This window comes from Lactuca sativa, chromosome 5, assembly GCF_002870075.4.
Source record: "Lactuca sativa cultivar Salinas chromosome 5, Lsat_Salinas_v11, whole genome shotgun sequence".
Taxonomy (NCBI): domain Eukaryota; kingdom Viridiplantae; phylum Streptophyta; class Magnoliopsida; order Asterales; family Asteraceae; genus Lactuca; species Lactuca sativa.
The window spans coordinates 343459868-343531956 of NC_056627.2; the positions used below are offsets into that span (position 1 = coordinate 343459868).

Below are 72089 nucleotides of genomic sequence, written 5' to 3' on the forward strand. Positions count from 1 at the left end.
TTAGGAAGTGTTAGATTGCTCAAAACCCAACAGTGGTATCAGAGCCTAGGCTTGCTTGTTTGATACTTGATGCAAAATAATAATAATAATAATAATAATAATAATAATAATAATAATAATAATAATAATAATAAAACAGAATTTCGACTTGTGCTGCTGGAAATGGACTAGAAATATTACCCTAAACTGTTTTGGTGTTTTAAAACTTGTTTTAGTTGGTGTAATGGTTGTTCTAATCCATTTACAATAGCATATATCAAAATTCCATGATTTTTATGTGTTCATATAATTCTTGAAATTTTGATGATCATGTTCATGTTCTTATGAATTTAGAAGATGATAGGAATTATTTGCTGAATTGTTTGGAATTAATTCTCGATCATTTATGTGTTTTAATGGAGTCCATAATTTGTCCTCAAGTTATGGATATCCAAAGGTCACTTTTCTTTAACACACATTAAAAACACATAAGTTACATAGAATGAAGAGTCTTCATTTTATGAACCTTTAATTCATAAGTTATGAAATGAAAAGTTTTGGATGGTTACAAAAGATGAAGAGTCTTGTCCTTAAGTTATGGAGGTTCAAGAGTCACTTCATTAATAAATATATAAATAAAGTGTAACCTTAATTAATTCCATAAGTTATAAAATAAAGAAAAGTAATTCTTTTATTAGTTTAAAGTCTTCCATAACTTGTCCTCAAGTTATGCAACTTGAATAGTTTTTGGATTAAAACTACTTTAAACACATAAATCATGGAATTAATTAGTTTTGAATAGTTTCAAAACTTGCCCTCAAGTTTTGGAATTTGGAAAAGTTTCACACACTTTAATAAACTTTAATTCCAACACTTAGAATTTTAAAAGTTAAAATTCAACACTTATACTATTTATAACATTAATGGTTAATTATATATATATATATATATATATATATATATATATATATATATATATATATATAAGAACAAGTCGTTTTACCGTTAGTAGGCCTCATTCACAAAGCCGGTCTATAAGGTGGGTATAAGGTTGTTGCCTATAAAATGGCGACTTAATGGGTGTCCACTCTCACCCACCGCTTGCTTGATCGGTGGAGGGTCGTTAGCCGAACGGGTAGGACAATGACTTTAAATTCTCATTAAAAGTGTAATGATTATTATAAAGTAACTAAATATTTTTTATTTAATTCCCAATCTTAGTTACTTTAGGAAAAATGTGAATTTGGTGCCAGCCCATGGAATTCACACTTTGTACCTTACCAAGTCGTTGGTGGAGCGTGTGTGGTTAACCGGCACACTAACTTGGACTAGTAAGGATCACGAAGGGTGACTTAATGTTTGTCATAGATCAATTGAGCGTGTGTGGTTAACCGGCACATTGATTGGGTGATAATATTAAGGGTACCAAGTGAATTGGTATGGTTATTCACACCTTGTTTTGTGATCCTCGGCATCCCAGTCACAAAATTTGAGAGGGCACACTCAAGATTGAAACATGCCATTGAAAAGTTCAATGAATCTCAAAAGATCTAGGAATTTCAAATCCAATTAAAACCTAATAAATTATTTCGTTTTTCATGGTGGAAATTGGTGAATCGTCATTCGCCTACCTTCAAATATTTTATAGCTTGGATTACGGCATCCCTCTTCCAAATTATAAAATATTGTGTTGGGTCCTAGCCTTAATATTTCATATTGGGTGTTATATTAAGGACTTTGAATCAACTAACTTGATTTTCTCCCATTATAGATGTCTGGTTCAGACAACTATGATCTTCCCAAATCTCTTGAAGATGGTGTCCCTCAACATCATGCTTCACTTCCTCCACCTCCTCCAATTATTCTCCCTCACCCACAAGTTCTTGAAAAGTTTAAACTCACTCAATCCCTATTGGCAAGCAAAGTCTATGTGTGCTCACATCTTGGAGATAAAGTCACATATTGACAAGCCGGGAGAGTTGGGTGTCAAAGTCCCGTGAAAGTTGGATGTTCAATCACTTTCTTAGTAACATAGTGAGTCTCTTTGGGACTACTATGAGGCAGACTATGACATGACCCTTAATGATGTTATCTATTTGCTTGGTGTTGTGGAATCAGCAATGATTTGGAACACCAGTAAAGCAAATTTGATTGAAAAGAACAACTTCCCAAGTCTTAAATGGACATTGACAATGGTAGCATTGGATATCTAGAAGAGCATTTCTCTTCCCAATGGAAAGGGACCGGCCATAGTCAACTCGGTTGACCAAATGGTAAAGAGAAAGGCTAAGTCTGAGATAGTCTCATGTGCCATTACCAAAGGGTCCATGTGTTTTGTTGCCAAAGGAAGGGGCATTGGTTGCGAAGCTGCCCTATTCACCTGAAAGGTCATAAGGTTGATCAAGTCAAGAGGTTTGACTCTACTTCGGGTAAAGTCCAGTGTCTAACTCTATTAAGTTCCTATTTGGAGATTCTTATTACATAATGTGAATGGGTCACATGCTGATGTTTTAAGAATCAAATAGGAAGCTTAAAGTAAGGATATGTTGATTCTGATTGCGAAGGTGGGTTTCGATCGCATGGTTCGGTAATCAGAATTTTGAGTTGTTGCTTAAGAGTTATAATATATTGCTTATGAATAGATAACAACAAGGTTTTCATGTGGATTGTAAGGATAAGTTTTTCCGCAAAGTTTTTTTTAAAAAAAAAAGAAAAAAAGGCTTTTAAATTTTATTTATTTTAAAAATATCCTTACAATGGCATCTGTGGAAAATTGTTGCTTATATGTTTCCAGTAATAGCAATATTGGAAAGTGGATTTGACTCCTTCATTTGTGGTAGTGTCTGAATTTACCGAATGAAGAAAGTTTTTCATCACCCAAGTTCCAATTGGATAGAAACTTGGAATCATACAAGTTGTATTGTATGATGAATGAGAATTTTCATCTTTGAAAATTAAGACTAATTCTTTGATCACATGTATATGTGAGTCAGTTGAAAGACTAAGGAATTAGGTACACTGGGTGTGCGCTGGTCAAGGTCCACCACAAAGATTGATTTGTCATGATTTACTAAAGATTAGTAAATATGATTATACTTATGAGGTTAAGTATAATTCTGTAACAGGGAAAGGTTACAATGTATGACAAAACAAATGAGAAGAATCAAATTAGGCAGAAAGATAAAAGTTTCTCAAATCTGAAAGGATGGGAGAGTACTTTAGTATCGTATTTCATGATCATCTTAATGATTATGAAACCATATCACAAATTCATACTCTAAGGACGTCTTAGTGCATTGTTATGGCTAAGAAGAGAGGTCATGAATTGTTGGATTGGTTAAAATCAAGAAGATGAGTCATACTTCGTTCCAAAACAATTCTTAGAGTCATACTCCAAGATTGTAACTTTGAGTGACATAAAGGAAGATTTATTAACACTAGTCAAATGTAAGAGTAAAATGTTTTCTACTCTTGTACATTTGAGATTGGTAAGTTGTGATGTCTTGGATGAGACAAAGACCAACTAAGACCAATTGTGTGAAGTGTTAGCCTTGATAAGAATCCGCATTGTCCCTTGAATATTTGTTTTGTCAAGGAATGGTTCTTGACTGAGGAAACTTATACATCAAGGGGACAGTGGGAGCCTTAAAGATCCTGAAAGAGTTCAAGATTTAATCAAGAGTAAAACCTGTAATTTATCACTAGCACACGACTTAAGATTTGCAACCTATCGTGTTGACATAATTCTTATTTCTGTACCTACTTCAAATAAGTTGAATTTGCATGTGAGTTATCAGAGTTCAACTTGGAAGCATTGGTGGGCCTTGTGCTACCAAGGTGACAAGAAACTAAGATTGAACAAGTTTAATCCATGTAAGGCTGAATTTGTCACTAACCTTATCTTGTGATTACGGTTTTGACAAATTCACATGGATAGGAACTCATACACTACAAAATCTAAGTATCATAAGGTTTCTCTCCGATTCATAAAAATGATGGTAAGGAAACCCTTTCACTAAGTAGATTTTACGTAGATATCAATTGTGTTATTTGCATTTTCAAAAGTCGTTAGTGGAGCGCGTGTGGTTAACCGACACACTAACATGGACTTGTGAGGAATGGAAAATGCCTAAGCAATTGAGACTATGATTACGGCATCCCTTTTCATAGTCCTGAAAATTGTTTAGACACACATGTGAGCTATCTAAGAAAGGGTGTATGAATCTAAATTTCAGAACTCCAGCAGATTTCTGGAAATATGTTAGAGCTAGTGGGAGCATAAGTGTTATGCTGATAATCATCATGTTAGTGGGAGCATGATTATTACGTTTAGTGTTGCAAGTTAGCAATGTTAATTATAGAAAACAAAGTTTCAATTCGTGAAGTTGTAGGGGTTGAAAAGTTGTTTTGCTATAATTAAGGGAGAGGAAATTATACTTCATTTCAATTCTAAAGCTTAGATTGAGATTTTAATCATCTTTAGTCAAGAATATATATATGAATTTTATGTTGGAATGGTTCAACTTGAAGCAATTCTATATATATTGCGTTTTCAAGATTCGATTATGATTACGACATCCCTCTTCATAGTTAAATTTTGAAAACATGGCAAATAAAAAATATTGTAGCAAAAGACTGGTCTAGTATCATGTCTTTATGTCAAACATCATGAATCGTGTCCCATATGCTTCGGATATAGGATCGATTGCATGTGCTATAATATTCATCCTTTCTAAATTTTCCAAATGCTTAAGGCATTGAGAAGGGAAAAGTCTAGAACTGGATATGACTAAAGTGATTAAGCAACTATCGAGGACAATCTGAGGTTCGCCAAAGATTGGTTGCTCAGGGAAAGTTGGAAGTATGATGTAAGTTGTCGGAAAGGACCATATTGACATATTTTGAAAAGAAGTAACTCTTGTTCAGAAGTGATAGTCAAAATGGGACTATGGAAATGTCTCCATATGTGGAAGTTATTCAATCTATGTAAGATTAGAAAACCTTAATGCAAGAAGGATGTTCAAAGCAATGTACTTTGAATATGAGACTTCCGTTCCATAGAAGTTGACCTTCTTTGGAATACTCTGTAATGACTGGTGACAAGGTTTTGGTGACTTTGCGCATAATCATTACAAGAGGAACATTGCATAAAAGTTTAAAATCTAACAGACTTTTTGGTAAATGATAGGAATCGGGGATTCTCACATTTACAATAAGGATTTGGGATTGTGAAATGAGTATCAATGGAATCATGTTCAATTGATCTATATCACAATGTAAGGATCATAGACAAACATAGTGTGCATACTTGGAGTATGGCATAACTATTGTTTAGAAAAACAAAGTGTACATGCTAGGAGCATGGGACGACTGTTGTTTTTTATTCAAGTCTTAAGTTGATTGTTTGAAACATTATACAATGAATAATGTGTAATCAATATGGTGATAAATAAAAGGTGGTTCTATTTATATTCAAAAGGGTTCTGAGACCATATTGGATTCGATTATTATTGTGTTTCACTTTGCATGTTTTGACTTCCTAAATAGCTAGGTTATTCTTTCCGAATGACTAAGTTATTTAAACACTCCACAGTCGTTCATATGTTGGAAGTAGGTATGAATCAAGACTGTCATGAATCGAGTTTGTAGATGGCTAAATGGGTTTAGTCATAGCAATGGTTGCTACAACATTCATGAGTGCTCATAAGTTATGAGTATTGGAATAAACCCACGCTCACTTGTATCACTTCATGGAATTTATCTCGAGTGATCGTGAGACGGTAATATCATATAAATCTTCAAACCTAGAGATATGAGTTGTTACCTATGATTTGGTTGTGCATTGATTGCACGTAAACGCATCAGTAACTTGATGTTATAAAACGTGCCTTTGTGTACAATTCAACAAGTAGTAGAACAAGCATATGAGTCGAAGTTTATATGTTCCTTCTAGAAATATAAGCGATATCTGGGCCCCTCGATGATTTTATTGTGACCTATGTACCGGCCGGTCAGAACTAAATTGATGTGTTCGATTAACTTTTTTGTCAGACAAATCGGAAATCGGGAAACAAACTGCTGGACAATAAGTATGACGTTGTTCCATGTATTTGTCCGGCTGATATCCTGAGAATAGAGGATTATATGATCACTTATCTAAAATGGCGCTTCATAGTTCAACAGAGTTTTCGAGAGCTACGATTGCTGGTTGGTTCCTGAAGTAACATACGCAAATATAGTTATTAGACTTATCCAAGTGGGAGTCTGTTGGATAAGGTGTCTAAGTCCATAACTTATTTGGTATATACTTGACCCGACCCGGCATGGTCCATTTGGGTTGCACTTCACCCGAACTATTTATGGATAATTTTATGAGAGTTATACACATATGTTTATTAATATATTATAAGTTATAATATATTAATATGAAGTCATGTTATTTAATTAGTCTTAGTCTTAAATTAATTATGAATTAATTTAGAGATTAAAAGGAAGACTAGTTAGATTGTGGGCTATTGGTTTTATATAGTGTGGGCTAACACTCATTTGTTAATGGGCTAGGCTTATATGGAAGTCCATGGATGATCCATGGAGCTTTTAACCCATGGATCCTTGGAAAAGGAAAGGTCATGGGTTATTAGGGTTTCACCCTAACCATGTACACTATATAAGCATGCTTATGTTGCATGAAATAGCCACTAGTGTGTGTGCTTGTGTGTGGACGAAAATATAAGTGTGTGTACACTCTCTCAAAGTTTCCAAGTGTTTGTGGTGATTTGTGATTCCATTTGAGGCATTCACATTATTGGTGTTTGGCTCTCAAACTCCAAAGAATCAATCTCATCAAAAAGGTATGTAATCTCATCTAACTCTTTTATGTTTAAATGTTCCCCATGCCATGTTAGATAGGTTATGAACCTTGGAAAATTATTATTTTGCATGTATTTAGACAAACATAGATCCAAGGTTTATTAGGGTTGCATGCACACTTAGGAAGTGTTAGATTGCTCAAAACCCAACAGAATGTGAGTGTCCGGCTTCGCAATGCAAGGTCCGTAAACCCCGTTAAGCCTTGTTTAAGGATCTTGCATACTCCCGATGAGTATGCAACATTGTTTTATCGGTTTGGCTCGCCACGTACCACAGTTTTAGGTTAAGGAGATCCAGATGTACGCACTTTTCGATTTATGATCTCTCATTAGAATAGCGAGTTGTTTAGAAATTACATAACGTAAACTCTAGTACCTATGGGCAAATCGAGTTGACTGGTTTGACTTGTTGACTTTAGTTGACTTTGACTTGACCGAAAATTGACGGTTGTCACATACTTTGACCTGGTCAAGGGTAAAATGGTCATTTTACCCTAAGTACAGCTAGCAGTATTTGACTGAATGTTTTGTGGGAATTATAGCCGGAGGACTTCCGGAACAGCAGCAGCAGCAGTAGATAGTTAGTTCCCACTCGAATCAGCAACTATTTTGAGGTGAGTTACATTCTAGTAGCGGTGGGTCTACGACCACAATGCCGGCCCACCAGTAGGAGTTATATGTTAGATGATTGTCTTTGTGATATCATCTAGGTTTGCTACGACCTGGTATGTTATGTGCTGACATGATATGTTATATGTGATAGTAGTAGAGTTCGGTCGTTAGGACCGAAGGGTAGGTCAGACACCCCAGCTATGTCTGACAGTATGTGATGATGTGTTTGTATGCTGGCCTGATATGATATATACGTGGTAGTGACAGTAGGGGTGAAATAGTCCCCGAGGATCGGTTGTTAGGACCGATGGGTAGTCAGCACCCCAGAATGGCTTGACACGGGTAGGACGGCACCCCAGAATGGCCGCACCGGGTAGTCAGGCACCCCAGAATAGCCTGGCAGTATGTTATGTTACGTGATCGCATGGTATGTGGTACGATGGGGGAACTCACTAAGTTTCGTGCTTACTGTTTACAGTTTTGGTTTCAGGTACCTCTTCGTCGAAGGGGAAGGAGCTGGCACGGTAGCGGCACATTATACACGCACACTGTTTTCCGCATTCATGGGATTGTTCTGGGATTCATACTCTGATATTTTGATAGTTCACATGTTTTGGTTTTCAGACATAGTATATGTTTTTGAAACGGTTCGATCAGAAAATGTTTATTTGCAAATGATTTTACTAAATATTAATTGGAAAATGAAATTTTTGGACGTGAAAAAAATCGATCGATACATATATGAAATTGATCATAAGCAATTCTCTATCTAATCAATCACAAAACAACAAGGTATTTTATGTGTTTCAAATTTAGAAGTGAGATGACTTTTAAATTGCCATTTTTATATTATTCAAATCTAATTTAATGATACCCAAAATTATAAGGTTGAAATCACAGATTTTAGAAAATGATTGTAATCACGATCTTAAAAAATATCGAAGTTTATTGATATTCTAAAGACTCAAAATCTAACATCACAAACCACCGTAACGGTGGTGTTCAAGGTCAATAGTCGTTGCCACGTAAATCGTGAACGTGCTTGTTGCCGGTACTCGCAAGGCCTAAACCACATGTACCATTTTTAAAATCTGGTAAAATACGTAATTTCAAGTTGCATTGTAAAATGTTGGATACTGTGTTGATATTTTGTACTAATATTAAAGGTTATTTGATATTTGACATTTGTTGTTAGTATTTTGTTTGGAGAAGATACCTTTACTTCTTCACGAAAGTATCCAAAGTCCCGATAAATGAGGTTACACGAGGCATCGTATTTCGGGTAATGCATACGCACACTTCCCTATGTTTGGGCAGAATGCACGTGCATCCTGTTGGCTGCCCGCGGTCAGCGGCAACTCTAAACCACACTTACACAAGGTACCAATAGTCTAGTACCACCGGAGTAAAGTTTCCAGATCTCAGAATATTAAATTTCACTTTTTAGCCCCCTTATTTTCACCTTTAATACATTTCACACCCAAGCTTTCTTTTATCATAAAACCTCTGTTTTCTTCGCTTTTACACATGTTCTAATTTTCTAATGCGAATGGAACCTGATAAGTTTCTCTATGCATACTCTTAAAACTGCATTACATGATGATTTGTTCTGGTTCTCATTTAGTCAACATGCTAAAATAATGCCCACATTGAGTGTATCAAACATCCTTCATAATCCGATAAATAAATATCAAATTATAAAATAAATATGATAACAACATCAATAAATTCGTAGGTTGCGTAAAATAACTGTGAATTTAACATCCCCACATTGTTACTACCATCGATTCAAAAGTATAACAGGATCATGTTTTTAAAGTTAAAAGGTGTTCAAAGCCAAATATCCAAATTTTCATACCATAAACTATGATTGTTTTATTTTTTTATTTGACTAATTAGCTAATTATGTAAAATAAATTAACTTACCATAAACAAAAACTAAATGAAAAGGCTCTATGACATAACCTTAGTAGTAAAAAATTTAAATGAAAAAAAACATAAGTAAAGTCATTATTTTGAATTAGAAAAATAAATATTTCGATTATTATATATCCAAAAACTTATAAAATGATCATCCAAGTCCGAAAAATAGAATATTAAAAAATTCGGATAAATTTGCATCTGATTTTCAGAGACGAATATTTTTTTCAAAACCCCTACTGAATGTACTTCATGACACTCTATGGTTGTAAGTGTTAAGTAAAACTCTATGATTTAATTCAGATTATCGTTCTTTTCAACAACTATAAAATAATTGATAAACACAAATCGAATACCTGGAAACACAAAAGAAGAGAGTATCTGGAGCAACATGCTAGCCGAATTTGCATAGAGAGCATATAGGAGAAGAAGTCTTAGATTTTTTCGTGTTGAATAAATAGGACACGAGAAGTCCTGTTTATATTAATCTAAAAACCCTAAAATCCCTAAAAAACCAAACTAATGATGACATCTAACGTATCATAGGTTGCCACATCACACTTTGTTTACTAGGTAAAATCCTAAGATTCGACGTTATCTGAAAGCTTTTGGAAGATTTTATGATGCTTATCCATGAAGTTAAAGTGTCGTCAACTCTTACTTGGTCGCAAGATCACAACTTCATTCGTTCATCTCGATTTAAGCGGATGATCATATCATATGTTAGTCCCTTTATGATATTGTGTATTTAGCTGTACATGGTTACATTATTTTTTTTCGCTTAAGTTTTTTTTTTTTTTTTTTTTGTTTTTTTTTTTTTTTGTTTTCATAATTGTTTTGGTTTGCATCTACAAATTGAAGTTAATGTTAGGAAATTCAAATTGATTCAATCATTAATATCTTAATCAAAATAAATAATAATAAGGATTACACAAATAAAACATTGCGGGTGAGTTTGAAGAATAATATCTTCCGATCCTAATCCAAACCGATATTACAACGTTAATCTTGCAAAATATAATGCAAGGAACACAACTTTCACATGCGGGGACATATATGAGGCACCCCAAAACCATGTAGGTACAGTCGAAGCATAGGCCATAGCGTTTACATAAAGTTATGCTGGACAATTAAAAAGAAATGAAGTTGGGGCAGAAACGTGAAACTTGGTAAAACATTATTAAACCACATAATGTAGCGAAAAGGTATATTGTTCTTCTATGGCGGGTGGTGAGGTTTATGAAGGGTTTCTCTGCTAATACTCAGATCCCTTTTTGTCAGCACTCTCTCTCTCTCTCTCTCTCTCTCTCTCTCTCTCTCTCTCGTTTGCAGTACAGAGTACGCCTTACTGCAGTTACCCTAAAATCAATCTCTTACAGAAACCCTTAATTATGATCCATTTCTGAGCCGTTACACACCAACGCTTCTGTCAATGATGCCGGATCCCCAAATCCGTACAACTACCAGAAATCGTAATCGTCCTCGGCGTCTCTCCGCCTGCCACCGTCACCCTAGTGAACCCGTGACGGGGTTCTGTGCATTGTGCCTACGAGACCGTCTTGCCGGTTTAGATTCATCTGCTGCTGAAGCTCAAGTTGAGAAGGTAGCCGTTTGTAGCCGCCGTAGCAGAGGCCACGCGGGTGCTTCTTCGTCCACGGCTGCTCCGGGGCTGCGACGGAGCAAGTCTGTTGCTGCTGAGAAAGGCGAGAGTTTGAACGGTTTGGTTACGGATCAACGGAGAAAGTCGTGTGATGTAAGAGGTCGTAGTACTCTGTCGGATCTGTTCGTCGTCGATGATACGAAGAAAGGAGGAGGTGGTGTTGCGAGGGTCGAATCGAGGAATTTAGGGTTCTCGAGCTTTGCAGAGCCGGTGTTGGAGACGAAGGAAGATGAAGAAGACGACGACGAAGAAGAACACGATGACGATGACGATGACGATGACAATGAAATTAGGGTTTCTGGTGATGTTTTTGTGCGAAATGAAGTTGATGATGATGGCGACATTGAAGAAGGGGATCTGAAGACGATGAAGGAGTTCATTGATATCGAATTGCAGAACAAGAGGAGGAATTTTTGGGAAGCAGCTTCTGTGTTCAGTCAGAAGTTACGAAAATGGAGACAAAAACAGAAGCAAAAGAAGCAAAACAGAGACTGCAATGGCGGAACCGACATTGATAGGTCGAAATTAGGGCAATTCAGAGATACCCAATCTGAGGTAGCAGACTACGGATTGGGTCGTCGATCTTGCGATACAGAACCCAGGTTTTCAATCGATGCTCATAGATTGTCTGTTGAAGATCCAAGATTTTCCTTCGATGAACACAGATCCTCTTGGGATGGATACATGATCGCAAGAACAATTCCTCGCCTTACACCAATGCTGTCTATTGTCGACAGCATGATCATACCTCCTCCCGTAAACAGGGGCACAATTACCACCATGGAAAACCTGCAAATGCATTCCATAAGTGAAGATGGAGCTAGTTCTGGTCAATCTAACTCTAATTCAGACGCTTCTACATCAAATAGGGGAAGCAGTTCAAGCTCCATGAAGAGTTTCAGCACCAAAACAACCGGATTAGGAGGAGATGAAGTGAAATCCGCTTCAAATGCCAGAGTATCACCTGCAAATGATGTTATCTTCCAAGGAACAAAGCTGGTGATCACCGAAAACGAATTAAAAGATTGGCATTTGAAATCAACCAAGAACAGCAACATTGCATCTGTATCTGTTTCAAACACACCGATTTCAACAACAGTCAACAACTCATCAAACATGCATAAAAAGGCAATGCCAAGTAAATGGAGAAAGGTGTGTAATCTATGGAGTCACAAGAAGAACTTAGAAGAAATTCCAGAAAATGTGAATTCAAATCCAAAACTTGATCGAAACACAAATTCTATGAATTCAAGAAACTTTGTGTTGGATAGGAACAGGAGCACAAGGTATTCAACTAGTGATCTTGATAATAATGGTTTGTTAAGGCTGTATTTGACGCCATTTAGGAACTCTACTAGAAGGAGTAAATCTGGAAAAAGCAGCAGCAAGGGAAGAAACATGTCCCCATCAATGGCTTCCAATAATTTTCAGCTGAATTAAACTTTTAGGTACTCTTACAACTTAAGTAGAGCATAAATCTGTAGAGCCTATTAATTTTCTTGTTATGTGCAAAAAAAAAAGTTAACTTAATGCATAATGTTTACTTGTCTCGTGCTTGGTCCTCTGGTGAAAATAATACAAGTTTAAATATTTATCTGTTAATAATGCCTAGAAATAATCCATAATCCATACCCAAAATTTGGTCACGATTTTCTTGTAACTAGAAAGCACATCTGTCTTTTTGCTGTTTTGAGATTTTATTATTTGGGAAAAGATGGACTCCAGTACTTGAAAAAGTAAGGTGATGAGCATGTGTGTAGATATTCTCTGCCTCAATTCCATATACCCAGGGGTAAGGGGGGGGGGGGGGGGGGGTGTTACTTTTTATAAGGTACATGGGCATTACTATATTATCTAATATACAAGCGTGCCAGTACCTTTATCTGCCATGTTTTTGTGCCTTGCCCTTTTGCAACCACTCCCATGATATGTCGTCAAAACCCGACTTGGACAAGTCTTTTTGGTTCAGATTTCAGAATTCAGATCGGGTCTTTGGTTATTCGGGCCTGGATGAGCTTTTATCAGTTTATCTACAGTGGAACTTAGCTCTATTATTGGGCTGAGCCGACTTCTTACATGTTTCAATGACTTGTGATATGAAGTATTCAAAAATTGTTTTATTTTTTATATTAACAATGCTTGTAGAGGTGAATATGGATTATGGTATGTTAACACATTTTTTTCCGGTAAATGTAGAGTTTGTAATGCCTCTTATATCTCATATTCTCGACATTCAAGATTCGAGATCCCACAACATTAAAAGACTATCGTCCCTTTAGTTTTGTCATATGTTTTGTTAAAGTCATTTATAAAATCCTCGGCAATTGCCTAAAAAAGTCATTGTCAAAAGTCATTGTCTCGGTTGTTAGTTGCGAACAATTGACATGTGGAATGCGAAACATCTTATGGTCCGTTCATTATCAATGAAACTTATAGTTAGACGAAAAAGGCAAAATTAAAAAATGATACCTTTTAAAGTTGATATTGAAAAGATGTAGGTCCCGATTTGAGATTTTCTAGATTCAAATTGGGCAAATGAATTTTGGGGACAAAATGTAGGAAGTAGATTACGGGTAGTATTAAATTTGGTAGAACTTCGTTAGATTCGGTAGAACTTCGATTATTTTAATGGATCCCAAACTAACGAGTTTGCTATTTGGCGGGTGGTTGGTAAGGGGACTCACTTCACCGTTCCTGTATTCCTTTTAGGCCAGCCGGTATACTGGCCATGAAACTCTTTATGGTCTACCTGGCTATGAACCACTATTGCAAACACCACCCCGAATATTTACTGGTAGTTAATGGTTGAAGATTAAAATTGTGGTGGGGAGGACGAACCATCACATCCAATGAACTTCTTTCTCTCTATCTCTCTTTACCTCTTTACGTTTTAAGTAATTAAAATACAAGATTAATAAATTGCCACAACCCATGAAGAATCCCGACCAGTTGTATTCCTCTATTCCTTTTAGGCCAACCGGTATACTGGCCATGAAACTCTTTGTGGTCTACCTGGCTACGAACCATTATTGTGAACACCACCCCGAATGTTTAGTGGTAGCTAATGGTTGAAGATTAAAATTATGGTGGGGAGGACGAACCATCATATCCAATGAACTTCTTTCTCTCTATCTCTCTCTCTACCTCTTTACGTTTTAAGTAATTAAAATACAAGATTAATAAACTGCCACAACCCATGAAGAATCCCCACCGGTTGTATTCCTGTATTCCTTTTAGGCCAACCGGTATACTGGCCATGAAACTCTTTGTGGTCTACCTGGCTACGAACCATTATTGTGAACACCACCCCGAATGTTTAGTGGTAGCTAATGGTTGAAGATTAAAATTGTGGTGGGGAGGACGAACCATCATATCCAATGAACTTCTTTCTCTCTATCTCTCTCTACCTCTTTACGTTTTAAGTAATTAAAATACAAGATTAATAAACTGCCACAACCCATGAAGAATCCCCACCAGTTGTATTCCTCTATTCCTTTTAGGCCAACCGGTATACTGGCCATGAAACTCTTTGTGGTCTACCTGGCTACGAACCACTATTGTGAACACCATCCCGAATGTTTAGTGGTAGCTAATGGTTGAAGATTGAAATTGTGGTGGGGAGGACGAACCATCACATCCAATGAACTTTCTTTCTCTCTATCTCTCTCTACCTCTCTACGTTTTAAGTAATTAAAATACAAGATTAATAAACTGCCATAACCCATGAAGAATCCCCACCAGTTGTATGCATTATTGTTTTAGGATACGATCGTCACTCATACACTCAAAACTAGATGAAGTTAATTTTATTTCTTTATAAACTAAAAGTAAATGATTAGTCAAGACGACCAATCATGTACCTTTGTCTATCCTTGTGGAAATGGATTATTTAGTTGGGACAAATAAAACCCATCTTCTCCTCTGACTAACCAAAAACATTCTTGTGGTTTCAAATACTTATCATTCCTACAATATTGCTTACTAATGGACATACTAAAAACATTAAAAAAAGATTCTTTAGAATTCCAGTAGAAATGAGCGTAAAATAGAGTGGATGAATTCCAGTTCACACAGAAAGTCCAGTTGAAATTAGCTCCAGGTACAAGTGTGCGAACTCCAAGATCATCATCATGTGATTGTATATGAACGTTGATTGGATCACCTATCCCATCGATGATATACATGGTCCATCTTACTAGACAAACCTTGTTTTCTGACTTAGCAATTGGGAATGCATCTATTGTGACAATACAAAAAACTAGCAATAAAAATGAGGTTTTCATGGGTGCCATTGACGAGCGGTTTTTCTATCACACTTGCATCGACATAAATTCATTATATATGGAGTAAGAGATTGAGTAAATATATGCATAACTAAAAAAACTTTTTAGAATTGTATTGTTATAGGCATTATATCAAAATATTAAATGATGTATTGATGGCATATTTATCATTTTATAGAATATAAATAATGTCAAGCAATTAGCATTAAATACCCATAATTACTATCACTCCTTATCATTTTTAAATCTTTCTTTCGAACTTTCAACCTTGATTTTTACCTCTCTCATTTCCATCTTAGAAAAATAGTTGCTCTAAGCAGTGAGAAATTCGACGAGACCATGAAACCCGATAGAAGAGATAATTTTGACCTGTGCATGAGTCTTTGTATTAGAAAACTCTGCCATCACAACGTATTCAGTGGAGGAAGTTCAAAACTGGAGCAAATAGTGGACCGAGTAAGGAATATGGTACATGTATGGTTCATTTTGAGGGTAGATTATAGACCATTAAAAACATTTTTTCAAGAGATCGATGAATGAGTTTGTACGTAGCGTGTTTACATAGTAGTACCTTGTGTTGAACAAATCACAAAAAAACTTTTAATTTATATTTTCATGAACCAGAGTAGAGGATACACATGTTGCGTGTTTCCCTATGAAATCTAGATAACACATTATATAATTTGGTGGGGAGGACGAACCATCATATCCAATGAACTTTTTAAGTAATTAAAATACAAGATTAATAAACTGCCCAATTTTCATAAAGTTTATTAATTTGGTCATGTTTTTTTTTTTGTCTTTTTTATAGTTTATGTTTAGCTTTTATTTTATTTACAGGTTTGGTCCAGATCTTTATATAACTCTGTTTTTATTTTTATAAGGTTTTAAGTTTTATACATTTGGCCTAATTTTAGAAAAAGTTTATAAATTTGGTGTAAAACCTCCCCCTCCCCCCCTTCCTTCCTTTTTTTTTTGTTTTTTTTTTTTTAGTTTCTTGCTAATTTTTAATATATATATATATATATATATATATATATATATATATATATATATATATATATATATATATATATATATATATATTTCAAATCTTTATATAACTTTGTTTTATTCTTTTTTATAATTCATTTTACAATTTTTTAAATTTTACATCCTCATTTTTATACATGGTTTTAACAATTATATTATACTATATTACATTTACCAAGTGGTATAAAATCAAGCTATGGTACTTTTGTATTACATTTACCAAGTGGTATCAGGTGGTGTCCTTCCTCTTTGAGGTCGAGAGTTCAAGTCCGGTCGTGGACATAGGTGGAATAGGTGTTAGCTTAGGAGTAGATTAGATTTGCCGGTTAAAAAAAAAAAAACTTACAAAGTGGTATAAAATCATAAACTTTTTTAAATGATTTAATTACACTTTTGGTCCTTTTAGTTTTCAAATAAGAATTTGGTTCTTATTAAATTTAAATATGGGCGCTTTTTGCATTAATAGAACTTCAAGGGTCATCTTTTTTTCATTGCAAACTGTATTTCCAAAACTAATCTCACCACCTCAGGCCTCTCTCTCTCTCCATCTACGACGGATGCCAGCCACGGTGGCGCTTCAGGCTCTCATCGGAGACTACTCGGAGCGGCGACGCTTTTACTATTCTTCTACAGTATTACACTCGATCTCTTCTCAATTCGATCCATCCCTGACTTCTTTTGTGTAAGTATTTCCCTCCTTTTTTCGTAACGCGAATTTGCCATGTATAAATGTTTGTTTGAATACAAAATTAGAATCCACATTTCTTCTAGGTTTAGGTCCGTTGCGTTTACTGGATCTGTTTTGATTTTTTTCTCCTTTATTAAGCTCTTTATACTCGTTTGTGGAGATTAAATGCTTGAATTAATTAGGTTCCGATGTTCCGAGTCAGAAATTTGTGCATTTGTGTTTATATAAACGCACAATTTATGAACTGAAGCTTCGTGTTAATTTTAGAGCTGATAATCATTTCAATTTCGCTCATTGTTCTTGCAAAAACGAAAGAAAAAGAAGTTGATTCCTTGCTTCATGACTGCGTATTTCTGGAGAAAGTTAGAATGTGTCAGAGGGAACTGGATTGATTATGCTTGTTTCGTCTTCTCCTTCAAGAAAAATACATAAATACACTGCATGTAACTATGAATTACAATAATCATCTTTCTAACATTATAGTCAGTGATGTAAATCTGTATCTCCTTTTCAGGTCTGAAGTAAACCCTTAATCGGCAATAGCCTTGAAGAAATGACAGAAATATTGAAGGACACATCTGAGAGACAATTATCCCAACTCTTGTATGCGGTATTCTTCTTTCATGCCTCTGAATACCTTTTAGCAATTGCATGTCATGGGAAATCAAAAGTAACAATCGAGTCTCTTTTAATCAGCAAAGACTACCTCTTAGCAATGATCTTATCCATGCTAGAATACCTACTCGAACTACACTTCTTCCCCAGTTTAAAAAACAATTGGTCAATAAGCAACACAGGGCTTATGTTAGTAATTCTTGGAGAAACCATCAGGAAGCTTGCCATTTTAACAGCTGGAAAGGCTTTTTCTCATATTATTCAAAGATACCATGAAGATGATCACAAATTAATCACTTATGGGATTTATGGAGTAATCCGTCATCCAGGGTACAGTGGTTTCTTGATTTGGTCTGTAGGCACTCAGATTATGTTGTGTAACCCTGTGTCAACCATTGCATTTGCTATAATCCTTTGGGATTTCTTCCATAATAGAATCCCATATGAGGAGTTTTTCTTGAAACAGTTTTTTGGGTTGGAACATGATGCTTATGCTCAACGGGTTTGGTCTGGGATTCCTTTTGTGAAGTAAGTAATTAACAACACATTCTTAAATGTCTAACCTTTCTATACAATTGCAATGTGTGAAGGATTTGAATTTAATTAAGAAGTTGGGTTTACATTTTACAACACATAACAATTGTAAATGAATTTGACTTTTATTGATTTTGTGTTTCTAGATTATGTAGTCATGTTTGAATGATGTGATATATATATATATATATATATATATATATATATATATATATATATATATATATATATATATATATATATATATATATATATATATATATATATATATATATATATATATGGAGATAATGGGTAGAGGTGGTATAATTTTTGTTGTTCATTTTATTGATTTTATAAATAATTTATGTGCTAAATGTGATATGCTAAGATTACAATAAAATGACATTCAATTCGTGAAAATTATCCTACGCGTTTGTGAGTTCATTTTCCCCCGACATAAATCGACTTTACGGGGCCATTCACGAGATCTCTTATGAATTTGACATTTTTTCGTGGGTATCAACCAACATGATTAAGTTTGATCATGTCACATGCAGCTGTTTCCCAAGCATAACTTAATTCAATTCGCTAAGAACTAATAATCATTCTATCGTTTGAACTACTGAGTTTTCCGTAAGAAAGAAAATATTAAGGTTCAAATAAGAAGCAAGAGCCGATGACATTTTTGAAGTACATGGTTGGATTCCAAACATAAGAATGCATACTTTAATTTTTATGATCTTATTTTATAATGATATTTGGGTGTAACTTCTAAAAATTTAGAAGTATATCATATGAAACTGAAACTTCTTAAACATAAATTTAGAAGTATAAATCTCCATCAACCACCCGGCAACTATGTTTTTGGATGGTAAAATAAAAGTATTGTAAGTCAGTATGTGACTTAAAGCAAACTTTTAAAACAATAGTATCAAAAATATGATTATGTCATGTTGAAGTATGGATTCAACATTAATATTTGCGGTGAAGTGGTTTCATATAAATGATAATATAAAGATTATTCTATTTATGACTCCATTTTTTGGAACGGTTGGTTAATGGTTAGAAGTTAAATTCACAGAGTTAGTTAATTCACTTACACTCGGATTTGAACCTTAGACCTCCTATTTAAGAGACTTTCCAGCTCTACCAAGTGGGCTAGTTCCACATTGGCCTATTTATGACTACCTTGATAAAGGATAATATGATCTTTGCAACAGGCTGCCTTAAACATTACATGTAGATGATTATCGTATAAATTGCATTAAAAATATGATATTGGCAAGAAGACTCATATATAGTAGGTTCATAATTACATATATGGTAGGTTCATAATTACATCTGACCAATGTGAATTCATAAATACATGTATGTATACTTAATGTATTAAGTTAACACAATTATAGAGATATTCAAAAGTGACTGTTGTAGCCATAACCATTATCAATTGATAATAGTAAACATTCCCAACCTATGTTGACCGAAGATCTTAAAATCTAAAGGGTGTTTGGCTTATCTTTTTAGGAGCCAAAAGTCTTTTTGACAAAAGTTACAAAAAGACAGTATCTCCAGACTTTTTCAAAAAGTCATTTTTTCTTATATAAAAAATCAAAAAGTAGCTTTTAAAATGGTGTTACTAAACATTTTTGAATTCTATCTTTTCCAAAAAGAACTTTTGGCCCCTCAAAAGATAAGTCAAACACCCCCTAGTTTCAAAAGTTTCAAAAGGGAAAACTTAATTGCATATAACAAAATTGGATCACTATTGGAATAATCCCAACCCATTCATATGAAGAACAATGATATAATTTATGCTAATAGGTTTTGATGCTAACATGAAAATAATCAAAATTTAGTTTTTGATGATTCTATTTGAATCACTTAATCACATATGTAAGAGAGAAGTGAGATCATTTCGAAGAGAATTGTGGGGCACAATTCCTAAATCCTAATACAGTAGCACAATTTTTCGTTAGTATATTGACTTGAGCAAATCAATTATATAAAGCAATATATGGTGAAGATCTCCTCAACATTATTGTAATAGATACACATGGAACATTTTATCATCAAAGTATATGAAATAGTCTTTGAGCACATCTAATGTTAAAAACACATTGAATTATTATAACATTTTTACCATTAAAATAAGTAAATATTCTGATTTTATGCATGAAGTTAGGGACATGTTTTCTTATAATATTATACGAAAAAAAAATTCAAAGAAAGAGGTTATATATATGTAATCAAATGGGGCGAACAACTTCACTTATTATTTTGATTGACCATGAATTACATATTGTTTGTTCATTGACTAATGTGGAAATATGTAATTATACTATATATTAAAATTTTTGGGTCTTAGCTACAGTTAATTAGGTGGTTTTTTAGCAGAAAAGGCCCTTCCTTTATGATGGTATGTCATCTTTTCGTTTTCTTGTGTTTCTGGGCAGTTTATGCCGTTTTCTATAAACTTCGTCGACACGTGTTAATTTGATTTTGCTTCACCGTCTTCTCGGTTTCCACTCAACTTTTTTAATTTCCACCGCCTCATATCTCTCCATTCTTCTTCTCTGATTCTACCCTCTATTCCTTCTTCTCTCTGAACAAACCTCCTCAATTCCTCTGATAAACCCTAAGCAATTCTGTTTCCCGCTGTCTACCACTTCACCGCCTATCTCTCCTTTATCTATACAAGGCGTTAATTTCGACCCGATTCCATTCATCCACCGCTTCTCCCTTCTGTTCTTCGTTTCCATTCATCAGAGCGTCGTTGTCTAATTTGTTGGAAGGAGGTCCAATAACCGCCAACGGAAGAGAAGTCGGGAATATACCAGACAGTACGACCACAATCGTCAACCGATCGATTCACCCCAACCCCCTTTGTATTTTAATCCACCGCCATCGATTCACCCCAACCCCCTTTGTAGCCATCGTGTTTGTTGGAAGCTATCCAAAGGGTATATGCCTCTTCCTTCGACACACCCAAACCTCGAATCAGCGTCATCTCACATCATCGGCTTCCTCTATCAACTATTAAGACTCAAATATTCCGGTTATTTGCCTTCTGACTATCTACAGCTTATAGGATTGCGATTCCAAGTAGAGACATTTCCTCTCTGGACATCAGTTTCACTATTTATTAGTTATTGTTATTATTATTATTATTTTGGTTATGGTTATATCGATAGGAGGGACATGATTTTGATATTTGTGATGTTTTGATGTAGGTATGCTCCTGTGTTTCATTTGGAGGGTGTCTTCTCCGCCTATCAGTTGTCGTATTTGTATCCCCTTCTTCCCTACGCCACCACCATCAGTCACCGCCAGTTGGACTCAAGAGTTCAACAGAGGTTGGAAAATAAATTCTTTTGTTGTTGGTCAGTGCTACAAGTCAATCAGGTTTATGGCGATGACCGATCATTATGATGTTCGAAAGAAAATCACTCATTCCAGAAAACCTTTGTCACTGCGATTTTCTGTTTTTAGCTTTTTAAAAACCGAAAAAAAAACAGAGCCATTGGAAGCACTTGACAGGATTAAAAATGGTACCTTTTTTGTTTTTTATATTCTTTTTTATCGTTCTAAAATTAAAGGTATGCAGTTTAATTTGATGTTGTATTTGGGATTGCACGCAGACCTTATGGTACCTGGGTTTATTTCGTTGGTTATGTTGTTTAGAACTCCGTTGCATAGATTTGTATTTCTAACAAGCTTTTTGTGTTTCGTGTTGATATGATAAATTGATAATACTATAGAAATGATTGAATTTGGATGAATTTTCAGGGTGATCTTAGAAGCTATCTTCAAAAGATAGGAAAGTTGTCCCCATCAAAAGCTCTTACATTTGCTCTGGATATTGGGAGGCAAGTAGTTTTTTTAACCTCAGTTTATGTGAATCAGGAGAAAAAAGGTAAGTTAGGATTTTTTTTATAATATTATATTAATAACATGTCCGGTTGTAAACTTTTAGAAAAAATAGCTAAAAAAAGATCAAAGAAAAGGTGTAAAAGTTACCAATAATCCTAATGGATCATTATTATGATAATAGTATTTGTAATAATATTAAAATATTTATTATTATGAAATCATATACTTAGTATTTGACACTTTTTGCTCTTTGATTGATAACAGGGGTATGAGTTATCTTCATGACAGTAAGACATATCCAATTATCCACTGTGATTTAAGGCCAAAGTAAGGCAGCTAATATAGGTTCAACTAATTATATAAATTTACCTATATAAGTTCATATGTTGACATTTTTTTTAATAATTAAAATATTGGTAGGGTGCCAGAAATAATTTGCTGGATAGTGGGGGCCAATTGAAAGTTGCAGATATATAGGCAAGAGTTATAGGTTTATATACGTATTATATTCTTTATTTTTATAATTGTTGTTTTAATTTATTTTTGATTTAATTATTAAAATGTAATTGTTGTTGAACATTGAAGCAACATATAAGATTACTTTTTTATGATTACCAATGGACAATGTAGATAAGGTGTTCATGTTGTAAAAAAAAGCACAAAGGGTAAAAAATAGCAACATACTTTAGTTACTTTACAAATAAATGCAATGTACTTTTATGTAAAGTTGGTAGACGTTTCTAATTACAACTACCTGCATAAAACTAAAAAAATGATGAGTTTACTCTTTGCAGCCTATATATTCATTGCATTACTTAGTTATTCTAATGTGCTCAAAATATCACAAAACTTGCAGGCATCTATTACTCCACTTTGTGTTATAATGACAAAGGACAAACCACCAGTTTTAATTCGTGTTCTTCTTGACTGGTCTGTTGATTTTCTATATATTTTTGTACTATTTCTTAAAGTTCTTATTATGTTAGCAAACAGCCACATCTTTTTACTTATGGATATGAAAAGATTCCCAAAGAGCTCATTATTTGTGTGTCACTATCACCTCTTTTGAGATGGTATTTTCCGGATTTTGGGCTTTTAAGCAGGGTGAGGCTTCTTAAGGAGCATATGAGGCTACTTGGTGAGGAACCTACGAAGTAAGCTAAACTTCGTTAAAATGAGCGATTATGGTTTCTTTTTAATATGTCATTTTGCAATATATGGTGTTTTATCATTAGTTTTTCCAGATATTGCTTATAAAGTTTTTGAGAAAATGATGAACATTTGGAGATATTGGTGAAAAAGGCAACATTTGAGAAAATTTGAATATAGTTGGGTAAAGCTACAATTTCTCCTTTGTTTTTTATATTAATTGAAGAAAAATTGGAAGAATAAAGACTATAACGACATTTTGTTGTGTGATTGCATATCTTCATTGGATGACTGATACTTCACTTCATGTAGCTTACAATTATGTATCTGGATTGCACACGTGTCGTCCTGATAGAGCAACATGGGATTTGATAGCTATGGTGGAAAATGGGAAACATGAGGGACCAGCTACCTATTCTGTCACATTTGTGTGGAATGGACATGAGGGAGAGAATGTGGAATTAATTAGAGGTTTCGCTGGGAATTGGAAAGAACCGGTTAAAGCAATCCATAAAGGTGGGCCACAATATGAACCTGAAGTTCGACTTGCTAAGGGGAAGTAAGTTTTATCATTCTACTTTAAATTTAAGTTGACTATTTGGTCAAACTATGTGACGCGACTTAATTAATTTGATGAGAAATGTTTCAGGTCTTATTATAAGTTTATAGCGAATGGGAATTGGAGGCATTCAACAACTTCACCCACAGAAAAGGATGATAGGGGGAATGTTAATAACATACTTGAGGTTGGTGACGTGGCAAATGTGAGGCCTTCTATTCAACATCCAACGAAGGTATACATGAAATATATTTCAAAATATATTTTTAGGGTTTGTTTTAGGATGCGAATATTGTGAAAGTGATTGAGAGGGCATTGACAAAGACACCGTGTTGATGCTCGACATGTTCAACATGATGCAGGAAAACATGTCAGAAGCCATCAAAATATGCAACAAGATCGTGCAACACCATCCAACACCATAACAAAAGCAGCATCATCCACTTCTACAACATTGACCACTTTTGTATGCAGTTCTGTAATGAAAAATGATGTAATCACCATCTAATGAACAACTTTCTTTTGATCCATATTCTCTCATACGATCCATATGTCAAATACAAAAGGAATCAGAGAACAAACAATACAATAAATCCTAAGAAATCAAACTTTTCATCGTTAGTTTTATATTCCGAAAATATATTTATTACCATCAGATAACACATCTACCCTTACAACATGCACATCCAAATAACTCCAACAGTAAACGCATACAAAATAATAAACATACATATACTTCAAGCGTAAACATCTATACCATCTAACCCCCGCGTAGCGGGGGACACGAATCTAGTTATGTTATTATGAAAATAAATTGAGAGAAGGAGATGACAACTTCATGTATTATTCTCATCTCAGATCGCCAATTAGACAAAAGTTTGCTCTTCCCCATTTGCTATATAAAAATGAACTCCATGCCTCATATCCTTCAAGGCCTCTTTCATTTACTTTTTCAAAATAAGAAGCTTTCTAGGAATTTTCTTATATGTTTAAGGGAATTCAAAGTTAATAGTATAAAGTTTTTTTAAACCGGTCCAAGTTTAAAACGAATCTAACCGGTTCAACCTGATTTGGACTGAGTTGGTTCATACCCGGTATTGGATCCAGAACCGGCAATTCCACTTCCGGTCTTGTCAAATATCCGGGTACCCGACCCGGCTCTATATGTATCTTCTAATTTGAGTTTCCCTCCATCCCGATTAGCGGATCCATTCTCGTGCCAAATTATGACGAACGAATTGTGTTCAACTGTGCGAATCCGCGTACTCGATTTCCTCATCCAATCCGCTCAAGTAATCATTCGTAAACCTCATCAGATCGCCATTTTTGCTTGATATATGTCCGTTTTTAATTATGAATAAATTATATCATACAAACAGCAACTTGAAGTTCCTCCCGTTGTCAAGTACTCTGCATTATCCCTCTTTGCCGAAAGATTCTACCCGATTGTCTCCAGGTAATTTATGTTTTACATCCTTCTCTCTGTAATTGAAGTCTGCATCTGAAAAAGTTAATATCGAGATCAGTCAGTTATCAGTAGTTGTATTTCCTCCTTGTTATCATATCTGAATCAATCCAAAACCCTAACTGCGTAAATTACGTGGTCTTAAAAACCCTAGTTATCGATTATTCATGGTGAGAGGCATAGAGGTGTAAATCAAGTCATTGCCATCTGTGAATTCCTATATTGGTTAAAAAATAAGGTATATATTAGTCAACATTACCATCATTAACGGTTTAGTTTGCCAGAACTTTCTCTGCCCTTACCCTTTACTTATTTAAGCAACATGTTACAAGGCCAGTTGTGATTCGGTTATGGAGTTTATATCAAGTTAACAGATTAAATGTTAGACCGGATCCTATTGGAATTCAATTCCATTCTAATCTCGTTTTTTATTGCAAATGATGAATGTACAAAGTCTTCTCTTCTGACCCATGGATATCAAAATTCCATCCTAAAACCCATGGAATGCAATTCCCCACATTTCCTCCTTATCAAAAAACATTCAAATACCCTTTTATCCTTAAATATCTCAAGTAAACTCCTCTTGCTCTTTCTCTCTTCTCCCTCACAAATGCTCAGACAACCAATCATTTGATAGAATTCGATTCTTTAAGATTCCAATTTCTTTTGACATATTTAAATTCCTTGCGAACCCAGTCTTATTTTCTAAATGTTATTATTAAGGGAAGCCCTTTCATAGTTTCATGGTTGTCCAATGCATCCTAGGTCTAATGCAATTTCAAAGAGGTGTCGAATACTCTTATCTGTCCCAAAAACATGTGGGTTGACCAAGAAGAAGTACAATGTTTCTTTCTTTAACAGGATTCCTATTCAAAGTTCCATCAAACAAGTACAAGATATTAGTGAGATAAACCTTGCTCCATAAGTTTTACCAATTCTGCCTTATTATTTAAGGGGTATTTCTGGCATGTGATAATTAATTAAATATGCATAATAACCAAAGAGCCTCTGGCCTATTTGAAAGGTGCTCCTCAAACCAAAAGGTTATACCCCAATGAAATAGGTAAGTATTAAGCTAAACGCAAGAAGTAACAACATACTTGTATATGTTTTGTTTATAATAAACAAAGAAATGAAAGTATATTGCTATTTTGTGCGTTTATGTGAACTGTTAGGTTGTTTTACCTTGAACAGATTTGAGCAGGAGAGCACTGGACACTGGCTTTTACAACCAGTAAGAGAAAGTAATCTTCAGCTGTTTTCTCTTATTGCAATATGGATCTCAAGCAAAGTATGTTAATGTTACCTCAACCTACACTTTTATTACTTCAAATAAACTCTATTATATCTTTTACAATAATTAAAAAAAATATTCGTTTTTTTTTTTCTAATAAATTTAAAACCACTTGCAGATTGATGATTCTCTTCCCTTATCGGTAAAAAAGTTGAAAAGTCTGGCAGATAAGATAATACAAGAGCAGCATTATACAACTAGAGATTTTGCAGAAGCTGTAAGCTAATTTTATTATCATTATTATTTTTTCAATCTTTATGGTTGTGATTCTTAAATAGATGAAAAAATTGTGCAGGAAGTGATCTTCATGAAGGTAAATTTTCATACTATATCTATCTCTCTGTACAATAAGGCCATGTTATTTATTTTTTATTTTTTTATTTTTTTTGTGACATCATTATTTGGCACCATGAATGAAGGTCTTGGATTATGAGATTGGTACATCAGATATTGTCTTCAGGTTTCTTGAAGACCTAGTTATTCAGTTGAAGTGAGTGAGTGGTTTCAAGTTGTTTTGTTTTTTCATTTGCTAATTACTTTTTGTTAGAGTCACTGATTAATTAATAATAATAATTTTTTGTTTGAGTTTAGGGAGGTTGCAACAGTTGGGGAGCATTTGGATTTTGAAGTATGCATGGACATTATGGATCTTCTTTACGAAAAGGAGGAGACTTCAACTCTTTATAATTCTCCTCATTCTCTTGCTGCATCAATTCTGGCATGTTTCTTACTATTTTTTAATACAAAAGAAAAACATGCTTTATTTATTGGAGTAAAACTTGGAAATTTTTTGATAGTTATTTATTCGTCGTGCAGGTTGCCTCGTATGTGATCACAGTTCCTAAACAAAGATGGGAGTTTCCTATTCTTCCTTGGGGTAAGCTTCCTCCATATATCCTATATCTTTTTTTATTGGTTTAACAAACCTTATATATATTCATCATATAAATCTACAAAAAACTTAAGAAAACCCACAAACCTTCATTTCACCTTTCCACGCATGTCAGCATTGATGTCAACATTGAGATGACAATAATAATAATAATAATAATAATAATAATATATGGCTTCGAAAGTCAAACTAAACAAGTGCCATTGTGACCTTGTGTACCATATCCCTTAAAGCTATGAAACAATCCCGGATATGAAAGCATTAAAACAAATAAAAACAAGCCCTTAAATTCACATTAACGTATTGAAAGAGTAACAAGCCTCAATTAAATATTACCTTTTACCATAATTAAACGAAGAGGAAAGAGGGGCGGTGGTACTGTCGACACTGCCGCCCTTCCCGACACCACCACCACCTGGAAAAGTTCCTTTGCAGAGCAGGATTACCAGATCGACACAAATCATGTTTTAAACTTTCAATACTCATACTATGTATGCCACAATTCAAGCTATTCTTTCTCTCTATGCTAGTGGTCATACAACCGGTAAGTATTTTCCGATCGTCTTCTTTTTTGGATTTCGGCGATGGTGTGAGTCATACTGTTCCGATCTATGAAGGTTACGATCCTTGCCAGACGACCTAATGAAGATCCTGACCGAAGGTGGCTACTCTTTAACGAAATCATGATCAGAGCAGAGCGTTACCATCCAAGTTGTAACATCCCAAAACTCAAAACAAAAAATTTTCGATTTTTATATTAAACAAAACTCCAACCAAATATGTTTGTCAAAACCATAAAGTTTTCAGAGCAAAACAAATAACATCCCAAAAGTACATCAGAGTCAATAAGCGGGAAAATCATGGTGTGTGCAATGCGATCATTCCAAGCTCTTCCCTTTCAATCCAAAAGTACATGAAACATAAAATGCAAACCGTAAGCACAAAGCTTAGTGAGTCCCCAAAATACCGCATACCATATATATACGCCAACTCAAGGCTTTACCGGGTCTATTTCACTCCGAGTCTATTTCAACTTATATGTCAGCCCAAGGTGTCAGTACAAGACTGTACCGGTTCTATTTCACCCCATATATATATATATATATATATATATATATATATATATATATATATATATATATATATATATATATATATATATATATATATATATAGCAAACATGCACACATACATACAACACATACAATAGGAGTCACAAAGACTACAAGCACATTACAATCCCTTTACAATATAGTGAGCAAACTCATCTCAGTCTGTTGTCAGTTAAATAGATGCTTGGGCTGTTGAACCGGAGAATCCCCACAATAATCAATCGAATAAAACCCTAATTAATAATTGGGTCATAAACATAGTCGAGACTTAAACAACTAATCCTAAGTCCTAGGGTAAAAGACCATTTTACCCTTCCCTCAATTGGCCTAAATAACCGAGCCCCAAACTCAATGGCACTAAAAAGCCAACAGTGACCCAAATCCAAAAGACACTTGAGGCCCAACAAAAGCCCAAACCCCTAAAGTCTAAAGGTGGCATATACCACAAAAGCCTATGACTAGGCTGAGTACGCTAAGCGTACCAGAAGTACGCCCGGCGTACTGGGTGGCTTCAGGTGATCGGGGACTCGGATGCGTTTGCATACGCCCGATGTACGCCCCTTGTTAAGCCATTTTGCCATTAAGCACTTAATGCTTAAGACTCAACGTCCAAAGATCCAAACCTTGGGGAACGTCTTAACCCATAATGTCATTAACTTGATGCCTTTGCATGACTCAAATCAACTCAAACCCTAGATTTAGCATCCTACTTTCACCAAGTGGACATAAACTCATGCATGGTTGATCCTCAACCATCTAGATGCTTACTTTATGGACTAGGGATCTCAGAAACATCAAGAGGAGCTACTCATAACTTCTGGAGCTGTAAAATTCCACTAGATCTCATACATGAGACCAAAAAGTGACCAAAACTCCATAATATCTAGATCTAAGCATAGAATGAGCAAGGTCCAAGCTTTATACCTCATTGAAGCTGGAAATGATGAGTGAAATCTGGATCTACAAGCTCCTCCTTGATCAAAGCTCATTCTCCAAGTTTCTTCTTCTTCAAGGTTCACCAACACTCACTAAAACACACACAAAGGGGGTCAAGTCTCTCTATATATGAACTAGGGTTTCGAAATGAGGCTCCAAAGAGCAATGGAGGTCGGGAAATGAGAGAACCTTGGGACATAAGGTTGTTTAAATGGGGTCCAAACCCTAAAATTAGGGTTTGTCCACTAATTACGTACGCCCAACGTACACACTCTCCTCCCAAAAATTACAATAATGCCCCTAAGGACCAAAATTGCAGACTAATTACACACTAAGAGTCAAAATGAAAAATACATTGAATCAGATGTTACATAAGTAACCACATCTTGCCACCGTTGCCCAAGCCATCACCGGTTGCCACCGTTGTCCAAGCCATCGCCACTCGCCACCGATTCACCTCCATGGATCTCGATCTCGATATATCATCTTTTAATCTCACCCTTGCCCCTTCCCTATGGTTTGTGTAATTAATTTCAATTTTTTTTTATATATAATTTTATCATCATAATGAGGTTCATGTTTTAAATTAAATCATAGGTGTGCGGATTTGGATTTGCAGGGTAACGATCCAAATTCTGGGTATTCAAAGAAATAAGGGAAGTTGGGTCAAGAGAAAATGCTTATGTTGCAAGGGGTAATCGGGTTACCTCTTCATACTTTCCCAAGGGACTATTAAACCCGACAAAAGTCACTTTATGCTCCTAAAAAGCAACAAAAATAGTTTACGGACCGATCAAACCACTTCTTGAAACTTCGTAGGGCTAGATTGTCATTTCCCCTTAAAACTTTCCTGTTTCATTTCATTGAGTTATTGCATCAAAGACTTTGTGTGCATCCTCATGAAAGTCGATTGGAGGAGCATAGCAATAGCAATGGATTTTACCGGAAAAAGCCTTGTTGCGTGGTGCAACGATGACGGTAAGACGCATTGACAATAGGTCGTTGGCAATAGCAGTAAAAGTAACCACTATACACTCTTCACATCTAAAAACCGGTGGTAGGACACATTGTAGCTGTAGTTTAGTGGGGCGTTAAAAAAAACTTGTGGGAGGAGGCAGTGATGAAGACGGTCATTTTGCTGGAGGTAAGAGTAAGAGACGCCAGTGGGTTTGACGTCAACGACAGTGGCAGTGGTGGTGGGCATCGCCATTGGTAGAAAGAAAATGGTAGATGATTGTTTCTCTTAAAAAACTGGTGGTAGGAGGTAGCAACTTCGGCGATAGGAGGCGGCAATGGGAGAGGGAGGAGACAGTGGTGGCTCCGATTTCTGCGGTAGTGGTGGGTATCAAGGAGTGATTTTTTTTAAGCAAATCTCGATGGTTTCGTATATATAGCACGAAGATGTTTGATTTTTTTTTTTTTTTTTTTTTTATTATCATCTTTGGCCTTTGAAGCATATTTTATTGCATTTTTAGTGCCTACAAATGAAAGTGATTTTTGAAAAAAAAAAGATAATAATAAAAAAAAGCAATACGAATATACGATAACCTGAGTTTTAGATCTCAATACTCACTAAAATGAGAATTTACAGTGTCTCTTACATTCCTTCAAATAAATAATGCAGTGAAATATGGACTGGCATGCAAAGAGGATATCATAGAAGTTGTTAGAGACATATTGAAACATGTGTTGCAACCATGTTCAATGTGAGATGCTTCCACAAGGCAAAAATATCTCGTACATTCCTTTAAAGCAAAGGACGAATTAACATATTCAAATACTATTCCAAAATGCAATCAAACTTGGTATGGTTGTTAGAATGATCAAATATGGATGGAATTGATGTTTGCATAAATCAAAGAGACATCGACCATGCGCAAACATTGGTAAAATAAAATAGTTTTAGGTCTTAACTAGCTTTTATATGTTCAACTCTTTACTTCAGTAGTTACAAATTTATCTAATAATAACTCATCCAATTTAATATCCAAATTAATATGGTTTAAAATAATCATCTATCTCAAAGCATATTAATTTATTTTGAAGCATATTAATCTAAAACTACAAAAACTTTTTTAATTTATGTATCAATTACTATATCTTAAAATCTATATATTTTTAACTAATAACATTTAAATGATTAATTGAAATGTGATGTTCAATATAATATTTTATTTGAGTTATTTTTTTATCTAAAAAGTTATTTTTTAATCTTATAAAGGATAATATTTACGTAATGATATATATATATATATATATATATATATATATATATATATATATATATATATATATATATATATTCTAAATTATAATAATTCGAATATAAGTGTCTATTTTTTTGTTAGTTTTTAAAAGTAATTAAAACTTATTAAAATCATAAAAGTTCATTTGAAAAAATATGGTTTTGTTAAAGTGGAAATCTTTAAATTCAAGAAAACTTTATAAAAACATTACTCAATAATTTAATGTAATGAATCATACATTAAGGACATAATTATTTAAAAGTATAGTTAATTTATCTTTTTATATACCTATAAGTTTTAGTAGTGACATTAATTTATACCTCTGTATCATGTTACCGAGAAAAAAAAATAAAAGGAGAAGACATAGTTTACCACCACAAGGTCTCTAATTAGCAAGCCGTCCTAGACAACATTATGATCCTAATACATCAAAGAACACAATCATTTAAAATTATAGTAAGTGATCATTTTATATATCTATTTAGAAGTGACATTTGTTCGTATCATGTAACCGAGAAAAAAAAAGAAAAAAAAAGAAATAAAAGATAGATGGTTCGTCATTACATGGTCCCTAATCAACATGATCGCCTTAGGTAGCATTATGACCTTGACATGACTATTGTGTTACATCGTCATCCTACAAAATATACGTCATATATAACACATAGCCTTATGGTAGTTGGTTTAAAAATAAACTATTTGACAATTTTTTAATTTTGATTATGATGATTTTTTGAAATCTTAAATGATGTTTTAGTTGTAATATCACGTTCTTTATTAATATAGAAACTACTTTCTTAAAAAACTTATTGTAACATCCCAATTTTAATGGAGTAATTAAATAGTAAAGTAGGAGTCCCGGGAAGTAATTTTATTATTGTTGTATTTTATTATAGCCCAAAAATCGTATGATAATTGGAGGAGTGTTGGTTCGGGAAGCTAAATGTCAATATTTGAACCTCTGGGGGCTTAATATAAAAGAAATTATGGAAGCGAGGGTTAAAAAGTAAATATTGGACTTGATTAGTAAGGATTTTTCAAAGGAGGGGTCGAAATAGTAAATTAGGTATCAGTTTTGAAAGAAATATGGCAAGGAGGGACCGTTTGTGTTATTATGGGAAAAGTTGGTGATAACCGGGTATAAAGCTTCGCTATTGTTTAAACCCTAAACCTAACACTTCTTTCACCAGCTGCAACCATCCTTATGCCCCCTCCATTCGGCTGTCACCTTCTCAATGACCACCTCTGGTCGTTGTTGCCTTGCCAAACCCGACCACCACCATAACTTGTTGTCGCGCCTCGTGAACGGAATAGGAGAACCACCGAAGACCGTTGGAATCGTGCCCGCCGACGTCAGCTTAGGTCGTCGGGACCATTGCGGTGGCAATGGCGCTATGAACGGGTCCGCTCGATTGCGCCGCTGCCACCCTCCGTGTTCTTCTCTCTCTCTTCTCTGTTCCTTTGCTGTTGTGGCTGTCGATTCGAAGCAACCATCGACGCTGGGGAAGGTTCTGCCACCAAGGGTCGTCGCTGTTGCCATTGTTGCACGCCACCATCGTCGTTTGCGTCACCAGATGGGGTCGTTGGGCTCTTCTTTAGTCAAGAAGAGCGCGTGTGTGCGTTTGGGTGGCTGGTGTGGGTAGCTATGAGCTTGGAAACCAAAAGAGACCACTGCCACCACCTTACGGTGGTAGCTACCATCGTGAATTAGCTGTGGTCGCTGCCAAACGCCACTAGGAGGGTGGCTGAATCCAAGTGCAAGCAAGTAATGTATGGGTGTTGGTTTCTATTGTAGTGTGTGTTGTGTGTGTAGTTTAATGGTTGGAAAACTAAGAACCGCCACCCGCCACCACCGTGAGGTGGTGGCTGCCACCATGTGTGTGTTTATGTAGTTAGTGTGTGTATATTCTTGGTTAAGGCATTGTAACTTGTAACTAGCAAAAATATAATGAAAGAAAAACCCAAAACACCACTGTAGGGTGGTGGTCGCCGCCTCCTGCCGCCGTATCGGGTGGCGGTGTGTTTTGACCCTGTTTGGGGGTGTTTGGACAATGTGGAATCAAGGAAACCCTAATGGGATCAAAGAAGCCCTAGTGGGCCCAATAAGGCCCAAAGTGACCTAAAAGCCCAATCAAGGGACTAATGGGCTCGTATTGGGTTGGGAAACCCTAATTAGGGTTTGGGTAAAAGCCTAATGCTAATAAAACCCTAATTGTGTGAATTTATCGGAGCACACACGAGATTATTTAGTAACTTGAAATATAAAATAATAATTATTGGCAAATTAACCTAAGGCAATATTGGACTTAATGGATTAAGTCCTTAATAGGTTAAGTAAGAAACACTTAACCCTAATCATCATTTCATGTGAAAGCCCTAATCTCTCTCGAGCCTTGAGTTGGGCCTTCCTATTGGGCTTTGACAAGTGGATTATTAATGGACCATCCAAGAATGATCAGATGGACTAGAATATATTGATGGGCTTTAGGGTAAGGCCCATCTAAGGGGTTAGGCCCAATTTGGAAAATTAGCCATAGTTTGGGCCTTCATGAGTATGTGATATTGGGCCATGGGAATTGGACTGGAATAGTTGGATGGGCCTTAAGGAAAGACCATGTAGAGGTCTGGGCCCAATTTGGAAAAATGGGCCATATGTTGGGCTTTGTCCCATTACTTGACTGTTGGACTTTTGGTGTGTGTGTTGGATCTTGGGCTTGGAACCCAATTATTAATTGGGTATTGTTTGATGCTGACAGTTAGGGAATCTGTCAACCAGCAGCGGGAGTTTTATTTGCGGGACTTCAGCAGTGTCAGGTGAGTTCTCCTCACTATACAGACAGGGTCTACGACATTAGGTCGGTCCCTTTGGATTTTATCCTGGATTTAGTATGTTATGCTGTTATGATCTGATAGATATGTACCCTGGTAGTTAGGGTGTTACTATGTTGTTATGATCTGGTAGATTTGTACCCTGGTAGTTAGGGTGTTGCTATGCTGTTATGATTTTATATCTGTACCCTGGTAGTTAGGGTGTTGCTATGCTGTTATGATCTGTTAGATCTGTACCCTGGTAGTTAGGGTGTTGCTATGCTGTTATGATCTGTTAGATCTGTACCCTAGTAGTTAGGGTGTTGCTATGCATTTATGATCTGTTAGATCTGTACCCTGGTAGTTAGGGTGTTATTATGTTGTTATGATCGATTAGATTTGTACCCTGGTAGTTAGGGTGTTGTTATGCTATCATATGATCTGTTAGATCGATATCCTGGTAGATAGGATGATGCTATGCTTAGCAGTCGGTATGATTTGTGTTATTGTTCGATTATTTGTTGTATGTATGTCAACATATGTGGTTGGGTTGGGTTGAGGCGGTCCTGCTTTGTGCTGCAGGCCAACATACCCAATGAGCGGTCCGGATAGGTTGTAGGCCCTACGAGGCGGTCCAGTCATGCCGAAGGCTTGGAGAGCGGTCCAGATAGACTGAAGGCCTATGAGGCGGTCCAGTCAAGTTGACGATTCATTATGCATGTTGTTCTGTATTTGTTGATATGATATGATTATGGTTATTTGAGGTTGGTATTTTGGGGGTAACTCACTAAGCTCTCGGGCTTACAGTTTCAGTTTATTGTTTCAGGTACATCAGATGATCGCAGGAAGACAAATGCGTGATCGTACAGCTCCTCATATTTTATGGTTTTATGAATTGATTCTGGGGATACTCTGATGTCTGAACTATTTTGAAAACAAACTATAGTAACTTGATGGTTTTAAAATGTATTAAAAAGTTTTAATTTGGCTTGAATTTTATGGGTGTTACAAGTTGGTATCAGAGCCTTGGTTTGAGTGAATTGGAGGAACATTCGTGTGAATCCAATCTCAAATCAAGGAAGAGTTTTCAAAATGATTTGTAAATGGTTTTCAAAATAAGTAAAGGAGGATGCAGGGTGTACGATCAACCGGAGCTAGTAAGTAGACCTCAAAATACCATACAATTATTTGATTATGTGATATGTTAGAACATGCTATTACTAGGCTTGGGATATTCAGGAATTGCATGATAGAATTGCCTGATTACATGATGCCTGCTAGCCTAGGGTTTTTCTTATATGAGATTGACATCATTACTGTAGTTACTTGTGTATGTATCACAACTGTATATAATTAAGATCTTATAGCCTGAGAATGTTTGAATTGGCCTTGTGTTCTGTTCTTGCTTAAGTCTATAGGGTCCAACGTTATGTATAGCTAGTATACACCAGTGCTGCAGGGTTGGTGGAAGTTTCATGGATGGGTGAGTTGTGTGAGGTCGGTAGGTCAGTTGTGAGACAGTTAGCATTCCTCTAGGAGTGAGGATTGAGCGCTTGCTATGGTTATGTATATTGTTAGGGCGTTGTGATGATACTTGAGACAAATATGGGTAGGTGTGGAAGGTAGTATGGGAGTCACAACCCCTGGGGTTTAGTTGGAAGTTGGTCCCATGTTATGGTATGGATTATTCGAGACGTTTGGAGACCGGATCCAGGTCAGGATCGAGAGTTGGCAGCCATGATAGGCTAGTGTTGTCAGAGGATCATGTCAGTGAGATCATCTAGGAGGAGGTGATCAAGATTGTTCGGGGACAGTTGTCGGAGATGCTTAGGTCTAGCAAGATCGCCATGGTTGACTATTTTGACGAGCGCTTCACAGCTAGTGTTGACACGATTGTCATGGCAACTATATCAACTGTAAGAACGACAAGGAGAGGAGTTGGTCGAGTTTTCTAGTACTGGGATTTGCTACTGGTGCGTATTCTGATGAGTCGAGGGCTGCAGTTATGTGGGATTAGAGAGATGTTTTGTACTCGTTATATTCCGCGGATTGAGCAGGAAAGGCTAACACATGAGTTTCTGGATGTGAGGCTTCGGGGGGTTTTGCTTGAGGGTGTAATGTGAGTCTCGGGGGACTTCGGAAAGAGGTGATAATTATGTTCAGCTGGGGTTTTGACAGTTGGAAGTGGAATGGTTAATTGATGGATTGGGTTGTCGTTTTATAGGGAAAGGATTGTGCCCTTTCAGTTTTTCAAGCCCGAAGGAGTAAGCATGCTTGTGACCCAGGATCAAGTTGTATTCTAGCTCGGGGACAATTGATTGCAGGGATTTGTGATATTATTTCAGCGCCGGTGAGAGCGGGTGGGTCGATGTGGCATAAGCATTTTGGAGGTCTAGTTCGTCTTGGATCTCTTGTATCGGGCGATAAGGATTGATTGCACGATCTATTGCACTTTTGGGATTTCAGACTATGTCTTGAGAGTAGTTATAGCCCGATTTAGGGCAGAGGTAGTTTCAAATACTGCAGTTTAGCGGTGGATGACCGAGCTGGTGAGTGAGTCAGGGTGCGAGACCCTGAATGACATGATTTCTAGAGCCGAGGGCGGGAGATTGTTGGAGCACTTTGGAAGAACGGTATTATATGGGAGGTCTGCGAACAGGGTCCCACAGGATGGTTATTCAGCATCGTCGGGATTCAGTAGTTTAGTAACTACTATTGACTCGTAGAGGTAAGCGCCACGGGAAGTAACTCATTGTTGAGATATTAGTTGGAACATCTACCTCTTGGACTTCAAGATTTAAGTATGGGGTCATTTGAGCGTTTGGGACTGCTGATTTCACTGGAATTCAGGGAGTGTTCATTTGGTTCATATAAGTGTGTGATCATTTGGGATTGGCTAGTGATGGAATACTAGTTGGAAAGAACTGGTCGTCTGATTGATCGTTGGAGAGTGAGAAGGATTGGAAATTCTTAAACTTTCATGTAGTGTGCAGACTTAGTCGTATCTAAGCGGGGGAGTATTGTTTAGGGTTTTAGAAGCAGGAGTGGTTTTGAAATTGGGATAACTTCCGTATCCCTGTCATGGAGAAAGGAAGCCCAAGTTGGCTGTTCGGTTTGTTGGTTGTGTGACTTAGGAGTTTGGTAAAACTCCCAAGCATGTGTATCACGTCTTCTTGGTGCTTGATAGCAAAAGTCAGGAAACCATGTTGAAGTTCTAGTCATGAATTGAGTTCAGTTCAAGTATTCAATCGGGGTGTGCTCGATTCTGAAGGATTTTGGATTGATTGATTGAAGGTTTGTTAGCTGCCAGGGCTCGACAGTACCTTCAGCACATGTGTGCGGGTTATTAGGGTATGTGGTAGACACGCGGGTCAGGGAACAGACCACGGACTTCCGAGAGAATGGACGATCGACATGAGGCCTAGGGTTAGGTCGGGGTTAGAATCCACGAAATGGGTCATGAGTTCGGAACCCTAAGTGGGTGAGAACATTCTGTTTGGAAAGTATCATCGGGGGGGGGGGGGGGGGAGTAGGCTGTTCCCAAGTATTGAACATGTTGCTGAAGACTCTGTATGTGTTGTAGATTTGTATGCGGGTATTGAGTATGCTGTTATGCTATATCAATCAGTTGTTCCCAAGTATTGAACATGTTGCTGGGGTAGGCTGAAAACTCTGGTGTATTTTTGGGTTGATCGGAAGTTGTTATTAGAAATCGGATAGAGTATAGAGAATCTTGGTGATTTCATTAGTTCAGAGTGTCTCATAGGATTAATCTGCCTGGATCAGGTAGTACCCCAGTTGGGGGCCGGGAGTGGATCTGAATGGGTATCCGTCAGTTTTGAGAAGGCTTGGGATTAGAATGTTCTGTCGTTCAGGTTCTGGGAACCGTATTAGACCTGGTTAAACTAGTGATAAGACTGTAGGAACGCCACTACAGTTATGAGACCAATAAAGCAATGGATTGTAACGTAAAAAGTGAATTTTTGATAAGCTACCTTTAGCCTTAGCAATCTAAACAAAAGTTGTAGTAGACGTTAAACCGATAGCATACATATAGAGAACATCCAAATTTGACTTTGTTTAAGGAAGTTATGATTTTTCTAAGATTTGGCATCACAGTATACAACTCATAAATTGAATTTTAGATCGGCCAATTTTAGTCAAAATGATCTAAATGAGAATTGAAGATATCATTAATAGGAGTTAAACGATACAAAGGCAGTCGAAAACTGAGTCTGTATGTAGAAGTTATGAATTGTACACGGTCGTTAATAGTATAATCTTCTCAGACTATTAAATTTAAAATTGGTCAAGAATTAGCCAATGGGGTCATAAGGAAAGTTGTAGATCTTGTCAATACCTACGCGTAGATATAAAGAACGTAAAAAACGGAACTTGTATGCTAACATTATGATTTTTTAAAAATTGGTTGTTTTACCTGCGTCCGGCGCCATGTGTCATCATTAGGCGAAGCCTTGGGGCCTACGCAAGGCTCACGACGTGAGAGGCCCCCAGACAACCTATAAATAAAGGCACAAATCACTCATTTCTTCACACCAAAACCATTATTTCTCTCCCAATACCCCCAAACCCTCTCTTCCATTCCTAGCATTTCCCAAGTGTTAGAGGCGAGTTCCGGAGCACCAGAAGGCTCTGAGAAGAAGAGCTTTCGGCTCAGAAGTTCTGCTACTGCAGAGTCCAACTCCTAACTAAACCCATTTGTAAGTGAGTTATGCTTACCCTTCTTTAAGTATATCTTATGCTTAAGTTCATTATCATTATTATGAACCTATAAACAATATATGTGCTAAGTATTATAAATTATACAAAGTGTTATTATAATACCTTTTAACTGCTCACGGTACAGGGAATCGGGTTTGAAGGGCCGCATAGGGTTGTTGGATTTCAGAACAACTTTAATGCCAAACTGGTCTTGCCTCCTATGTTTCATGTATGGCTCATGTCTGTACGTAGTAGTTGAAAATTATTGTTTAACATTTATATAATACAAGAAAAACAATATTGCTCATAGACGTTGAGTTAATGATAAATCTAGACTAATAAATAGTCACAATAAACATTAGACAAAAATCTAGTAATATAATACTAGGTTTCATCGAAAGAAAAGAAAATTATTAAAAGCGAAGCGCTGCCCCGAATTTCGAGTCGTCACTTTAACAAGTGGGTGCATAGTTACTTTCATCTTACACATAGATATGAAATATTTAATATAAATTACGTGTTATGAGTGCATATTATTTGTGTTCTTGATATCTATGATGGATGAACCAAATATACATGTTTTATTTATATACATATTTAAAACATAACACGATTATGAACAGTAAATTTATAGTTTTTTTTTACTCTTTTGCCTCAAATGTTTTATCTATTGCCATTTTTCCCTAAGCTTTTGTTTTTGACTTTTTTGGCTCAATTCTTTTGCTCGCTTTTGCTTTCAACCATTGTCATTTCTTTTATTTTAAATAAACGGTTCTTAGGTTTTGCTGAATCTAACTTTTTTGGTTTATTTTTGTTTTTTTTATATATATTAAAGATTTTTGTAGTGTGTTCTATGAGAGAATTGACTTATTTTACATAAATGGTATTTAGGTTTTTTTGAATTTGATATTTTTGGTCTATTTTTGTTTTTTATATATCTTAAAGATTTTTTTAGGGAAATGGCTTAATTTACATGAATGGCCCCTAGATTTTGTTGAACTTGACACTTTTTGTCCGATTTTTGTTTAAAAAAAAGGTTTTGGACGAAGCTCGAATCATCTACTATTTCCATTAATCTTAAGCCATTTTACCATTAACTTTTGGTTTTTACGGTTTTAAACCATCTTTTACCGTTTACTATAAAATTGGTCTCTTATATTTTCTTTTTAATTTTTATTTTGTCAAACCTTTTTTTTTTTTTTTTTTTTTTTTTTTTTTTTTAAATTTTTTACAATTTTCTTTTTATATATTTTTTTAAACAAAGTCTTTATTTAGAAATCTATTTTGTTACAACTTTGTTTTATATAAACTCATTTTTATAAAAAGTAGTTCTTACAAATACTTTATTATTTGTATTTTATGTATGTTTTCTAAAACTTCTATTTTTTATAAATTATATTTTTTAATTCATTTTATATATTTTACCAAAAGTATTTTTTATAGCTTCTTCTACTTGTTTATCTTTTTTACAAATTGTTTTTACAAAATTACTATTTTTAGAACATTAATATATATATATATATATATATATATATATATATATATATATATATATATATATATATATATATATATATATATATATATTTGTTTGTACGTATGTATAATAAGATTTCTCCATATTTTAATTTAATTTTTTTTTTTCGAAATTCATTTTCTATTTTCTATATATTGGTTTTTAGGCATCAATAGTTGTAATAATTATAATTTTTCAAAAAGCCAACTTTTATAATTAAAAACAATATTAGTTATGAATAACATAAATTAAAAAAAAATCATATTAAGATTATGTTTGGCATACTAACCAATAAAAAATAATGTTTGATTTGTCAAACATAACAACTTAAAAAATCTCATAAAATAAGATAACTTATTAAATGGTTATGATACCCCAAACACATCTTAAGTTATTTTGAAAATGATAATTAATATTTGAAAAAGAAGAATGATGAACTAAAAATGGTCGAACAAAACTTATTTTTTAATTTAATTATATGTTCATTCAAGCTTATTAAACATAATAATATTGAATATAATAACCTAAATCAAAATTTTATATTAAGAAAAAATATGACCGAAATCTAGTTTGATTTAAACTGTATATGTATTTTATACCTATAAAAATATTGGGTAAAGATGGGTAAATGAATAATGAGAGATGAAAGATGATATAGACGAATATTGGCAGTTATGGACATAAATTGAAAATTAAATTTAACATTATCACGTGTAACCCATATATTGATATCAAGATTTTGCGATTCTAGTACTATTTATCAAATGGGTCACAATATTACAATGTTTATATCAATCTAGTATAAAAAATATTATTTTGATAGACTCACGTAGTTATTTTGGACAACATATATATGTTTATATCAATCTAGTATAAAAAATATTATTTTGATAGACTCACGTAGTTATTTTGGACAACATATATTAGTCAATGTCTTAATTATATAATAACATTTTGCACATAGGGAAATCCACCTAATATATATATATATATATATATATATATATATATATATATATATATATATATATATATATATATATATATATATATATATATATATATATATATATTTATTGATGTGTTTCCCACATATATTGTATGCTAGAAGTGACCAATAAGAAATGTAGCAAAAATTAAATTGTTATTTAATCAAATAAAAATAGATATTAAATGATATATATATATATATATATATATATATATATATATATATATATATATATATATATATATATATATATATATATATATATATAATTAGAATTGTTTTTTAGGGAAATGAATTAAATTCACCATTAATGTCAGCAATAATATTATAGAATGAATTCACATCTATGTTTTATGTATGTTTTTCGTGTTTTGTTTCGGTACCCACTCACTCAAAATACAATAAAGTAGCATGGAACATGGAAAACAAGAGTTTATTCTAGCAGAATGAGAGTTTATTCTTGCAGAATAAGAGTGTATTCCAACAGAATGAGAGTGTACTCTACTGAAATACACTCTTGTTATTTATTTCCAGACAACTTTATTGTATTTTAAGTGATCGGGTCTGAAGCAAAACACGAATTCATACATGAAAACCTAGATGCTAATTCATTCTAAAAGAATATTATTGTTGACATTAATGACGAATTTAATTAGTTTCCATAAAAAAAATTATAATTATGGATATCATTTAATGTAAATACAATTATAAAAATTATTTAATATCTGTCTTTATTTGATTAAATAGTAATTTAATATTTACTAAATTCTTGTTGGTTCACTCTAGTATACAATAGATATAAGAAACACATGAGCCAAGTTCTATATATAACTGTGATGTAGAAATGAAAAGAATTATATATATATATATATATATATATATATATATATATATATATATATATATATATATATATATATATAATTCCTTTCTTTCTACATCACAGATACAAGCAAAATTTATCATGAAATATAATCAATGATTACACTTTTTACCGAGATAATGAAATTTATATGAAATATAATGAATCATTATATCCTATTATCATATTTTTTTAGGTTAAGACAATGGAATACGTCATCAAAAAATAAAACAAAAGCTCATCAAACCTACATGAAATTCTAAAAGTTTATTTTCTAACTATTGTTAGAATTTAAATTGTTTTTAATTAAAGTCATGAATCCTTAAAATAAGATTTGTATCATTAGAAAAATACACAAATAGAGTATAAGTCAGGGATGGAAAAAATACACGTATTTGACGAAAAAACTAAATCTGAAACTTTTGTGATAGTTACATGGTTATGGGACCGGATATAAGTTTTTATTTTTTTATATAGAAAGATCGAGTTTGGTATGGTTATAGTATTAGTGTTATACCCTATGGATTACTCGATCTTGTACCTAGTCTCATTCACCCGTCCCGAAAATTATTACTTACTTGTAACACCTAGTTTGCAGGAGTATGATAAATTCATGTTGATGTGATTAAGATTAAGATTTAGAGTTTTTGGCAAAGTGCCTCGCGACATGAAGCTGTCAGAGCCAAAAACCAAGTTCTTGGGTTTTAAGCCCTATATAATGGTGTTAACTTTTAGGGTTTCCCCTATTACTCAGCCTAGAATCCTAGAAACCTCCACCTCCAAAACCTAGCCTCCTTTGGTTTTTTTTCCTTGAGTTTGGTGTGTGTGTGTGTAGAGAGAGAGATGTATTTTATTTTTAACTGTTTTTTAATTGGTGTATTAAAGAAAAATAGAAAATAAAATAATAAGAGGCAAATATGTTATTATAAAAAAGTTTAAAACACTTTGAACTAGGGGTGAGCAAAATCGAACTCAGAAACCGAAAAACCGACAAAACCGAAACCGAAGCATAAACCGGCGGTTTGGGTTTAGAATTTTCAAAAACCGAAATTTTTCGGTTTGGGTTCGGTTTTTGGGTTTGGTAAAATCGAAAGAAACTGAACCGAACCGAACCGACTTTCATATATTACATGTATTTTGTGAGTTATATATGTATATATATGTAGTCCTTGGGTTATAAACACAAACTGAAGCACTGGTTTAGTGGTTAACACGTTCGGTAATTGTAGGAAATGGCGCAGGTTCGAAACTTGCTAGCATCGTTTTTCTCAATTTATTTTGGCAACGAGTTAACTACATTCCACATCGCCCCATTACTAAAACTTAGCCACCATTCTCTTCTATATAAGCTCGTCATCCTCTTTCTTTCTATTATCTCTAACATTGATTGAGTCCCACATCGATTGGGATATCTATCACATATCCTCACCATTATATAGTTGATGAGTTGAGGTAAGATTAAGAAATAAGTTTGAGATTTGGTTTGAATTATAAAACTGAAACCGAACCGTGAAACCGAAGTTTAAAACCGAAAACCGATAAACCGAACCTATTGGTTTGGATTTAAATTTTCAGAAACCGATCATTTTCGGTTTGGGTTTGGGTTCGGTTTTAGGTCAAAACCGACCCAAACTGACCCATGCACAACCCTATTTTGAACCAAACTCACAACAAAATCAAACTTTTAAACCATCGGCGTAAGTCTTGTGACATAACACATGGATCATTCTTGCAATTTTGTCATGAATAAACTAGTACTTAAAATATGAAAAAAAAAAATTACCCATTGAGCTTTTAAATTTATAAACAATACGAAGAAAGATTTAGAATAAAAAACTACTACAATAGGTTTTTTTACATAGTTTATTTGAACCAACAAGCCTTTGAAAAAAAAAGCCCTATTTGGATGCAATAAGTCTTATATGGCAAAAATCAAGGACGAGGCCGGGGGCAGGATACATTATGCCCTATCTCGTCTCGTCCCGTGTGTGTGTGTGTGTGTGTGTGTGTGTATATATATATATATATATATATATATATATATATATATAAAGTGAATATACCTTTAAATGTATATAAGCTTAGGTACCCAAAATTACTATAATACGTCGTTTTGTATTATATATACATTGTAATTTTCTAATTTTCTTATAATTCAACTTCTAACTTGATTTACTTCCAAGATTTTTATAAATTTCACATTTATCTTCCTCTTACATAATTTTCATTTTCAACTATAATATATATAACCTAGTGGTGTTCGGTAAAAAGATGTGATGTAAGACGAAAATAAAATTAAAATTTCGAAAATAAATCAATTTAGGGGTCAAAGTTTAAAAACATTATAATGAATATATCAAACAAAACGTCATATTATTGTGAGTTTGGGTACCTAAGCTAACATACCCTTAAGGGTGTATATATATATATATATATATATATATATATATATATATATATATATATATATATATATATATATATATATATATATTAGACGCCTCATAAGATTAAAGTAGTTAACCTTGGTGAAAATTTTACTCAACTATGAAACAATAATTGCTGTTAAAAAATCTCATAAATTGATAATGGTTTTCGACCGTACACCATTTCAACCCAAGTTTCATTTTTTCTAGAAAATGTAAGTTGTAGAAGATGGAAATAAAAGTTAGTGTTAATTTACTAGGTTATAATGCTTAATACTTTTAATAAAAATATCAAACTATCACCAAAAATATTAATATATTAATTTGTGTATAGTGAACTTGAATAATAAGAGAAGAAAGATATAATAGTTCAGGAATGTATCGGAGATAGGTTGGGGATGGGCTCATGATGGGTCGCCCAACTTTTAAACGCTATTACCGGCATCCATCGGGGAAGGCTAACCCCGCCCCATCCTCAGTCTGTGTCCATCCCTACCTTCTATTTCCCATGTTTCCTGTCGCCCATTCCCACAGATAAGTCCTAAATTTACAAATTTACCCTCGTTTAGTTTTTCCATTTCATATTCCCATGCTCACCATATTTTCTCAAATAATTTTTAAACACCATCTATCCAAACATCACTTGAAGTGAAAAAAAAAAAAAAGAAGAAGCAAGGCCTTAGTTGTGCAAGATAGATACATAATCTAACCAAACAAAGCAAGTTGACTTGTGATCTTAGGCAAAACTTCATCAAATCCCTACCTAAAGATGCCAAACTTTTGGCCTAGTGATTCCCCACAATATAATTCTAGTAGAGGCCAGAGGGGAGATGTTTAAATATATATAATAAAAATAATAACGAGAAGAATAAATACATTACCGGAGAAAAGAAAAAAAAAAGACTTATCTTCTCTAACTAATGCTGAAAACAGGTACAAAGCTAGCAGCCTCCTCAAATCCTCATCCATGTCATCTTCGTCCAGTCAAATACTTGGTCAACACAAGTTTAGAGCTGGTCAAAGGTGTAGCATCAGCCCGAGCCCTTTTCCTAGACACTTTAGAACAAGGTCCACCCTTTGACTTTTCTTCATCATCTGTATCTACCATTATACAACCAGACCTTGTTTGCACACTCATTCGTCTAGGAACATATACGTTCAAATAATAGCTCACTATATCTTTCTTGGATTTCAATGGAAAACATTCCAATGCAGGTTTTATAAAATCCATATCTTTTGAAACTGGCACTCTTTTCATAAGATGTGTAAGCTTCTGCTGCTCTGGTTGCTTCCATAACTTGGCTACAGATTCTCCCATTTGATCAAACTTCCATTTATGGAAAGCGGGTCCCAAATCTTTTTGCAGTTCGGATGATTTTTGAGCGATGTGGCGCTTTACACACATGATGGACCCACTTGATGCACAATTGCAAGATTCGGGTCTTCCTTTCCCAATCACGATAACGTCACCTTCTGTAGTAGTTTCGGTTGATGACCATGTCACTGTGCCTAACCATTTTGAAGAGGTTAGAGAATTGTGGGGGGTCTTTTTGTGAGGTGGGCCGGTCCATTCGGGTACATGGGCTTGAAAACGGGGCCCGATTGGGATTGCAAGTTTTAGATTCTCATTGTTGATGTAGTCAAACCGGTCAACCGACTTGTGACGTTTTAGAGTGTTGTTCTTCGCTTGTGTTGGTAGTGGTGTCTCCATGGTTGAATTGAAGTTGTACCAATGTCGAAAAGATGTTTTTTTTTTGTTTTTTTTCGTGTGGGTGTTCTGAAATGAAATTAGATGGAATTTGTTTGTGTGATGTGGCAATTTTAATGATGTTCATAGACACAAAAAAAAAAAAAAAACACATTTGTTGGCCATGACGACAGTTTGTTATGCATGACAGAACAGATTGTATTGTGTTTGGCATGCATTGGACTGATACTGATACTGATACTGGTGTTGATTGGACAAAAGGTGCACCAAAAAAGGTGGGACATAGACTTCTCTTGATCTCTCATCTATACAAAAGAATCACGAATATGTCTATTCTGTTTTCTAGTTTCCACCATTAAAATGAATATATTCTACCATAAACAATCTACATCAGTGTAAATATATATAAAAACTTTGCTTATTTCATGATATCACCAAATATACGAAAATTCCCTCAATCACAATGCTGGAAAAGTTGGTATTGTGATTTCTGTAAGGCCTTAAAGATGCATTATAAATGATGAGAAATAATGGAAGGAGTTTCTACAATTTTTTAATAAAAGAGATATAAAAGGTTTTCAATCCTGGTATAAGCTACATAAAAGGGTGAATTATTTTTCTATAAAACAAAAGGGCAATAAGAAATTGAGCTGATAATTTACAAATCCGCAAAACATGCTAAATTTCATTATAAAATCAAGAATTGCAGAAAAAATTGTCAGGATTGATTTATAATTTTCTTTAAACGAAGAAACAGGGGAACACATTAACATCAGATGCCCACATTATCACCAAAAATAAAAGTAAGAATAAATCAACGGTCGTTAATTTGCATATCACATATTAAAAAAGGAAACGATTATCTTTAATTGAGTTGAGATTTAACTCACCTTAAGAACGAGTTGGATCGTCGAAAAATTGTCGTTCGAAAGCGAATCTCTTGAGTTCAACTTAGTTCAGCCGATAATCGATTTTCTTTCGTCTTCGATTGTACTTCAGTTACAGAGAAACTCTTCTCCATAGATCTAAAACCTATTTTTGCATCTGATGCTAATTTAACACGATCTAAAATATAACTTTAGATCTACTTTAAACCGTACAAGAACAAGTACACATAGAAACAGAAGTGAAAGTGGATGGTAAAGAAGATCTAGAAGTCGTTCAGCTGCCGGTGATGGTGAAGAATCTAAGCGCCGGAGGAATATTCTCACTCAATTTTATTTTTATTTTTTTCCATTAAATAGAAAAGGCAAAGATGGGGAAGACAAAGGTTAGCATTATCGAGTCTTCGGAGGTGTGGTAATTCTTGTAAAAACTTAATGTGTTTTTCTTGGTCTTTTGGCCCTAAAAAATTATAAAGTTAATGTTATAAAAAGGTAACGAATTATTAATTTGTTTTTTAGGTCCTTATAGTTTTGAAAGTGACAATATTACTACTTGCTTGTTTTATTGGTTATCCGGCTAATTTGATGTCCTACATGTATGGTTAAATTCTTCAACCCTTTTTGAACGATGTTTATCGTTAATGTTTCTGGATTTCTAGAATGGGGAAAGTTTTCGATATGAAAAGGGAGGTGAGAGTTGGAAAGATGAAGAAGTAAAATTTCAAATTGTTTCGTTGTTGTGAATTTCATACTACATTTTTAAACACTTAGGATTTCTTCACCGAAAACGTATTCCAACCCAAATCTTAGTATAAACTAGATTGATTTGTCCTTTAAGTAAGTGGGTAAGTGGGTTCGGTAAATCAAAGGTGGAGATGAAGTGTTTATAGGTAGGTTAGTGTAAAACCTTTTAGTGATTTCTATTTGAAGGTTCTTGTGAAACCTTGTTGAGATTTATGTATTTTAGGTTCTTTACGAGTTATTGTGAAACTTCATGCAAGTTGTTTATTGGTATTTGTTGGGTTTTCTATGCAACTATACATTAGATTATGGCAGTGAAAACAATGTAGATTGGCTCAGTTATGTGCTTTAGATTCTTAAGGGGGAAGGGTGTGTGCCGAGAGTTATATGTTATTTGTTATATGCATTTAGGCCTCTTACCCTTCTCGATATCATAGCATCCTTTCTTCCTTCTCGTAGATCTTGGAATCATTAATATCTCTCAACACTAAGGAAAATGTTTCCATCTCAAAGGGACAACAATCAAGGAGCGGAAAGAAGTGGTCTAAATGACCAAGAAGGACCGAAGTGGGTTGCATTTTTGACGCCTCAAGTTGCTCGTGACCCAAAAACTCAAATATTTCATAGCGTTCGAAGTTCAACTAGTGTTACGCTTATCGGGGAACTAGAAGATCATCTTAGAGTGATGATTTGATTATGCAGATTCGACAAGCCTTATAAGTTGTTGGTTTATCGTTGGTTGATGACAGACTGGGAAGAGAACATTTATATGGTCTAAGGATGTTAGTGGGTTATGGAATTTAGAATGTGAAATAGGTGTACAATTTTTAACCTAAACCTGTTGTTGTGATATGCTGGAGAGGATGGAATCGAAACTGCATAGGGGATCCGTATGAGTATCGTCTCTTGTTATCACATTGAAAAAGAGAGAAATGACCGTTAGTCAACGTCTGGGAGGAGTTCCCGGGACGAAGCTCCGACGATCAAGTCAGAATGAGATCTGAGAAAGGTGGTAGAAGATTGCAGGGAAGAGAGAATTGCGTCCTCTTCCTTATAAGGAAGATGGATCCTTTTATACTTGTTTTAAAGGTGTGTCCCTCAACCGATTCTGTTGAGGATTCCCTCGTGAGGTGCGACGTGGCAGACCCATATTGGAGGGTCCTTCGTCATGCCTTTTGCCTCATTCCCTCATTGACTGGGAGGGAATCTCCTAAACATTTATGAAGATCATGACTATCGTCTAATGGGCGAGTGGGACTCTCTGATTGGTCCCACGTTTGCCGGGATGAAACTTCCTAAAGAAGGGGTTAAGGCGCGGTTCTACACCTTAATTGCCATATCAACACTCTCCGCGTTGGCGAAGGCTCGGACTTGGCTTTAGACTAGGTTCTGACTAGGCAAGCCCGGTGTCAGTTTGACTTCTTTCTTGACGTTCCTCATAGAGATACATTAATAAGTCCCTTAGACTCTTAGGTGTATACGTCAGCTTGACAGCGTCGTCGTTCGAGTCTATGTCCCAACACGTGTATGTTTGGGATTAGTTCTATCGTTTGATAGGGTTTAGGCAGCGTCGTCAATGTGTGTCAGTCCTATTGAGAGACGGCTTGTGACACCAGTTTCGCCTTTAAAATCCCCCCTTTTCCCCAGGATTTTCACTCTCATATCCCCATTCTGGCTTTGCAGCATCAATCTGGGTATTCTGTTAATTTTTTTCGATTATTCATCCTTTTCTCAACGATGAACCGTTACGGTAGAGTCCCTACTGCTGAGGAGTTCCAATTTCTGCAAGATCGCTTCGGCTTCTTACCGGAGCATGGCGTAATGATTTTGGCAAAGGGGGCGTCAATCTACGACCGCCCTCAAGAGAAGGTGGGGGTTCCGGTCCCTCTATTCGAAGAGGGGTTACGCTTGTCGACATCCGATTTCTTCAACATGATTGTGGACCACTATGGCCTTTCCGTCGACGAGTTGACCCCGAGCGCTGTAAATAAAATCGTCAGTTTTAAACTGATTTTTCGATCTCTGGGTTACGTTCCAACTTTCTGGGTTTTCAGTTACTTCTTATGTTCGACTACGAATTCCGGGGTCCGTACTTTAGCGAAAAGAAGAGGCATTCATCAGTTTATTTCCGAACAAGACGCTCCGAGGAAAAATTGGCAACGTCAGTGGCTTTGGGTTAACCAAAACCTTATAGGGAGCGGATGTCGTAGAACCCGAGATTTTTCTGACCCGTCTCCCTAAGTTGTTTGGGAGTAATCTGACTCTTGGCAAGCGTCTGGGAAACATCACCATCACTGGGAGGAACTGGGAAGATTTCATTTTTGCAGCGGCCGGTATGAGTGCTGCTTGGAGGGCTTGCGGAAGAATGATGTAGATGTTCGTCGTGAGATGTGGTATTAACCCTTCTCCTTCTCCCCCCTCCCCCCCCCCTTTTTTTTTGAAAACATAGCGATGATAAGATATCTTGTTGGCTTGTGAGATCTTACTTTTGGCGTTTGTTTTCATAGGTGTTGAGGCCGAGATTTCTTTGGAGATGGCCCTGCGTGGTCACTATCAGGGCAAGATTTGCCATCGGGAGATTGATCTTGTAGAGGCTCTTCTTCTTCGTGTCTCTGAAAGGCACATACGAGAGCTTGCTGGACTACCCTTGATGGAAGGAGAAGATGTAGGTTCTAGCGGGCCTGCGTCGCCTTCCCAGCCGACCGTTGGGGTCGTTTCCCCAGTTTGCCTGCCGGTTTCTATTCCTTCCGGTTTGCCTGTGGGGGTACAATTAGGAAGAGGTAGTGCTCCTACTCGGAAAAGGCGAAGTTTGCGTGTGGTGCCGTCGTCAGATGAGGAGACAGAATCCGACGATGTGGATCTTCGTCCTCGTAAAGCCCGTAGAACTCTATCTGTGGCCAGGATTCTTGGCGGTTTCAGGGGTATTCTCGGCGGTCAGTTTTCTGTGCCTGGGCAAAAAGTGGTAGTGGTGGTGCCTAGTTCTCCAAAGAAATCTTGGCAACCGTCTGGGAAACATCACCATCGCTGGGAGGAACCAAGAAGATTTCATTCTTGCAGCGGCCGGTATGAGTGTTGCCTGGAGGGCTTGCGGGAGAATGACGCAAATGTTCGTCGTAAGATGCGGTATTAACCCTTCTCCTCCCCCCCCCATTTTGTTTTTTTTTTTTTTTTTGTTTTTTGAAAACAGAGTAACGTTAAGATATCTTGTTGCCTTTTGAGATCTTACTTTTGGCGTTTGTTTTCATAGGTGTTGAGGTCGAGATTTCTTTGGAGATGGACCTGCATGGTCACTATCAGGGAAAGCTTTGCCATTGGGAGATCAATCTTGTAGAGGCTCTTCCTCATACTGTCTCTGAAAGGCGCATGTGAGAGCTTGCTAGACTACTCTTGGTGGAAGGAGGAAATGTAGGTTCTAGCAGGCCTGCGTCGCCTTCCCAACCGACCGTTGGGGTCGTTTCCCCAGTTCGCCCGCCGGTTTCTATTCCTTCCGGTTTGTCTGTGGGGGTACAAGAAGGAAGAGGTAGTGCTCCTACTCGGAAAAGGCGAAGTTTGCGTGTGGTGTCGTCGTAGGATGGGGAGACAGAATCCGACGATGCGAGTCTTCGTCCTTGTAAAGCCCGTAGAACTGTATCTGTGGCTAGGCTTCTTGGCGGTGTCGGGGGTATTCTTGGAGGTCAATTTTCTGTGCTTGGGCAAAAAAAGATAGTGGTGGTGCCTAGTTCTCCGGAGGCGTCACCCTCACCATCCGTTGGTTCGCCCTTGGTTAACCCTGGTTTCGACTCTATATCTGGGGGTGCGTCGAGTTCACCTGGAGGTTCTTTTCAGCGTGAGAAGCCTTCCCTGGTTGATGAAATAAGAACTTCATCTCACTCCCTGTCTTTCGAGGCCTACGCTCCGGGCTGGGCGATTACTAGAGACTCCTTACTGTCGGAAGACACTACCGCCCAGGAGTGGAGCATATGCGCTCATCCTCCGGCCACGATGAGCTCGCTTGCGGGTCAATCAAGTGCTCGTATGGTTGGTGACCTTTGTTACGTTACGGCCTAGACCTCTGCCCTTATGGTTGCATCCACCGACCGGGTTCGTCGTGCTGGTGCGAATCAGGGGTAGTTGAAAATATTGCAGGGTGCATTGGCAGGCATGAAGGAGGAGGTTCGTGATTTAGAGGAGGGTTGCCTAGTTCTTGCTGAGTAGAACATCATAGTGGCATGCGAGAAAGCTGTTTTAGAGGATCAAGTGGCCACTTTGGAGGATCGGTCATAGCGACTTGAGGACCAAGTGAGCTCTCTCACTCGAGAGAAGGATGTGCTAGCGAACAGACTGGCAAGGTGTCAACGTCAATTGGCTCGAGCCCGTGTTGAAGGTGTCGCCGCTCGAGGTAATTTGCAATGGGTACTAGAGAAGGGGGTGATTCACGTAATCGACAACGTTATTGAGAGCGTGGAATTTTCCAGTGGGGTCCGACATGTTCGTGAGGCATGTGATGACCTTGGATTTGAAAAAGGGAAACGATTGGGTGGTTGCTCTACAAGTGTCGAAGAACCTAAAGTCCCAGATCATGGCCATGTTGCAAGAAGGGCTGAAGAGGTGGATGCCGCTCTATCGTCCCTGGTTGAGACGGATTTCGCGAGCCTCTTTCGCTTGGGGAAGCTAGATTATGACAACTTCCACCAGTTTTGTGGTAGGTCGAATCCGGGAGGTTCTTCTTCAAACTCTGAGGGCTGATTTTTGTCTTGCCGTTTTGCTTGTTGTGTAGTTTCCTTTTTATGTACTATGTGTATAGTAAAGAATGTTGGCCATTACTAACCATAAACTGTGTATTTTGTTTTGTAATTTTTCTTGGAAGTGTCTTCTTCCGTTTTCTTGTATGTGTACACATTGTTGTGGCATGTTAGCACATATATTATGGTTTGTCATGTGGTACCTTTAAGCACACTCCCTTGTTCTAGGATTTGTGTTAATTGGCTAATGTGTGCTTCAGACATCGTATGACTGCTATTATTGAGCCATGCTCCGTTGATTTGTATGCTTAGGTAGCCTTATTGTGTGAAGCCGTAAAATGTTAGTCGTTGTTGTGGACTTGTATGGTCTAATCTGCCAATACATAGGCTGAGATCATCACCTCAAGACCTTTTACTGTTATGATATTAGGAGAAAGGTTATGAATCTTTTAGAACCTCTTGTACTGTGCCATTAATTTTGATTTATACATTCTCAGTTCTGAGATGTTATCGGCACATTGTAGGTAACGATTATGACTCTTTTAAGACCTACGGTTGCATCCTTGCATGGATTTTGCACAAGTAGCATAGGTGATCATCCTTTGTTGCTACTTGGAAAATATATGCAACCTCCATGCTTTGTGTTTTTGCAATACAAAATTCTGGAAAGCTTTTTCAAAATGCAAATTATATTATTTCTTGAAAAGGAAAGAAAGACTTAAGACAATAGACCTTGAATGTCTAAGTGTCGGGGCATATGCCCGGTCTTCACTTCGATACATGGAGTATAGTTATCCTGGGGCGAGTTCGACCATACTCCTTTTTTTAGGCCTCTGCTTTATTTTGGATTGAGTTTTCTACTATGGCTACCTCACTTTTGTTGTGTTTTTGTGCTTTATCTGTGGCAAGTGCTTCTTGATGGGGTTTCCTTTTGTCGCTGTTGGTGGTGCATAGCATGAGAGAGATGAACTTCGTTTTTCATACTCTGGAGGTGCCTGAACTTCCCTTTCTTCTCGATACAGTGTGGGACACAACCTTGGGAAGTGCCTCCCTGTGGCCTAGTGGGAGTGCCACCTGCGCTGTCTATCGTGTCTATCTACCTTGCGTCTCACGCCGTTGCATGGGGTGTTGTTTAGTGTGTCAAGGGCACCTGTTAGTTTTCTCCCATAGGGAAGTTTGTGGATTAGCACTCTGCCCCTGGCTTCGGTGATTTTGGTGCCCATTTCCTTCATTCCTCGGGGTTTTGGTTCATATTCTGCATTGGCCAAAATGTACTTTGAGTCTCGAATCACTCTCTGGTCGAGCACGGCTCGACCATCGGTTATGGGTCTGGCTAGTGCCTTTGCCTATGAGTAGGCGCTTTTATGCTTTGCGATTTTAGCTTCATACTTTGGCTGATTCATCGTTAGTTCGGTGCATTCTTCCCTTTGGGGGAGAGGAGTTGTGATTCGGTTGAATGCACCTCTTTGTCTTTTGTGGGCTCGCGGGATAGCGCTTGTGCTGCTTTCCGCTGTGGATTTTCCACCTTCTGGCGACCTTCGCTCCGAGCTGATTGGGTTTCTCGTTTCATTCCTCGTTGGGTATCACATCTATTACCCGACTTAGCGGCCATGGTCATTGCCGATCTGTCATCCGTGCTGAATTTGAGGAAACAGTGAAAAGTAGACGGGATTGCCTACAGCTGGAACAGTGTCGGCCGTCCTAGTAGGATATTGTGATTAGTCGGGCGGTCAACAACCGAGAATTCGAGCGCCTTTGTTATTCGTTTGGTTCCATCATGACTGATCAATGTAAATAGGTGTGTGATTGTTCTTGTTGGCTAGATGCCATGACCGGTGAACCCAACTAACGAGCCCTGGCGTCATAACTGGATGTGCTTTTTCCATTTAATCGGTAACTGCTGAAGGCAGTGTTCGTAAATCATGTTGACCTTGCTTCCGGTATCGATGTATACTTGTTCAACACGGTTCTGGCTAATGAAACCGGTGATGTGTAGAGGATCGTTCAGATCCCAGTGCTCTCCCAGTGCTCTGGTAGGGGATCGTGCATTGAAAAATGTTATGTTGAGGATATTTTGGTGGTATACCTGCGCACCCACACGCTGGCTCTGGCGATTGCTACATGGGTGGGACCTGTGATGGTGAGTATCTCGACCTTTCTTTCATTATCCTTGCCCCATCTTTTTGATTTTTAGGCTGGTGATTCTCCCCGTCAAATCTCGCCCTGAGGCCCTTCGCTATGTCGACTATATTTCCCATTAGTTGTTTCTCATCAATATCTTGCTTCAATACTGTACACTCGTTGGTATTGTGTGTTTTGCTTCGATGGTACTCACATAACTTGGTCTTTTCTTTGTTCTCCTTGGCTGGAGTCTTATTGATTGTGTGGACATCGGTGTGGCTACTTCTGTTATCATCCATATTGAATGGTCTATGCCGTTGTGATATGTGCCTGGAATGAGGGTTGTGTCTATGCTGGTTGCCGTCTTGCTTTTCTTGTTGAATCGGGCTTGGCTGGGGTGCAATTTCCTCCTGTTTAAGGTGAGCATTGGCCATGAACTTGAGATTGGCCTCTTTTTGTCCCTCCCCCTCGATTTGACGCAAGTATTTTTCCACACACAACTTGAGTTCGTCCCTGGATCGGGGAACTGTTCCTTGCATTTTTCTTGATAGTGGTCCTAGAAGCAGACCTTGGGCAAAGGCGCCTGTGACCAGGAATTCTTCATGTCCCCGGACATTCAGGGTAGCTAGCGTGAACCGATCATAGTAGTCACGGTCCGATTCTCCTTTTTGTTTGCACGCCATCACAGAGTTGTCATCTCCTTTTCTTTTTCTCAATTGTATGAAGTTGTTGAGGAAAAGGTATTTCAGTTGCCCAAAGCTTGAGATATTGCCTGGCCTTAGAGACTTGATTCACTTGCCTGTGTTTCCTGTTAAGGTACAAGGGAAATACATGCAGGTGAAGTGGCGGTCCATCTTAAGAGATGTCATCGTCCACCTGTAGTTGTCGATGTGGTCATCTGGGTCTATAGTGCCATCATACTTTGACATGTTTGGAATCATCGCAGTATGCGAGACCTCATACTACAGGAGTTCATGGTTGAAGTTGGAACATGCGCTTCGCATGGGGTTGTCTATGTATGAATATGACATACCACCATGAGCCATGTGTTGTTGCATCTGGTAGGGGCTCGCATACATCTGGTTATGCGTGGCTACCTACGAGATGTATGGCTGATACTGTTGTAGGTTTGGCTACAATTCAAGGTTCTGGATTGCATATTGCCCTACCGGAGGAACTAGATATGGGCTTGCTCCTGTGTACTGTTGTGTGTACGGGTTCAACTGCTGACTGGTTGTCATGAAGGGGTTGAATTCGGATGCTACCGAGAACTGGACGCTGGACCCATAAGGGTCAGGTTCCTGGCTGGATGAAGTTTGCATGCATGTTACTTGCGGCTGAGACAGTGCAGGGGTTGCACCTGGTGTCTGTTGTGCAAGTTGGTTGAAGCTCAGCGGTTGCTGTGCAAATATCGGCACATGACACAACCCTGCCATGGTGGTGTGTGGGTGGACCACCAAGGAATATTGTGGTTGTGGCTGAATGTTGTGAGGGATCCAGGTTCCAGTGCAGAAACGTGCGGGAAGGATTGTTGTTGTGATGCAGGGACCTCTGATTGTTGCGTTGCGATGATTTGTGGAGTTGCAATTTGTGGGGTTGTGCTGGTTGTTGGTCGCCATAGATGGGCGATGTAAGTTGCCGCCGTTTCGGCTGTAGAACTGGACCGTGTTTGTGAGACCAGTGTGCAGCTTGAGGCGTGCTCCTCTTGAATGGAAGTTTGCCCGCCATCAAGCGACTGCATTGGGCGCAATGGGCTTTTCACCGCCGCTCCTGATGTTCCTGGGATATCATCCGCCATTGTTTTTTTTTCTTGTTTTGTTTTGTGGATGTATCATTCTAAAGATATGCCTGGATGCCGCCAAATGTTGTGATATGCTGGAGAGGATGAAATCGGAACTGCAGGGGGGATTCGTATGAGTATCGTCTCCTGTTATCATAGTGAAAAAGAGAGAAATGACCATCAGTCAATGCACGGGAAGAGTTCCTAGGACGAAGCTCCAACGATCAAGTTAGTATGAGATCTGAGAAAGGTGGTAGAAGATTGCAGGGAAGAGAGAATTCCGTCCCCTTCCTTGTAAGGAAGATGGATCCTTTTATACCTGTTTTAGAGGCGTGTCCCTTAACCGATTCTATTGAGGATTCCCTCGTGAGGTGCGCCGTGGCGGATCCATATTGGAGGGTCCTTCGTCACGCCTTTTGCCTCATTCCCACATTGGATGGGAGGGAATCTCCTAAACGTTTATGAAGATCGTGGCTATCGTCTAATGGGCGAGTGGGACTCTCTGATTGGTTCCACGTTTTCTGGGATGAAACATCCTAAAGAAGGGGTTAAGGTGCAGTTCTGCACCTTAACCTCCATATCAGCACTCTCCGCATTGGCGAAGGCCAGAACTTGGCTTTAGACTAGGCCAAGCCCAGTGTCAGTTTGAATTCTTTCTTGACGTTCCCCATAGGGATACGTTAACACCTGTGAGACAGGAGGCTCGATGCTTATGTTAGCAAAGCACCCTAGATATACACACCTTCACATATTCGGATGTCCTTTCTTCCTTCATCACACCACCTCTCACAAGCTTGAACCATGATCATCATTGTGCGTTTTCCTTGGGTATCCAACCCATCATCGCGGCTATTGATGCCTTGATCTTTCCAACTGCAATATCATATTCTCTCGTCATTTTATTTTTGACGAAAACACATTTCCCTTCCAAGCCGTCACCCCAAACGATCCTCCACCATATGACTTTCTCGATGACATATCCGATAGCCCTTTACCCTTTCACTTTCATACTTCCTCAGCTACTACTTCCTATTCACCTGATCGACCCACACATTTCCAAATTCATCTGCACCAACTCCACCTTCTTTCACTCCCCCACCAAATCTGCACCTTCACCCCATCCTCGTCAAACCCATTCGTAAACTTAATCTTCATGTCTCTTCCTTTTCCATATCAAACAGTCACACCTGCAGGCTATTGAGGACCCGAACTGGCATCAGGACATGCACGACGAGTATAGTGAACTTATCTCAAATAAGACTTGGAATATTGTTCCTTAACCCGCCAGGGTCAATATTGTCATATCTATGTAGTTGTTTCGCCATAAGTTTAATGAAGATATATATATATATATATATATATATATATATATATATATATATATATATATATATATATCGCTACAAAGCCATACTAGTAGCGAACGAACGTAGTTAGCAACATGGTATTGATTGTGATGAGACATTTATTTTGTTTGTTAAAGCGAATACCATGCATGCTGTCACACCGCCGAACCAGACGGCGGAAACGTCCGAGGGCTTGCGTGACTTAAATTGAATATCATCACAATGAATATACATGAATCATAAAATAAACATCACCATGCATCAACACATTAGAACTGACATTGTTCACATCAAGTACATTGTTTAATCATTACATATCCATAATATAAATTGTTTGATAGTTTTTCCAAAAGCATAATACCCTAACATACTTGGTGTTACTCCTCGACCTACTTGTTACCTGAGAATACAAGTTATTTTGAAAAACGTCAACATATGGAATGTTGGTGAGTTCATAAGCATGGTTGTTTTGAAAATGTTTGTATAGTTTATAAAACCCAGAAAATCCGATATTTTCTGAAAAAGACAATTATTCATACCAAAGTGTGAAGATCCATAGGTTTATGCATGAATGATTTCAAAGCGTGTATAAATGAAAGGTTTTTCATTATAGTTATTGAAAAATACAATTGAATGGTGTTGATTTCCTCGAAAAACCCGATGTTTTCCGATAAAGAAAAATATTATTCTTTCAAATTGTTATACCGTCACGACGAATAATTATGAATTTTCCCTGATTACTCGGATAGTGTTAGATTTGTTTAATTTTGAGTTGTTATAACCATACATGATAATGACTAGTTCGTCTGTCTTGGCATTCAAACGAACGTCAGAATTGATATTAAGATTTTGTCACCCTAGACTGGCCGAGTCTAACTGTAGCGAACATCTGAGGTGTGGGGGAGTCACCCCCGTATAGATCTATACACAAACTGTCGCTCTCCCTCCAGGACTTTGATTATAACTGTTGGAATAGTGTCTAAGGCTGTAACTATATTAGGCAAGTACTTGACCCGGTTGTACATGATCCTTTTGGGTTGCCTTCACCATATCAACTTGACAGGATGATTTATAATAAGAGAAGAAATATTATTAATATATTATGAGAATAATATAAGGAATAATATTATTATTATTTGATTAATATAAGTCATAAATTAATTAGGAATGAATTTGGTGACTTAAAGAGATTAATTGAATAAAGGGGCATAAACTGTCAATTGTATGATAGTTGTACTTTGGGCTATAATTCCTTAAAGATAAAGGGGGACGGTTTTGAGGGCTTAGGATAGGCCTTAAAATCGTCCAAGGCTTATCATTAGGGTATTGGATTGCTTAAGGCCTAAGTTATCCAATTAGGATTTAAGGGTGAAACCCTATGAGCCTTATTAGTATAAATAGACCCTAGGGGTTAAGGGAAATCGACACTCTTGTCTCTAAAGAAACCCTGGCCGATTTTTTTCTCCTCTCTCCTCTCTCTATAATCATCCTCTTTTTAGTTGGTGTTTGTAAGCCATTAGAGGAGTGACAATTGTGACTTTAAAGCTCCAAGGACAAGAAGATTCAAGCAAGTGATTCAAGGTAATCTTTCAAATCCGATTTGTTATGTTATTATACTCTAATAGTCATTAGAAGTCTTGGATTCAATGCATGTTCAATTAGAGAAACCTAGATCCAAGCATTAGGGTTTGTATGTGCACATAGGAATGTTCATATGGCCAAAACCCATCAGTGGTATCAGAGCCTAGATTGGTTTCTATTGAATTGATGCATTGGTTGCTTGTTTGTTGCTTGCAAAATTCGAATTTTGTGTTTATGCATGATGGACTCGGCGAGTCCCATAGTGGAGTCGGCAAGTAGGCTCAACTCGGCAAGTCCATTGAGGTACTCGGCGAGTCCGAGCGTCAGAAAGAGCTAATTTCGGGATTTCTTGCTGTTTATCCTTTGGATACTTACCATAATCTTAATAGGTCAATATAAATCTGATTTTATGATATATTTGAGTATATTTTTGACCTAATTGAAGATATTCATCAATTAATTAAATATTAATTTCCTTATATGATAATTGATTAATTATTTTAATTAAATTGGTAAATTGTTTTGCAAGAAATAATTAAATAAATCAAATATAGATAATTATGTGATTAAATGTGAATTTAGATTATTTGTTATTTGATCCCCTATGTTTGAAAAGTTTAAAACTTGCCCTCAAGTTTTGAAATTTATGTTTTGTGATTAAAAGTTTAATTTAGACAATTTAAATTTCAAACCCTAGAATTTTACAAGTTTAAAATTCAACCCTATACTAATATAATATTACAAGATTAATATATATATATATATATATATATATATATATATATATATATATATATATATATATATGTGTATAATTAAAAATGTTAGTCTTACTGTTAGTAGGCCTCATTCACGAAGCCGGTCTATAAGGTGGGTATAAGGTTGTTGCCTATAAAATGGCGCTTAATGGGTGTACACTCACACCCACCGCTTGCTTGATCGGTGGAGGTTTGTTAGCCGAACGGGTAGGATAGGGCAACCTCATCTCCTCATTAAAAGTATAATATGAAATACAAAGTAACTACATGTTTTTTCAAAAATTCTCAATCCTAGTTACTTTAGGAAAAGTGAATTGATGCAATCCTATGAAATTACACTTTTCACCCTTGCTAAGAAGTTAGTGGAGCATGTGTGGTTTACCGACACACTAATTGGTTCTAAGCAAAGGTGGCAAAGGGTGATTCATTGTTTATCATAGTTCGATGGAGCGTGTGTGGTTTACCGGCACATCGAATAGGTGATTATTACAATGAAGGCACCGTGTGAATTTGCATGGTAATTCACACCCACTTTGTGATCCTCGGTATCCCAGTCACAAACGAGAGGGGCATATCGAGATTTAAACATGTCATTGAAAGGTTTCAATGAATCTCATTAAAACCTAGGAATTCTCAATACATTTAGAACTTAAAGTTATGTTTTCATGGTGGAGAATTAGTGAATCGTCATTCACTTACCATCAAATTGTTTGCATGTTAGATTATGGCATCCCTTTTCTAATATGTAAATATTGTTGTTGGATCCTAGCCCTAATTTTTCTTATTGGGTGATAATTAGGGATTCAAATTCTAATCTATCTTTGTCCTTTCTATTTGTAGATGTCGAACGCGAACAACGCTGCTGCTAGCTCGTTCACATTGATGAGCCTTTGCCAAAAGGTGACTTTCGATGGGACGAACTTTAGCGAATGGATAAGATACATTCGCACGATTGCTCGCTGCGAGGACAAGGAGTATGTTTTCGATGAGAAGCTCGAGAAGATCAACCCAGAAATCGCTACTCCGACTGAAATGACTGCTTTTAAGACTCATGAACGTGATGCGAAGAAGGTTCATTACATCATGATAGCCACAATGAACGCTGAGTTCCAAAAGTCCTATGAGGACATGTATCCGTACGAAATGCACAAAGACTTGTTGGAGAGATACCACCAAAACGCGAGGCAGGAACGTTACGAGATCTTCACTAACATGATCTCCGCTAAGATGGGTCATGGAGAATCTCTAACCGTGCACCTGCAAAAGATGCAAAGGTATGTCGATCGTCTTCGCAAGTTGAATGTTGACTTTGGGGAAGAATTGGCAATCAACATGGTGCTTCACTCCTTGCCTCCGTGTTACAATCAATTTAGGATGACCTACCACATGAACAAGGAATAGGTCACCCTAAGTAAGCTCCAAGGTCTCCTTAGGGTTGCTGAGAGCAACCTCAAGGACAAGTTTGTTGCACCCACTCCCAATCCACCCGCTGCTCCTGTTTTGGCCATTGGGCAAGAAGAGGAAGGCTCCGTCTAAGAGCCACCGCAAGGGAAAGTCCCGATATGGTTCCTCTTCTAGTGGAACCAAAGTTGATCCCGCTAAGCCTAACCCTAACCCAAAGGAGGCAGAGTGCCACCACTGCCATAAAATAGGGCATTGGAAGAGAAGCTGCCCAGACTACCTGCAAGCCATCAGGGAAGGAAAGATCAAGCCATCTTTCGCAGGTATATACACAATTAAATCTAATGACGTCATACATACCGATGTATGTGGACCGTTTAGATCAACCACAAAGAATGGGAACCGCTTCTATGTGACTTTTACCGATGACTATAGTAGATATGGGTATATCTACTTAATCAAGCAAAAGTCAGAAACGTTTGAAAAGTTCAAAGAGTTCAAGAATGAAGTGGAGAATCAATTGGGCAGGAAAATCAAGATGCTTCGATCCGATCGAGGAGGAGAGTACCTAAGTCTTGAATTCCACGACTATCTCAAGGAGTGTGGAATAGTTTCACAATTGACGCCACCTAGGACACCGCAGTTGAATGGTGTGGCAGAAAGGCGTAATCGAACCTTGTTAGACATGGTCCGCTCTATGATGAGTCGTGCTTCACTACCTATCTCATTCTCGGGGTATGCCTTAGAGACTGCTGCCCATATCCTTAACCGAGTCCCTACTAAGAAGGTTGCCAAAACACCTCACGAGATGTGGACAGGGAAAGCTCCCTCGTTAGCACATATCAAGGTTTGGGGTTGTGAGGCTTTCATAAGACGAGATACTCACGACAAGCTTTAACCTCGTAGTGAGCGATGTATTTTCATCGGCTACCCGCAGAAATCCTTTGGATATCTCTTCTATAGACCGAAGGACAATGTTGTCTTCGTTGCGAGGAGAGGAGTTTTCCGAGAGCGAGAACTCATAATCCAAGGAGACAGTGGGAGGCAAATCGAGCTTGAAGAGATTCAAGAGTCGATAGATGAAGGAACCTCTACCGCTGGCACTCAACCCGAGGAGGAAACTTCGGTTGAACCGATTGACGAGTCATTACCTCTTAGACGTTCCAAAAGAGTTAGAGTTCAACCCCAGTTTTATGGTTTTCATATTACTACCGAAGGGGACACGTATATTAGTGATGGTACACTAATAAATCTAGATGAATCTAATAAGCTATAATGAAGCCATGGCAGGCCCGAAGTCTACAAAATGGAAGGAGACAGTGGACAGCGAGATCCAATCCATGTATGATAACCAAGTTTGGAATTTGGTTGATAATGTACCCAGACGTAAGACTGTTGGGTGCAAGTGGATCTTCAAGAAGAAGACCGACGTGGATGGAAACGTACACACATATAAAGCGCGATTGGTTGCGAAGGGCTTTACTCAAACTCCCGGAGTTGACTATGATGAGACCTTCTCACCAGTTGCGAAGATAAAATCTATTAGAGTGATGCTAGCAATTGCCGCATTTCATGATTATGAGATTTGGAAAATGAGTGTCAAGACCGCTTTCCTTAATGGGAAATTGGCTGAGGATGTTTACATGGCTCAGACAGAGGGTTTTGTGGATCTGAAGCATCCGAGTAGAGTGTGTAAGCTTGAGAAGTCCATTTATGGACTTAAGCAAGTATCTCGCAGATGGAATCTTTGCTTTGATGAGAAAGTCAAAGAGTTTGGATTTGTACGAAGCGAAGATGAATCATGTGTATATGTCAAAGCCAGTGGGAGTATAGTAAGCTTCCTCGTTTTGTATGTCGACGACATACTACTCATAGGAAACGACGTCCCGACACTGCAGGAGGTTAAGTCCTGGCTCGGGAAGTGCTTCGCTATGAAGGACCTCAGAGAGGCTTCCTATATTTTGGGAATAAGGATAGTGAGAGAAAGAAGTAAGATACTAATAGGACTTAGTCAGAACACTTACTTAGATAAAGTACTAAAACGTTTTAGTATGGAAAACTCGAAGAAGGGAGAATTACCAATACAAAGTAATGCCAAGTTGAGTAAGACTCAAAGTCCGAGTACCGAAGCTGAAATAGCAGAAATGAGTCGAGTACCATACACTTCCGCAGTTGGCTCAATCATGTATGCTATGACTTGTACTCGCCCTGATGTAGCCTTTGCTTTGAGCATGGTTAGCAGATATCAAGGGAACCCTGGCAGAGCCCATTCGATTGCGGTTAAGAATATCCTTAAGTACCTTTGGAGGACAAAGGAATGGTTTTTAGTCCTCGGAGGGAGTGATGACTTGAAGGTGCGAGGGTATAGTGACGCCAGCTTTCAGACCGACAGGGACAACTACCGTTCGTAGTCGGGCTGGGTCTTTACCCTGAATGGAGGAGCAGTAACTTGGAAAAGTTCCAAGCAGGAAACCGTAGCTGATTCAACGTGCGAATCAGAGTACATTGCAGCGAGCGAGGCGTCGAAAGAGGCAATATGGTTGAAGAACTTCATCGGTGATCTTGGAGTTGTACCTGCCATAAAGGAGCCCATGGATATTTTCTGTGATAATGAAGGAGTGGTTGCCTTGACCAAGGAACTGAGGGATCATGGTAGATCTAGACATATCGACAGAAAATATCACTTTATTAGACATCATGTAGAAGAAGGACAACTCGTGGTTAAGAGGATATCATCAGAAGATAACCCAACCAATCCTCTTACGAAGGGACTGAGTAGGGTTAAGCACTCACAGCATGCTAGGAGTATTGGGCTGAAGGATGATATTAGTATAGATTAGATAGTATAAGAAACGTGTAATAGATAAATGTAATTAACATTTGATGATTAAATAAAAGAGTATTATTTATGAGTAATGTTACCGTCTTATGTTAATTGTTTAACTATTGTTTCACTTTGCATGTTTTGACTTCCAGAATAATTGAGTTTATTAAGAATAATCGAATTATTCAAATTATCCACAATCGTTCATATGTTGGAAGTAGGTATGAAAGAAGATTGTCATGAATTGGTGTGTAGATTGTCTAAATGGTATTAGACATAGCAAAAGTTTGCTGCAACGTTCATGAGTGCTTATGAACTAGTTTTGAGCATTGGAACAAACCCGTGCTTGCTGGAATCACCTTATGGAATGTGATAAAAAGGATGATCGCAAGACGATAATATCATATGGTCTTAAAACCTAGATATATGGTTTGTTATTTGTTAATTGGTTGTACATTGATAATGCGAAACCGCATCAGTAACTTGATGTTATAAAACGCTTTGTTGTGTATAGTTGATTAATGAATAAGTAAATGCATATAAGTCAAAGTTTATCTGTTACTTTTTTCCTAAGAGGGTAAAAGCGATATCTCGGCCGCTCGATGATTTGATTTGACTTATGTGTCGGGCCCGGTCAGAACTGAATTGATGTGTTCGATTAAGTTCTATGTCAAATAAATCTGAGATCGAGAAACCAAATGTTAGACAATTAGTTCCATGTAAATGTTTGCATGATATCTAAACAGAGGACTGTACGATCCCTTATCTAAAGGACAAGATTGATAAGATCAGAGTTTGACAACGTCTTTGAGAGCTACGATTGCTAATCGGATTATACTTGTATATAGTTACTAGACTTATCCAAGTGGGAGACTGTTGGAATAGTGTCTAAGGCTATAACTATATTAGGCAAGTACTTGACCCGATTGTGCATGGTCCTTTTGGGTTGCCTTCACCATAGCAACTTGACAGGATGATTTATAATGAGAGAAGAAATATTATTAATATATTATAAGAATAATATAAGGAATAATATTATTATTATTTGATTAATATAAGTCATAAATTAATTAGGAATTAATTTGGTGACTTAAAGAGATTAATTGAATAAAGGGGCATAAACTGTCAATTGTATGATAGTTGTACTTTGGGCTATAATTCCTTAAAGATAAAGGGGGACAGTTTTGAGGGCTTAGGATAGGCCTTAAAATCGTCCAAGGCTTATCATTAGGGTATTGGATTGCTTAAGGCCTAAGTTATCCAATTAGGATTTAAGGGTGAAACCCTATGAGCCTTATTAGTATAAATAGACCCTAGGGGTTAAGGGAAATCGACACTCTTGTCTCTAAAGAAACCCTGGCCGATTTTTTCTCCTCTCTCCTCTCTCTATAATCATACTCTTGCTAGTTGGTGTTTGTAAGCCATTAGAGGAGTGACAATTGTGACTTTAAAGCTCCAAGGACAAGAAGATTCAAGCAAGTGATTCAAGGTAATCTTTCAAATCTGATTTGTTATGTTATTATACTCTAATAGTCATTAGAAGTCTTGGATTCAATGCATGTTCAATTAGAGAAACCTAGATCCAAGCATTAGGGTTTGTATGTGCACATAGGAATGTTCATATGGCCAAAACCCATCAATAACTATAGACTACAGACGACCCATAGAGGTGCCGCCTGCTATTACTAACTAAATCTAACATGAATTTGATCATCATTGATTAAAAACTTGTATATGTTTACTGAATTGAAGGTAGGCCTAATAAACGGGGAGAAGAGGATTACAAGGTCCCATTAATCCCCCGAATTATTTATGGCTATTGGGTATACGAAGGACACGTTGGCCCATTTCGCATTTGATTTACTTGGACCTTACTAGCAATGCTAATGGGCCACTAAGACCCAATAGCACTTAAAAGCCATTGAGGGTCCCTTAAATATGAAATTGGGTCATAGAAGGCCCAATAACATTTATTATTATCCCTTGGGCCCAAAAATCATGTTAATGGGTCACAAAGGCCCAACAAGCATGATTGGAACTTTCAAGCCCAAATATTTGAATGTTTACTTGTTTTAGGTATAGTTTAATTGTTGTAAAGTTTGATTGGGTGATTGTTAATTTCGGACCAGAACAAGGTCGGTCGGTTATTTTTAACGATGTTTGGAATTATACGTATTTTCATCTTTCCATTTTCATGAATTGTAGTTTGATATTTTTATTTTAACTCAAATATCTTAAAAATAAAATAATTGACTCAAAATCTTGGTTTGAACCCCTTTCAACCATTCTTTGGTAAAATTGACAATTTTAGTCCTTTATACAAAATAAAGAGACATTTTAAGCCCTTAAAAGATTTTCTTGACACTTTTGACCCAAAGACTTGTTCAAGTGATATTCTTAGCTCAAAACTTATTCTTTGGCAGTTTCAGCCCTTCCAGAAAAGTATTTTTCGGTTAAAGCCCAAACTTTTTGCAACTTTTACAATTTTGGCCCAAAATCCGAAAAGTTTACAATTTTAATCCTTGTTTGGAAATTACATCATTTTAACCACTGAAATTGTTTTATTCACCCTTTTACCCCCTGTTTTGAGAAGTTTATCACTTCAGCCCCTTGAAGGTTGTAATTTTCGCAAGTTTTGGCTCATTGGGCCCATTAAGCTATAAATTACATTTCTAGCCCTTAAAAGAGTATGATATTCATAAAAACATTCATTTTTACTGTTTTGACTCTTTTAGTCCTTAAGAAAAACGTGAATGACAATATTTTCCCAAACCTTTGCTTATATGACAAAAATAAGCCAATAATGAGTCTTATGTTGTAACTTGTTTGTTTTAACCCTTATATGGTAGATTTTCTTAACTAGTTATGTTTAATACATCCTAGATCACATATTTTTCCCTCATGAACTATGGATCTCGAAATATCTTTCATTTTTGGCACATATTTACCACATATACACAAGAAATCACACGTAACATACAAATACACATAGATCTACACATTTTACTTGTATTCTCCCCCATAAAACATATAAAAACCGAAAATAGAGGGGTATGAACTCATCTTGAGGTTTGGATTTGGTTTTGATGAAGATTTGAGAGAAGATTTCGGCCTAACAAGCTTCTTTAGAAGTCCTTGAGCTTAGATTGCTTCTAAGGAGTATGATCATGAAGTTGAATGAATTAAAAGATGATTTTTGATGAGGTATAGAAGTTAAACTTTGGATTTAAGTAAGAACTTACCAAAGATTTGTAACTTGAAATGATTTTTGAATGAAAAACTCCTTGGAATGCATCTAATTCTCGAAAATTTGGATGAAAAGAAGGAGGGTGTTCTTATGTGTTTGAGAGAGATTTTTGAGAGTGTGTGGATGTGTCTTGAGTTGGTTTCGGCCGAGAGTAGGGGAAGGAGGAAGAAAAAGAGGGATTTTGCATAGATACATGTGATTACATTGTTGTATGTTGTATACTAAGCTTGGTTGTCCCCTAAACAAAGGTGAGGTGTCATCTTCCCCTTAATTCCTCCATTAATTTTTTTTTTTACTTTGGGTCGAGAGTGAGAGAGAGAAGAAGTGTTTTGGGCCTTTTGTGCTTAATTTCTATAGTATGAGGCCCAATTTGATGGTTTTCGGCCCAATTGGTCCTTGGAGGCGATTCATGGCCCAAATCTAGCATAAAGGAATGGATTTGAGTCCATTAAAGCTAATTGGATTTGTTGTGGCCCAATAAGGCCCATTAAAGATTAACTAGTCCATTTTAGATCTATTATGACCCAAAATGTTAAGTTTCATGAAAGCGGGTCCATTTAGAGCCCATATAAGAGTTCTAAGCCCATAATAGTCAAATTAGATACATATTGGCCCATTAGGCCCGATAAGGAAGTCCTAGTCCATAATGGACTTAAACCGGGATTTCTTGGGTTTCCAATTCTTTGTTGACTATTTGAAGTGCTTGTATAGAGTGTTTGATGGAAGTTTTATTGTTATTGAATAAGCATCATACATGCTTTCACATTTTTGGTTCACAAATGTTATCATTGTTGTTGTTACAAAGCATCAAAATTCCTAGTTGTGACACACGGTATTCTCAGTATTGTGGTCTCGAGACATTGACACAGTCACCAGCTTGATGTAAAGAATGCGTTTCTTCACAACCATTTACAGGAGATTGTATATATGCATTAGCCGCCTGGTTTTCAAGACACTCAATTCCCAAATCATGTATGTCACCTTGATTGATCCTTATATGGCCTGAAGCAGGCCTCGAGAGCCTGGTACCACTGTTTTGCTCAACATGCCCTAACAGTTGGTTTTTAGCAAAATCGTACAAATCTTTCTCTATTCATCATGCACACTGCTGAGGAGACAACTTATTTATTATTGTGTGTTTACGATATTATTCTTACAACATCTTCTACAGGTCTTCTTTAGAAAATCACAACCAGACTCAACCATGAGTTTGCCATGAAAGATGTTGGGTCGCTTAACTATTTTTTGTGTATCTATGTTGTTCGCTTATCTACATGTCTTTTCTTATCTCAACAAAAGTATGCGACATAGATACTTAACCGAGCCAACATGGTAACTGTAATCCTTATCGTACTCCTGTCGAACCAGATTACAAATTGGACTTCATCGGTTCTCTAGTTGCGAATCCTACTTCCTTCCGTAGTCTTGCGGGAGTGCTCCAGTATATCACCTTCACGAGACCCGACATTGCATTTGTTGTCCAGCAAATATGTATGTACATGCATGATCCTCGTGGGCCCTATCTTCATGCTCTAAAAAGGATTCTTCGGTACTTACGGGGTACTTTAGATCACAGACTTCAGATACATGCCCCCACCCCCACCCCACTGAGTCTCTAGTTGCTTATTTGGATGCTGACTGGGGATGTTCAGTCACTCATCGATCTACCTCTGGATACTATGTATTTCTCGTGGTCAACCTCATTTCATGGTCCTCCAAAAGACAAGGTTGCATCTTCTGATCCAATGTTGAAGTCGAGTACCACGGCGTTGCCAACGCTGTTGCAGAGATGTCTTTGATCCATAATCTTTTACTTGAGATATGTTGTCCTACTCCTACGGCAACCATTGTCTATTGTGACAACATTAGCACGGTCTATATGTCCTCCAATCTGGTTCAACATCAAAGGACAAAGCACATCGAGATTGATATTCTCTTTGTTCGTGACAAAGTTGCTCTCGGCCATATTTACGTACTTCACGTTCCATCCACCGCTCAATATGTCGATATCTTCACCAAAGGTCTTCCTAAGAGTTTATTCACGGATTTCCGTTCTAGTTTGAATGTTAGTCAATCTCCTACCGATCAAATTGCGAGGGATGTTAGGATATTTGTATTTAGTGTGTATTAGTCAATCTCCTCCCAATCAAACTGTGAAGGATGTTAGCATATTTGTATTTAGTGTGTATTAGCCCAAATGTGTAGCCTCTTTTGTAGTAGACCTACACATTTGCGGTCCTGGACCAGTCTCGAGTCGATCTCGAAATGGTCCGGTCTTTTTGTGGTTGGTCTCGGCGCAGTCTGACCTTCTTAGGATCGGTCACGTCCGGTCTCGTGTCGGTCTTTTTTCGGTCCAATCTTTTCTGTCTCTTTCGGTCGATCTCTTCTGGGATCGGTCTTGGTCTTTTTCGGTTCGGTCTCGCAGTCTTCCTTTGCACATTTTTTGATTCGGTTTTCGGGTCTTTTCGGCCTTGTTTTGGTATTTGTTGATTTTGTAGTTTCGGTTTCGAGTTTTTCCTTTAACAAATGTATGATTAACACCAAAATGATAATTTAAACTTTATTAAAAATAATACACTAAAATATAATAAAAGAAAAAAAGAAATCAAGTTAGATAGTGTGATTAAAAATTGTGTAATTAAACAAAAATATATATATTTATTAACTTTGGCTTCCGGTCTTTTTTGAGATCGGTCTCGGCCTCGGGTCGGTCTCCGGTCTTGTGTCGGTCTCGGAATGGTCAGTCTTTTTTTGGTCTCAGAATAGTCCGGTTTTTCTTTCTTTGGTCTCAGAACAGTCCGTTTTTTCTTGGACTGGTCTTGGACGGTCTCGAGCTGGTCTTTTTTCGGTCCGATCTTGTTTTAGACCGGTCCAGTCTAGGTCTTTTTTCTGGTTCGGTCCGAGACCGGTCATTTTGTGCAAGTCTATTTCATAATGTTGTCTCTCGGGACAAATGGCCTTGTACTCAACTACTGATGTATGTATTTCGCTGTATACTTCACTATCCAGTCAAAGAGATTATTGGACATATTCTATTTAATATCCAAAACATTGTTCTAGGAAATGTTGGTTACCACATTTCAGATTTTTATTAAAAAGATCATTTAAATGGACATGTATGCATCAGTTATTGGGTCCGAGACAACCCATTTGACCATTTCAATTCGGTGCTCATTTTGTGAAGTTGAAATTATTTAGTTTTTTAGTATTATCCTAAGAAAAAACATGCAGTCAAATTTGCGAGTATCCGTTGTTTAATCGACTAAATGAATGACGCTTTCTCCAAGTTATTTAGTTAAGCACCAGGTGTTCCACCAACTTAAGCAGACTCCATTAAAACCAATTCGATTACAACTCCAGCCCAGTTGGGAGGATTCAATATGCATATTCGAGCAACAACATCAAATTCTTGTAATTCATTCCTTTATCATATTCTGATATTCATATCACCCATTATTGTTGGTTACCTTTACCATTACAATGACAATCGACGCACACAAAAGCTTCAGAAACTTAAACAAACATCAAATTGACAAGTTCAAACCACACCCTCCCACAAACCAATTCTATACCTCCTAACGAAGAGTCCCCAATGGCCGCTTGTAAGTGTACCATTTAGCAACAAGAAGATAAGCTCCCAGATTCAACACACTTAGAACACTCAAAAGCCAGAAGAAATTCTGCAATTGCCCTCGATTCAAATTATCCGGTATCCACCCTGGTTTCCCTCCTTTCGTACTAATACTCATCACAATCGTCACCAACAATGAACTCAAGTAATTCCCTAACGCAACAGTCGTGAGCGATAAAGCAGAACACAAACTCCTCATCGAATCAGGCGCTTGATCATAGAAAAACTCCAATTGTCCGATGAATGTGAACACCTCCGCACACCCAATCAAGAAATACTGCGGAACCTGCCAGAAAATCGACATGGGTATGTGTTCGTAATCG

General features: G+C 36.8%; 5 protein-coding genes across 17 annotated transcripts in view; 3 read left to right on the forward strand and 2 right to left on the reverse strand.

Annotated features, from left to right (window-relative positions):
• Positions 1–10496: 10496 nt before the first annotated feature.
• LOC111892812 (protein OCTOPUS) lies at positions 10497–12666 on the forward strand. Its single transcript, XM_023888857.3, has one exon. The coding sequence runs from the start codon at positions 10813–10815 to the stop codon at positions 12478–12480; it is 1668 nt and encodes a 555-aa protein (XP_023744625.1). The 5' UTR covers positions 10497–10812; the 3' UTR covers positions 12481–12666.
• Positions 12667–16823: 4157 nt separating this feature from the next.
• LOC111892810 (protein-S-isoprenylcysteine O-methyltransferase B) lies at positions 16824–24282 on the forward strand. Of its 9 annotated transcripts, none has more exons than XM_052763710.1 (10): positions 16824–17037; positions 17558–18186; positions 21405–21722; positions 21961–22087; positions 22309–22371; positions 22465–23198; positions 23280–23377; positions 23506–23752; positions 23843–23987; positions 24115–24282. In XM_052763710.1, the coding sequence occupies exons 2-3, from the start codon at positions 17597–17599 to the stop codon at positions 21601–21603; spliced, it is 789 nt and encodes a 262-aa protein (XP_052619670.1). In that variant the 5' UTR covers positions 16824–17037; positions 17558–17596; the 3' UTR covers positions 21604–21722; positions 21961–22087; positions 22309–22371; positions 22465–23198; positions 23280–23377; positions 23506–23752; positions 23843–23987; positions 24115–24282. The 9 variants fall into 9 exon arrangements, with proteins under 9 accessions (XP_052619670.1, XP_052619674.1, XP_052619669.1 ...); XM_052763714.1 differs by having other exon boundaries at positions 23280–23372; XM_052763709.1 differs by having other exon boundaries at positions 23289–23377.
• A 518-nt stretch (positions 24283–24800) lies between these two features.
• Positions 24801–35500, forward strand: LOC111892809 (cyclin-J18). Of its 5 annotated transcripts, XM_052763718.1 has the most exons (10): positions 24802–25044; positions 25132–25208; positions 26412–26508; positions 26630–26728; positions 26807–26824; positions 26931–27001; positions 27103–27229; positions 27328–27388; positions 34455–34512; positions 35333–35500. In XM_052763718.1, exons 1-10 carry the CDS (start codon positions 24979–24981, stop codon positions 35343–35345), a joined length of 687 nt encoding a protein of 228 aa, XP_052619678.1. In that variant the 5' UTR covers positions 24802–24978; the 3' UTR covers positions 35346–35500. The 5 variants fall into 5 exon arrangements, with proteins under 5 accessions (XP_052619677.1, XP_052619678.1, XP_023744619.1 ...); XM_052763717.1 differs by lacking the exons at positions 34455–34512; positions 35333–35500 and adding an exon at positions 30050–31072 and having other exon boundaries at positions 24801–25044; XM_023888851.3 differs by lacking the exons at positions 34455–34512; positions 35333–35500 and adding an exon at positions 31077–31437 and having other exon boundaries at positions 24803–25044.
• Positions 35501–45706: 10206 nt separating this feature from the next.
• LOC111892807 (AT-rich interactive domain-containing protein 1) lies at positions 45707–48061 on the reverse strand. The gene is made up of 2 exons (XM_023888849.3): positions 47622–48061; positions 45707–46800 (listed from the first exon to the last, which is right to left on the reverse strand). The coding sequence occupies exon 2, from the start codon at positions 46732–46734 to the stop codon at positions 45994–45996; it is 741 nt and encodes a 246-aa protein (XP_023744617.1). The 5' UTR covers positions 46735–46800; positions 47622–48061; the 3' UTR covers positions 45707–45993.
• A 23480-nt stretch (positions 48062–71541) lies between these two features.
• Positions 71542–72089, reverse strand: part of LOC111892811 (protein NRT1/ PTR FAMILY 8.2) — a 3758-nt gene continuing 3210 nt past the window's right edge. The window contains exon 5 of the mRNA XM_023888855.3: positions 71542–72089. This exon is cut by the window's right edge and continues 450 nt beyond it. Within this exon, the coding sequence (XP_023744623.1) occupies positions 71711–72089 (379 nt within the window). The 3' untranslated portion in view covers positions 71542–71710.

What these genes read in the sequence shown, in the direction of transcription:
- LOC111892810 (XM_052763708.1), top strand. Translation starts at nt 17,597, where the DNA reads ATGACAGAAATATTGAAGGACACATCTGAGAGACAATTATCCCAACTC. An exon ending in TCTGGGATTCCTTTTGTGAA is followed by an intron (nt 18,187 to 21,404) that starts GTAAGTAATTAA and finishes GTTTTGATGTAG; the next exon opens with GTATGCTCCTGTGTTTCATT.
- LOC111892812 (XM_023888857.3), top strand. Translation starts at nt 10,813, where the DNA reads ATGATGCCGGATCCCCAAATCCGTACAACTACCAGAAATCGTAATCGT.
- LOC111892807 (XM_023888849.3), bottom strand. Translation starts at nt 46,734, where the DNA reads ATGGAGACACCACTACCAACACAAGCGAAGAACAACACTCTAAAACGT.
- LOC111892809 (XM_052763717.1), top strand. Translation starts at nt 24,979, where the DNA reads ATGACGAACGAATTGTGTTCAACTGTGCGAATCCGCGTACTCGATTTC. An exon ending in CAATATGGATCTCAAGCAAA is followed by an intron (nt 26,509 to 26,629) that starts GTATGTTAATGT and finishes AACCACTTGCAG; the next exon opens with ATTGATGATTCTCTTCCCTT. An exon ending in GTTTCCTATTCTTCCTTGGG is followed by an intron (nt 27,389 to 30,049) that starts GTAAGCTTCCTC and finishes ATTAAATCATAG; the next exon opens with GTGTGCGGATTTGGATTTGC.